At 35.2% G+C, this 72,089-nt stretch overlaps 2 protein-coding genes across 2 annotated transcripts; both read left to right on the top strand.

Moving 5' to 3' along the window:
- Nucleotides 1–39,044: 39,044 nt before the first annotated feature.
- LOC105089410 (serine/arginine-rich splicing factor 2-like) lies at nucleotides 39,045–39,635 on the top strand. The gene has a single exon (XM_064482936.1). It carries the CDS (start codon nucleotides 39,045–39,047, stop codon nucleotides 39,633–39,635), a length of 591 nt encoding a protein of 196 aa, XP_064339006.1.
- A 6,442-nt stretch (nucleotides 39,636–46,077) lies between these two features.
- Nucleotides 46,078–49,434, top strand: LOC105089412 (E3 ubiquitin-protein ligase RLIM). Its single transcript, XM_010980463.3, has 2 exons — nucleotides 46,078–46,321; nucleotides 47,798–49,434. Exons 1-2 carry the CDS (start codon nucleotides 46,078–46,080, stop codon nucleotides 49,432–49,434), a joined length of 1,881 nt encoding a protein of 626 aa, XP_010978765.2.
- Nucleotides 49,435–72,089: the final 22,655 nt, after the last annotated feature.

Genomic DNA, 72,089 nt, shown 5'->3' with positions numbered 1-72,089 from the left:
GGGGATACCACTGTATTTTAGCTGATGAACTAACAAATATAGACTTTCACAAATTTTCATACTGAACAGCTTTTTCTTCTGTATCAATCCTCAAAATATACTAGGTTAAAAAAAACTGTAATAATCTTAAATCACGATTTCTTTCCTAAAATCCCTTTTCAACTCACTTGTAAATCCTCCTTAACATTAATTTTTTCCTATTATATTTCTTAGCCTTGATTATTTCATATATTTGATGTATAAATGAGTTGGACACCTACAATATATACAAGCTTTTTTTTTTAAGCTACATATTAGTCGATTCTTTTGTGCTTGGTAGTGGAAGATACAGTGTTGCAAGATTCAGCCCCTGCACTCAATTTTCTCACAAGCTAACGAATATTCAGACAAGAAAATCCACAATTTGACACCTTGCTATAACAAGTATGGGAAAGGGTTGCCCAGGGAGTTTTGATTGTAAAGAGCAGGAGAAACTATCTTTTTCTGAGGAGGGGAGGGACAATCAAGGAAGGATTCCTGGAGATGTTACCTGAGAAAAAGAAATACACAAATAAGGATGACTTTTTAGCTTTTATTTCTATTCAATTCTCACCAAAGAAACAAAGAAAGAAAGACTTCAAGATCCAAAAAAAAAAAAAAAAATCCATGAAGGTACTTGACTCTTAGAGCTCCTTAGGTTCTTTGGTATCTAAATTTGTAGCCAGAGATACATATGCCACAATTATATTCTAATTTAAAGGAGCCTACATGTATCATACATCAAGCATATAGTACAAGCTCATGTTAATAAAAATGGTCATTCAGGAATAATCAATGTAGAAAAGCAACAACTCATTATACATTCACCAATACCTTTCCTCTAGCTTTCTCTCCTTGTGTTCATTTCACCCACAAATGCTTCACTGTGTAAACCTTTCTCCCAAGACAATGGAGTCCACCACATGGCCATCACAAATTTGAGTGTTGAACAATAGGTGAGTGTGGGAGCCCATGATTGGGTTAACAAATTGTAACAGATCCCAGCCACTTATCTCCTTAAAGAAGATGTGCTTAGTAACTGCCTTGAGGTTTTAGCAATAACCCAGGCCCCTGGCTATAAATGCTGGGCTTGCCTGGTGTTAGTCTTCTATCCCCAAAACAGCCTTGGGCTGGAATGGTAAACAACTTGTAGAAAGCTGCAGACTCAGATGTGAGAAGGCTGGTTAGCCAATGACGGGTAAGACCCCCTTAGGGGGCAACCTACGACAGGCACAGTGGCCTGAGTCCAAGAAAATCTTGTCAAGCAGCTGATTCTCATACATTCCACCCTGATAAGCTGAAAGGCTCAACAGGATTATGATTCACCAAAAAGGGTCTTCTGACCTTGAGCCAAACACCAACAATAAACAAAGCCTTTGTACTCATTGTGATCCCACCCTGTCCTTCCCTAAATTCCTGCTTCAACTGTACTCAATAAATATGAGAGATTTGAGAGGCTCTTGGAGTTGGCTCCGGACTCCCTCTCCCTCTCTTGACTTTTCCCCAGAGTCTTGAGTAATTCATTCCATTTCGGGGGTGCTTCTGCTGGCCAGAACCCACAACTGGTGACGAACCCACAGGTGAGATCCCTAATGAATAATTATACCCAGTTATAGAACATTAAACAATGCTTGGAACCAGATGAGAGAAATGGGGTTTGGATTATCTGCTCTGAAATAATATCTGAAAGATTCGATCCATGTTTTCCATATTGTTGAAAGCAAGCTGAAGGGTGAACCCTGGGTTTTTACAACTGTGTGTGCATGTGTACGCGCGCGCATGTGTGCCCATGGGTATGTTTTGACTTATCAAATGTTGGGGAGAAACATGGTATGACAGAAAGAGCACTGGACCCAGAGCCATGTGTTTAAAGTCCTGTATCTGTCACTCTCTTGCCATGAGACTTTTTAAAAATGCAGTTAATGACTCAGTTATTGCTTTTTCATTTGAAAAAGAATGAGGCTTTTTCCAACTTTAAAGTTCAATGATTATATAGTCACTTTTAGTTTCAGCTTTTTAAGCCTCTCCATCTAAATTCTTAGTTATTTCTAAACTTCCAAGCATGTATAGATAGCTAATCACTCTTGACCTCTCACTGATGGCCTATTCCACTCAAATAAAGCCAACTACGCCACAGAAATGTATATAATCTATCTAGAATACAGATCTAATGTCTATCCACTCACTGTGTAATGATATATATTTAATAAAATACTCTCTAATATTGATGCCTGAGGTCTTTAGTGTCCCATGAAAGTAAACATGTTGGTTAAAGGAGTAAAATGTAGATTCCAGTATTTGTGTGTTTTTACATGAGCTTTAATCTTCTAAGGTCATTGCTAGAAAAATATGTTTCTGCTAATAGTATGTTTACTATATATCAAAAGTGAAAGTTATTATTTTGGCAAGATCAGATTCCTGATAGTCAGTTAGGACTGCCCAGTACATTTTCAATATTAGAATTCTTTATGGATATATTCATGATAATTCAATTATTCACCTTTTTTATTGAAGTATAGTCAGTTTACAATGTTGTGTCAATTTCTGGTGTACAGCATAATGTTTCAGTCACACATGAACATACATATATTCATTTTCATATTCTTTTTCATTATAGGTTACTAAAAGATATTGAATACAGTTCCCTGTGTTATGCAGAAGAAATTTGCATATTATTCACCTTTATGCTTGTATCCACTAAGAAGCATTTCTACAACACATGCACATAAATATTTGTGGATTATTTTAATGGTTATTTTTCATAATCTTAAAGTCTCTTTCAAGTCCCATTTGCTGTTAAGAGGTCTTGCCTCTTTAATAATAGATGATAGGTGATTTATTGTCATATTTGCAAGCAAAAATGTTTCATATTTATGAAGAAAACTGTGGCCAGAATCTGGGAAATCACTCTAAACACATATACATGGAAATAAACCATATGTGTTACACACACTCATATATACTCATATATACATGTTTTATTTATGTATATATTCTGCATATATGTATGTGTGTGTATATCCACTCATCTTTCCACCCACCCATATATATATATATCCATTGATCTATCTAGCTATCTTCCAACATATAGTATCCCTACAATCATAAAATAGGATCAGAGTATCATAGAAATTTAGATCCCAAAAGATCCTTAGAGATAGTTTAAAAACAGACTGTTATTCTCAGAGCTGTAACTCTCTAAGATAGCACCAGTAGAAAGAACTTATCTGGAATCTAATCCCTATGCCCCAATTACAAGTTCAGTTTTCATCCACTACATTACACGGTTCTTGCACAGATATTTGGTATACAGATAGATAGGTGCTGAACCTTAGAAGATAGCATCAGTGCTGAAACAAACTTATGTACTGAACACCCTGCTGTCAACTAGATTCTCATCTCAGTTTTGAAATTTACTGATGGTTATTGTCAATCCCATCCTCTCCTAGGCATTTTTACATGTAATCAATATGAGGAAAACTTTGTCAGGTATCAATCAGTTCTTTAATCCACAATTATCTATTAAACTATTGTCTTTCAGTCAGTAAAAAAAAAAAAAAAGGATGTTAGTGTCAAACAGCTTCTCTCTCTCTCTCTCTCTCTCTCTCTCTCACACACACACACACACACACACACACACACACATACATACACACATTATAAATAGCATTCTACTGCTCTATCTCAAGGCTATTCAACAACTAGATAAATGAAATATTCTTTCTGTCTATATATATATATTTTTTTTTTTTACTATACCAAGGCATATACATTAGTTTTTCTTGCAGTACCTGCCTAATGCAACTAAATTTGCAATAAAGAATTAATCACTAGCACAGCTGAATATTTTAAAGAGATTTGTCCTCCAGTAGGAAATTCATCTTTTTTTCCAAGCAAAGGGCATTTATTTACCCACCTCTTCATCCCCAACTGAATGAGTTCCATGATTTCTTTCCTTTCTCTGTTTTCTATGCTTCTAACCCCCAAAGACAAGGTCATCTCTGACAAGCTATCAGTTATGAGTATTGGGGGTAGGGGATGGAGACAGTCTACAGTCAAAATGAAGTTTGTATACAATACTTTCTATGTTGTCATGAACTTATTTTAAGCTTCTGGGATAATAAACATACAAAGAAACCATGCAAATGGCTCAGATGTGCATATGAATATAACCATTGACTAGGAAACACCCAGATTTCTTAAAAACCCCCAAAAAAGACTGACTCACTCAGGATGTATGGAAATACAAACGAGGTAGGTGGGCTGGAGTGGGTGCCATTATCAATAAAGCCCTAGATATGTTTACATAATTGAATTACGTTTTTAAAAAATAACCCCCAAAATGAATGTTTTAACTGAATATAAAAATCTAATAACTGAATATCAGAAATGAAGACCATGTTAAATTTAATCTTTGGCTTAGTATTACTTTGATTCATAATGGAAGGAAGTTAGAAAACAACATTTATTAACACCCACACTGTGTTTAGCATTCCTATTGGAGATACACCCCACAAAATATCTCCTGTTTATTGCTTCCCTGTTAAAGGAGCTCTTTGTTTTAATACTTATACTACAGAGAATATAATTATTTCTCGATCAAATGTTCTTCAGTCAGTGACTATACAGGAATAAAACATATTTTCATCTCCAAATGCAAAAGAACTTTTATAATTAACACGGTGGTTGAGGAAAATCTTGAGTTACATTCCAAATACATTGGTTAAACTTTAGAATCATGTGTAGGCATTTGGAAAAGCCTGCAAAGTGTCACAGAAGATGTACAACTCTGATGTTACTGGAGTTAGGAGAGACCATGTTACTACAAACAAAGCAATGTTTAACACTATATTGATTATTAAATGATTGGGAAATGTCGGTTTTAAATATCTAAATGATAACATAGTTTTTTGTTTGTCTTGTTTTATTCCATTTCAGGAAATGTGTTGGGGTTGTTGGATTAACATATAAAACATACTAACTGTTTCCATTTAGTAGGAAATAGTCTCCCGGTTATATAGTAACAAAAATTGCCTGATTTTCACAGATTTTTTTTTTTTTTTTTAGATTTTCACAGATTTCTGACCTTAAGCAGGAGACACCTTTATATATAGTATCACATTTACTTTACATAGAATGTCATCTAATCTTTAACACAACCCATTGATTTAGTTATTATTGCCTTTCACAAATAATGAAACTAAAACTAAGAGATTAAATAACTGACCCAAGGTCACATAGCTCATAAGTAGGGGAGATCAGAATCCAATTCAACTGCCCTTGTATTTTTCACTATATAGTAGGACCATAATTCGACAAATCTAGTTATTTACTGAGTTTCTACTGTTCTTAACATTTGGTTTTAGGGATTAGCAGGGCACAAAATGATGCCTGGTTCTTGCATCACTACAGTTTAAAATCTAGTAGAAGGAAAGTGCATACATTGTTCTATTTAAGAATCTAAGAGGAAATAGGGAGATGAACAATGGCAAATATTCATGCAAACAGGAGTTTTACAGGCTATCTTGAATGACACTATTTAATACAGGACTAGAAGGATACTGATATTGCAGAGGGGTTTGATATGAACTAGGGCATAAAATGTAGGGCATTTCAAGCACAGACTATAATGTAAACAAAGGCATGGAAAAAGTGACTGCACATTCAAGGAGATGTAGGTAAAGAAAATCTTGGAAGGTGTTAAAGAAAAAAATGATTCATGACACTTGTTAAAGATAGGATAAACCAGACGTACTACTACAAAGAGGTTTTGAAGTAGGAGAAGGTTAGCCTCATATCCCAATACATTAAGAACAACTAGAGATGTACAGACAAGGAACAGGGCAGGGGTCAGTAGACAGAAAATTACTAAAAGGAAACATCAGCGATAAGGGGAATTCTGGTTAAACCAATTTCACAAAATTTTTTCTGTAGGCAGGCCAGAATGATAAGACATGGAGAGTAAGGGATAAAGAATTTGATCATCTATCAAGGGTGGAGAATTTTTGCTAAATGGACCCAGCAGGATTTATGCTAAGTCTGGTCTAAACAGGCCAAGGACGGAGCCTAAGATCAGGGACTAGTTAGAAAGAGGACTCAAAGAAGCCTGACTGAAGTTTGGTCAAAGGAGAGTGCTATGGTCTGAATGTTTTTTTCCTTCAAAATTCAAATGTTGAAATCCTAACCCCCAAAATTGATGGTATTAGGAGGTGAAGCCTTTGGAAGGTGATTAGGTCATCAAGGTGGAGCCCTCATCAATGAGATTAATGCCTTTTTTTCAGATTTTATTGTGATTACTTTTTTTTCTAATTGAAATACAGTTGCTGTACAATAGTATATAAGTGATAGCTGTACAATAGTGATTCACAATTTTTAAAGGTTATACTGCATTTATAGTTATAAAACATTGGCTATACTTCCTGTGTTGTACAATATATCCCTGTAGTTTATTTTATACATGATAGTCGGTACCTCTTAATCCCCTTTCCCCAATATTATCCCTCCTCACTTCCCTCTCCCCACTGGTAATCACTAGTTTTTGTAAGTCTATTTATATATCTGTAAATCTGTTTCTTTTCCATTATATTCACTAGCTTGTTGTATTTTTTTAATTCTACATATTCCCTCATGAATAGGATTACAGAGAGCTCATTAGCCCCCTTCCACCATGTGAGAACACAGCAAGAAGACTCTGGCTATAAATCAGGAAGAAGGTTCTCACCAGAATGACACCATGCTGGCATCTTGATCTTGGACTTCCTAGCCTCCAGAACTTTGCAAAGTAAGTTTTTGTTTTTTATAAGCTACCAAGTCCGGTATTTTGTTAGAGAAGCCAGAAAGAGTCTTTGTCAAAGGTCCTTCCTTCATCCCTTCATCCCTTCCTCCCTCCCTCCTTCCCTCCATCACTTATTTCACTATCCAACACATGTTCATTTAGTACCTACTTTCAGAAACTGAATAGACATAAAACAGAGGTTGAGCTATAAAGATCACTACCTCAAAGTATATAGTTTATTGTAGGAGGAGGCAAGGGTCTGTGATAGAGCATGACAACACAATTTTATTTTAGATAAACTGGTCAAGAAGACCCTTCCATGGAAGTGACATTTAAACTGAAGTCTGAAAGATGAAAAGGCAGTAATGCTGGGAAATTTAGAGTCATTTTGGTAAGGACTTACCCATTTTACTTTATCCTATATGCAATAAGCTGTCAAAGGTGTTTGAAAAGAGAGGTTACATTCTAAAAGTGTGGGAAAGAACTTGCATTTAGCCTGAGTATTAAAGAGGCCCCAGGAAATCCCACCATAAGGAAGCCCAAACTCTCCTCCCAATACAAATGCTACTTTTTAAAAGACTATCCCCCTTTGGTCAACCTGTTCTCTACTAAGTTTGTTGAGGACTATGGGCATTAAGACATAAGCAAGAGATGTAACTTGATTATAGTACAGTAGTTTGAATTTAAACAAAAGGGTATATTTGAAATGTAGGGATCTTTTTGTAATACAATTTGAAAATTTGGTGAATTTCTTTGAACACACAACCCAGAATCCCACCATTCAGTTTCTCTCCAAAAGAGTGATTCCAACACCCAATTAGCGCCATAAAAGGGAGAGTCCACACAGAAGAGATGTAAGGTGACCATTTACCCACACCACACACTGTCATTGCATTGTGGTTACAACCACTGGTGTAAATACTTGGTTAAAGAGGCAGCACAGCTCACTGTAACTGCAGGCTGCTGAACAAAATCAGTAACTTTCCTTCAATATGAGGATGTAAAATTCCAGGCCAGGAGAAGAACAAAAATATGTAACCATTTACTCTCTCTTGAGCTCATTATCTTCTTGTCCCTACTAGGTCTAAGGAAGGCAGAAGATAGCATTAAAGCTCACTTTCAGGGCCTGCATATTCAGTTGTACAGGCAGTGCACTGCATTATTTCTAGCAGTGTCATTCAATTTGTTATTTACATGAATGGTGTCTCCAGGGGTTTTATAGTGTACAACCTATGAATCTGTATATGATAGGCTTGCTTAATTTGGCTCTGTTCATGTATTGTGAGCCTTTGTGTTGCTTATTCATTTTGAGTTTTCTGTGTCTGTTTGTTTTGAGAAACAAACCTGGTATCAGTTTCATCATTGGAGCCATAAAATTCATCTTTAACTATATCTATATACACAACAAGCATAATATTTATGTATGTGTAATTTTATTTTTTCCTTATAATAATACTAGAAAGTGAGATTTTACAAATGAAGAGGTTAATATGAGGAAATAAGAACTTACTCCTTATGAATAACAGAGCTAGATCATGGCTCAGGGAAAGTGTAAAATGGTTCAAAACAAGAGAAAGCATAGAAGCAAATTACCCACTGACACAGGACTAAAAGAAAAACTATCAAAAGTCTGAATCTGAGCAGAACCAGAAAGAAAGGAAATCGGAAGAGGGATGAGCCCTTGCTAAATAAACACATTTTTATTTCCATAATTAGATGCAAGCATAAGGAAGAGACGAAAATAATTCCTAAGTGTCAAGCCTATGTAAGTGGAGAGGGTGTAATTTCAATTAAAAAGAGTTTCATGTTTAGATTCAAAACAAGTATTTGTATCACAGAACTAATTCCAATGGATTCCATGAGATGTGCATATTTATGTTCATTTTCTGCATCAGTGCTTTCAACCTTTTAACTCATCCTTCTGGTAGGAAAGAAAAAAACAAACAAAAAAATGAAGTCTCTTATTAAGCTTTAATTATGCTTACTTCTTGATTAAAAATTACTCTTTTTTATTAAGTTAAAACAAAGATATCTAAACTAACTCCAAAGCAGAACTGAAATGGCACACAAAATGGCACCTAGAATAAAATATTTTACACAAAAATGATCAAACATGATTTATTAACTCAAATTTCACTACCTTTGTGTAATGTCTAAAACTATGTTTCCATTATACATAGCAGAGTATAGTGGAAACAGTGAGAGTTATCCTACAGACCTTGTTTGAATTTAAATATATTCTCTACTAATATAACTTTGAGAAAATGACTTGATTTGCCTTGGCCTCAATGTCTTCATCTGCAATATGAGAAAAGTAATACCTATCTTGCATGGGCTTGAGATCAAATAAGTAAAGCACAAGCAAAGTGCTTAGCAATTATAGTTGTTCAGGAAATAGCTCTTAACATTATCAATGATCTCTGGTGTGGGAAAATTGCTACATAATAAAAAAGATCAGTAATCCAGGATCAGGCTGAATGTAAAGAACTTCAAATTCTATACCCTTCCCCTTTTTTATTTTAACCCAGAGAGTAATGCACTTCAGAAAATAGAGAGATTAATTTTCACTTCAATTTAAATGTCCCCTTCATAAGACTTTTTCATCATGTGCTATGGTACACTAAATTTAACCATAAAATCTTTGCTACTTCTCTCACTGAAAGGTAGAATCTGATGTCCTTCTTCAATATGAGTTGACCTACTGGCTTATTTGATCAAGAGAATGCAACAGAAAAGGTGTTCTTGCACTTCTGAGACTGTCATAGGAAGCCTTACAGATTCCATCCAAATCTCTTAAAATGTTCACTCTGGGCAAAGCCACTCACTATGTGAGAATTCTAACTACCCTGAGATTTCCATATTATTAAGAATCTGAAACTACATGGAGAAGTTTCATAGAGAGAGACAGAGACAGAGACAGAGACAGAGAGAGGACCAACCCTACTTTTTCCAGCCTATGCAGCCCAGCTAAGGCACCATATATGTGAGTGAAGACACCGTCCTGGTTGCACATTCCAACATCAAAAGATGTGACCCAAAGAAAAACTTAGCCAGAATCAAGACCACCAGACATGATCCCAGTCAAGTCATCTAATCTATCTCCAGTCATTCAAGCCACTGCAGCTGAGGCCCAGTCATGATAGAACAGACATGAGCCTTCCCCAGTATGTTATATCTTTATTCTTAACTCACAAACTCCTGACTATAACAACATGGTCATATATATATATTTTGTTTGTTTGTTTGTTTTGTCTACTACTGAGTTTTGGAGTGGTCTGTTATACTGTAATAGATAACTGGAGCATATGTCTTGAACATTTCTTATAGTTCTAAACCCATATTTGTGGAGAATGCAATCTCTTGCTTATTTTCATTCCCCCTTTGAGTCACAGAATCTGTTCAGAAGCTTCCTTGGACTGAGTTAGTGCAAGAAAATTCTTGATTCCAAAACTCCATTATTACGACCAGTATAACAGAACAGCCAAATCTGCTCACACACACCCTATTTTTTCACCAAGTCATAAACAGTGGATGGACCAAATTTTTAAGTGCTTGTATCTGATTAAAAGTCGGCAACTTTTCATCCTCAACCTTTTCCCCTCCATCTCAACTTATAGTGATGCTTTAGTCAACCTCCAGAATTCCTCATGCTCCTTCCATCTCTGAAATGAGAAGTGAAGAAAAGGCATCTTCAGAAGACCTCAGCTATCAACCAAACAAGTGATAGAACAAAGGCACAAGAAGCAAGATTACTGTCTAGAGGAAAAATTACTTGACCTACACTGCAGTATTAAGAAGGAAAGTCAAGATATGAGAGAACTAAGTACAAAGCACAGCTATTTTGGTGGCTTCTATTTAAACAATCAAGGTCAATAAATAGGTTTCTGAGATGATGAGCCCTATACCATGCTATTTGCATCAGAATTGGGACATAACCAGGGAAAAAAAATTCAAGAAGCTAGAGTCACTGACACTCTGAGTTGACTACAGGGAACACCAAACATCTGGGGCTATTAGTTCATGTGTTTCTGTACATAAATTTGGAAAGATGGTAAGACTGTCTGAATTTTCAGGTAACTTGCACACTATCCTAATCATAAGCAATTATACTCCCATATAGCCTCAGAATTAGGTGTCTATTGTTGTACCAATAGACACCTGTCCACTGTCCACTAAGCAAAGAGAGAAACATGGAAGTAATCCTGTTCCCTGCCTTTCCCTCACATATTTCCCCTACCCACTTCTCCCTCTATCCAATATATTACCAGGGTTGATCAGTTCTGCTTACTAGATATCTCTTAAATTCCTTCATATTAATCAAATTCCTTTGACCTGATTTGGATCCTTTTCATCACTAGTGTAGGCTGCCTTCCATCCATTTCTGCCTCTTCCATCTCAACTGTTGCCCCTCATATTCATCCTCAACACTACTACCAATATTCTTATTTCTAAATTGCAAATTTGACCATCAACTATCTGCCTAACGACTTCAACATCTTTCCATTGCACTAAAGATAGTCTTGGTCTGCCTATTTAGCTAATCCCTTCTTTCAGTAATTAAAACTTACTATCCTTGTTGTTTTACAAGTATTAGAAGTTGCTGTTCTTGCTGTCGAAAACATTTTCCTCTTACATTCACTAAGAAAACTCTTATTCATCCTTTAAAACCAAAATGCACTGAAAACTATTTTCTCTCCCACTCAAATCATTTTCTCCTCAGAACTATAACTGCACACATAAATTACCTCTGTGTAGCTCAACTGTTACATTCCAATGACAGTAGGTTTTTAAAATATATTCATCTTTGTATCTTCAACATCTAATAATATGACTGACATTTAATAATCACTGAATACTTGAGTTGATGCTTGAATTGAATTGACTGAATTGAATTGAACTCAATTACTCTCAAGAACACTAATGATTGTTAGGGTTTCCTGGATACAGAGTACAAATTCACAGTGAATTTTCATAACATTGCTAGTTTTGATTGAGGCATGGCAAACATCAAGTTTACAACAGATTTCCCCTGTGGGAAAAAAATAACTGCAGTAAAAGATAACAAATACTCTCAGAAGTGTATAAAGGAGACAGGGTGGTCGAGGGATTCTGTTCTCATCCAAAGACTTACTGAGATTCGATTCGGAGGGGGAAGATTGATTTCCTAGCATAAGTTAAACAAGGCATCAAACAAATTTCAAAAGCATGACAAAGACTTAGATTCTTCACTGTTACCATCCTTCCATCTCCTTTTGAACAAATGCAAGAAAGGATGCTGTGGACCCTGAACAAAACAGCAACTATAAATTTACATGGCTCCTTAATACTTCTAAACTATGTATTGAGGGTGAATTTATGCCCCATGATTAAACAGACACATGTAGACAGAGATTTTTTTCCCCATTGATTATAGTTTTACTTCTTAAGCAAAGTATTATTTTTCAGCCTAGAATTTATAAAATGCCTCATATCTGAAAGATGTTTAAATATTAACATTTCATTAAGACTGATATTAGATTAGAAAGCCTGAAATTGTAGTATTAAGGTAACTTTTTGAAAAGTTAAAGTGATACATTAATGTCACTCCACACTAAACTTCTAGAAATTCAGAAGGAAAAATGCACAATATGGTACAAAAGTCAAAAAATATTTGGAGTATTTTTTTAAAAAACTGCTTTATTAGAGTATAAGTGACATGTAAAAATATGTACATATTTAATGCAAATAACTTGATCAGTCTGGGGATAGGTATAAACCCATGAAACCATCACCATCATCAAAGCCATAAATATAAACATATCCATCATCTCCCAAAGTTTCCTCCTGTCCCCTTTATTATAATTTTCTGTACGGTAAGAAATCTTTAACATAAAATCTGCCCTCCTCAAAAATTTTAAATATACAATATAGCATTGTTAGCTATAGGCACGTAGAGCTCCAGAACTTATTTATCTTACATAAATGAAACTTTGTACCCTTGACTATCACCTCCCAATTTCTTCCTCCCCTAGACTGGCAGCAACCAGTTACTCTGCTTCTATGACGATGACTCTTTCAGATTCCACATGTGAGTGAGACCATACAGTACTTGTCTTTCTAAGAAATCTTTATTCTAGCTACCAGTGAAGGCAACACTCTATTGTACATAATTTAAGATTTAAATGAGAAAAGCAACGAAAGGACAAAACTTTTTAACTAATACAACACACTTTCCGTTATTCTGATTGAAACCCATTTACTACTGTGCATTTCAACCAAATGAGACAGACTCAACACTGTTCCTGTTGGTTTTGTTATCTATGACCATGAAAATTTTCGCGTGTATAAGAAACATGACTTGCGAGTTGGGAGGCTTCTTAAAGTACATATTCCTGGCCCTGTATCCAGAGATTCTTAATTAGTTGATATAGGTTAGGAACCATGAATCTGCATTTCATGAATTTTCTTGGAGATTGTGGCACAGTAATGCCTCACACAACACTTTGAAACTCTGCCTTAAGTAGAGAAATTTTTAGATCCTTGTTTGCAGAATACATCTGCTTTATTCTTATTGTACTGTGTAGTTACTAATAGTAGCTCTTTTTTTTTTTCCTCAAAAGTTTCCTGGCTTGGAGATAAACTACACAGTCATCTTAGTCTTAGGACACGAGGGCATCTTTACATTATTCGTAAGTTTAAAGATTCTGTAGAGTTTAGGCCAGCTCAGGAACCAGAGAAGCAGCTGACACTTTGGAAGATGTGGGGCTAAAACAACCTGATGTAATTACAGAGGTACCTAATCTTGCAGAATTACCTAAAATACTGCCACTTTCTCCTTGGAATCCATTGTGCCAAGAAGACGTAAGTGAACCACTTAAAATTGCTCAAAGTGGTCGCATTAGGATCTACTCATACTCCTGGAATTTGACTTGATCTGAGCTAGCCTTTCATATAAAAAATTTAGAAGAGCCATCTGAATTTGTGTTCCATTCTCACCTGTTTTCATCACATCTTTAGGCTCTACTGCCTTATGAGAAAAATTCTTACACATGGGAACCAGGATATAATTTCATATGATTTCTCCATCCCAGCAATCTCCCTTATGACTCCAAGAAGTCATAAGTGCTTTGGAATTACTGCAATGTATATGTTAACCTATATATGCTCCTATTGTTATAATAATAAATTCTATGTCTACACAAATAAACAATAATATTGTTCAAATGTCTGCAGATGATTTTTATGACAAATTAACTGTATCTGCTATGTCTCACTTTGCCCACAGTAAGGAAAAAAATAAAAGCACATAATTATTTAAATACTCACTAAATAGCTCACATCCCATCTCATTGCAAGAATGTCTTTCTCTTTCCCCTAAGCACCATAATATAATAAAGCCAAAAATTTTCCAGAGAGCTTTGATTCATATTAAATGGTAAATATTGGTCGCTATTTACAGGAGTAGAACAATGTGACAGCAATACTCTGTGACCACCACTGGCAGTAGGGAGCCCAGAGTGAAGACTTATATTCCAGTGAATATATAGGAGATCCAAAGAGGTTCTTTGCCTTAAGGCTATTTTCCCTATCGCACTGACTGAGCCTTCCAAGTTCTTTAAGTCGTCTCACTGAAACTGTTCTCAGTCATGGGGTATTCCACATGGAAACTGACTAAAATTTAAGTGACGTCACACAACCCGTTTACCAAAGTACAATCCTTTCCCGTAGAAGATCTAGGATGGAACACTTTTATCATTTCACTAAACCATAATGCTCATTCTTCATGTAATACCACCAAAATCACACCAAATAAAACCTTTAACCTCTGATAGACACTAGCTGGCTATTTACCAGCCCAACTCTTTTCTTCTTGCATGCACAGCAAGATTACATTCTCTGTTTCCCATAAGTGTAGATTTGGTCATATAACTTGTTTCTAGCCACTGGAGTATCAGAAGATATGATGCATGCTCTTTGTTCTATGTAGTCCTTCTCTCTTTCCCTTTCACTATCTAGATATTGATACCCAAGATGAACTAGGCATTCACATTTTAAAGATAAAGAAGTATGTGACTGAAGGACACTAAATCCTAAATCTCCAGTTATAGGAGACTATCTGATCAGAACCAGCCACATTCCTTATGTGAATAAAGGATAGATTTTATTGTTTTAAACTGCTGAGATTTTAGTATTTGTCTGTTACACATGTATTATTATTTTAACTAATATGCAAACTATTTTAACTAATATGCAGAGATTTTACTTTTAAGGATCTTGGGTAAGAACAGCCATGCTCACTACAAGTTTTCTTAATTTTAAATTCTGTAGAAAAGAGGGGTTTGGAATCTCAAATCTTTCCCTTCAAAAAGTTTATTAACCATCTTAAGAGAATTTGTCATACCCTCTCCAGAATCCTTCAAGTTCTTCCAATCAATAGATTCTCTTGGGGAAAAAACTAATAAATTCTTATCAGTTACCTTAATACATGCAAATTTATTGAAAGTTTTTACTGAAATCATTGTATTGTTCCAATGAATTATGCTAAAAATTTAATCCTTGTAGAGCAAGCCATTTTAAAATTTAAGGCATTGGAAAAAAGAGTCCTTGTAATCAAAATACGAGAATCATAGATTTTTAGAATATACTTTATGCCAATATAATCACACTATTTTTTCCCAAGTTAAAAGCTACACATCTCTTTACTGAAATTCATAGGCAAGCATAAAGGGAATATGGAACCATACATCATAACAGAAAATGTGGAATTACGGAGAAGAAGGTGTGGTTGTGTTCAAACCTGCCTGCATGGTTAGATATGTTACTTTCAAAAATGAAGTATTACCTAGATGTCATTAGTTTCACAAAGCCATCATGCTTAGTAAACTTATTCTTAGTAAATTTATGCTTCATAAATTCTAAAATATACCACACCATTAAAAAAATTTTTTTTCCTCCCATTTCTCCCAATCTACCCAACACAAGCTTGGAAGCTACAATTATTTTTTAATTGAAGTATAGTCAATTTACAATGTTGTGTTAATTTCTGGTGTACAGCACAGTGATTCATTTATACCTATATATTTATATTTCTTTTCATATTCTTTATCATTATATGCCATTACAAGATATTGATTATAGTTCCCTGCGCTATATACAATTTTAATTAAAACTTATATTGCATGTATATCTAAGAGAATTATAGGATATTAAAGACCAAGTATAGCTTTCATAGGTGGTGATACACTTAGAAATTTAGAGGTATTCCCAAGTGCTTTGATCACCTGAATATAGACACTGTTGAAAAGATATATTTCCAGTGCAACATATTGATAAATTGGGAATATAATGGTCACTTATTAATTTTTTCTCATTGATTCCTATATCCAAATTTCCTTCTTGATTTTTAGAAATGCTCCATTTCATTAAAAATGAATACTATCAATCTTTTAATATATACCTTTGAAAATTGAAGAAAAGGAGACAAGGTAGGGTATTAATACATGGAAACATTACTTAGACTTGAGCAAGTGGGTCCCCAACTGAGATTCTGTTAAGCAAGTGATATAAAGTGATTTTAAAAAATGGTGGTGATGGTGACATTAGATTCTCATTGATGGTATTATCATCAGATAATAATGGTGAGATCCTGTCCAAACTTTTTTTGCTGCTTGTCCTCCTTTGGTTCCTACTCAGTAGTGGGGCCCAGTCCAGTTAACCAATCACTCCTTTTGCTAACAACTAAGAAATCCAAACAATATAGTACATATTTTAAAAATTCCTAAGAAAAACTAATGCTAGAGCTGTGAAAAATAAAAAGTAATTCAGAAAGACAAGACATAAAAATAATAGATCTGAATATTCACACAAGCACAATCCTTTAACCTCACTAATGGCTCCACAAAAATCTGATAACGAGTGTGTAAAAGTATACAGTTTACTCTGTCACAGCTATAATTATACACTAAGTCACATTCACTTGTTTAAACAACCAGAGACCTACTATGTTCCCACACAAAAACTGAAAAATCTTTAATTTTTTTCAGGATGCCAGTACATAAGGGAGATGGGCTCCAGCTTGATTTTTTAATTTTTAGTTATTATATCAAGTAGTAAAGTTTAAATTACACATAAATTACATGTTAAGATAATGCTAGTTGTTGTAACAAACAAACTCAAAAATCTAATATGGCTCAAAAATGTTAGGAGTTAAGTTTTTACTGAAATAAATTCTAAAATGTGTGTTCCTGAAACACTCCAAAGAGTGAATCAGGGACCCAGACTATCCCCTTCCTGGGGCCAGTTCAGGAATAAGACAAGGATGCCCCACTCTCACCGTTTCTACTTAACATAGTATTGGAATTTCTACTCACAGTGATTAGATAAGAAAAAGAAATTTAAAAAAAAAATCCAAATTGGAAAGGAAGAAGTAAAACCATCACTATTTGCAGATGAAATGATACCATATATATAGAAAACCCCATAGATTCAACCAAAAAACTTTAGAACTGTGATCTGTCCTGGAGAAAGTTCCATATGCACTTGAAAAGAATGTGTATTCCACTGTTTCTGGATTGAACGTCCTGTAGATACCTATTAAGTCTATTTGGTCCATTGTGTCATTTAAGGTCACTGCTTCCTTACTGATTTTCTTTCTGGATGATATATTGATTGATTTAAGTGAGGTGTTAAATTCCCCTGCTATTATTGTATTACTGAAAATTTCCCCCTTTATGCCTATTATTATTTGTTTATATATTTAGGTGCTCCTATATTAGAGTCATATATAAGTATTATAGCATCTTGGATTGAACCCTTTATCATTATATAATGCTCCTCTTTGTCCTTTATTATGAACCCTGTTTTATAATTCTACTTTGTCTGATGAGTATTCTACCCTATTTCATTTCCATTTGCATGGAATATTTTTTTCCATCAACTCACTTTGTCTGAGTGTTTCACTAGCTTTGAAGTGAGTCTCTTATAGGCAGCAAATAGATTGGTCTTGTTTTTTATCCTATTAGCTACCCTTTAGCTTTAGATTGGACCATTCAGTCAACTGACATTGACATTTTCTTTTTACTGCACATATATTTTTAAATTTACATATATGCACCGTTCATTGTTTCTAAGAACGTTTAGAGCTTTAGCTTTTTAAATTTACGTAGTTATCAAAGGAATAAAGCCAACCACAAAATAAGAATTAATTCAAAAAGATACATACACCCTGCTATTAACAGAAACATTATTTATAATTGCCAAGGTATGGAAGCATCCTAAGTGCACATCAAAGGTTGAATAGATAATGAAGATGCAGCAAATATATATGTAATGGAATATAACTCATCCATAAGAAAGAAAGATATTTTGCCATTTGTGGCCCTTCATTCACTTTTTTTTCACTTCAAAAACCAGAATTTTATAACCAGCATAAACATTTCCATTACATTAAAAACATCAAAATATCTAGAAATAAACTTAACCAAGGAGGTTACCTATACTCTGAAAACCAAAATGACACAAAGAAATGGAGAGATTTCTTGTGCTCTTGGATTGGAAGAATCAACACTATCAAAATGGCCACACTGCCCAAAGCAATCCATAGATCCAGTGCAACCCCCATCAAAACACTTGTGACGTTCCTCACAGAACTAGAACAAACAATTCCAAAATTTATAAGGAACCACAAAAGACCCTGAACAGCCTAAGCAATCTTTTGTAGGTCTCTTTTCTTGCTTCTCTTTCTTCTTTTTGTTCTCTTCTCTTACCGTTTGATGACTAGAGAAGGTCTTTTAACATTTGTTGTAAAGCTAGCTTGGTGGTGCTGAATTCTTTTAGCTTTTGTTTATCTGTGAAGCTTTTGATTTCCCCATCAAGTCTGAACAAGAGCCTTGCTGGATAGAGTATTCTTGGTTGTAAGTTTTCCCCTTTCATCACTTTAAATATATTGTTCCACTTCCTTCTGGCCTGTAGAGTTTCTGCTGAAAAATCAGCTGATAACCTTATGGGAGTTCCCTTGTATGTTATCTATTGCTTTTCTCTTGCTAATTTTAATATTTTCTCCTTATCCTTAATTTTTGTCAATTCGATGACTATGTGCCTTGGTGTGTTAGTCTTTGGGTTGATCCTGTGTGGAACTCTCTGCACTTCCTGGACTTGGGAGACTATTTCCTTTCCCATATTGGGGAAGTTTTTGGTGATTATCTCTCCAAAAGGTTTCTCAGGTCCTTTCTTTCTCTCTTCTCTTTCTGGGACCCCTATAATGTGAATATTAGTGTGCTTCATGTTGTCCCAGAGTTCTCTTAAACTATCCTCATTTCTTTTCATTCTTTTTTTCTGTTCTGCAGTAGTGATTTCCACTAATCTGTCTTCTAGCTCACTGATCTGTTCTTCCACCTCATATAGTTTATTCTTGGTTCCTTCTAGTGCTAATTCATTTCAGTGATTTTATTCTTCAACTCTGTTGGGTATTCTTTATATTTTCCAACTCTGCCATGAACTTCACTCTGTGCATCTATACTCCTCTTGAGCTCTCTGAACATCTTGGCCATCATTACTTTAAACTCTTTCAGATAAATTGCCTAACTCCTCATCACTTACTTCTTCTTCTGGGATTTTATCTTGTGCCTTGGCCTGGGAGATATTCCTTTGCCATCTCATATTGTCTGTCTTTCTATGTGTTTGTGGATTCCTTCTACAGGCTTTGGGATTGTTGTTTTCTTATTTTGAATATCTGCCCCTGGTGGATGAGGCTGGACTAGAGGCTTATGCAGTTTTCCTGGCAGGAGAAGCCAGTGCCTGCCCACTGCTGGGTGAAGCTTGGTCCTGGACCTCTGGTGGGTAGGGTCATGTCTAGAGGCTTTTGTGGCTTAGGAGGTCTGATGATGAGTGGGGCTGTGTTCCCACCCTGTATGTTGTTTGGCCTGAGGCTTCCCTACAGGCTGTTGGGTGGGGCTAACTCTTGATGCTAATGATCCAATCAAGATGTCAGCCTCCAGGAAAGCTCATGTAGATTAACACTCCCAGCTTTTATGTCTCCTGCCTCTCCCAGGAGACCTTCCATAACCAGCAGGCAGGTCAGGCCCAGGTTCCTATGAAATCACTGCCTCTGCCCTTCGAGCTGGCACATGCGAATTTCCGTGTATGCTTCCCAAGCGAATGGAGTCTCCATTTTCCCCAGTCCTGTGGGGCTCCCAGACCAAGCCCTGCTGGCCTTCAAAATCAGAAGTCCTGAGGTCTCCTTCTCTTCCCAGTGCTGGAACCTGGCTGGGGAGCCTGACGTGGGGCTTAGAGCTCTCACTCCTGTGGGAGGGACTCTGCAACTTAACTATTCTTCAGCTTGTGTGTTGCCCGCCCAGGGGGTATGGGTCCCAGTTATATCACAAGCACGACCCTCCTACCATCCTCCTGTGGTTCCCTCTTTACGTTTCCAGTTGTAGAAGATCCTTTTTGCTAGGTTCCAGCCTTTTTTTCGATGGTTGTTTAGTATTCAGTTGTGGTTACATTATAGTCGTGAGGAGAGGCAAGCTCGTGGTCCTACCACTCTACCATAGTGACCAGAAATCTAATCTCCACACTATTTTATTTTAAAACTTTAATTTTGGATGGTCATCTTCTTACAGTATCTTTTTTCTCCCTTGCTCAGTGGAGCCCCTGAGGGAGCTCTAAGGAGCCATTTGGCTCACCTGTGTATAGTTTGAAATGATAACAATGGTGGTAGCTAATGTAGCCATTATCAGGCACTAGATACAACCCAAAGCATCTAACATATCTTAACCTATTTAATCTCTTCCAGAACTTTATGAGCAAAGTACTATTACTATCTCCATTTTATGGATGTGGAAACAGAAGGTCACACAACTAGTAAATGTCAGGGAAGAGATTCAAATCTAGGCCCTCTGACTCCAGGGTCTGTGTTACTGCCCTTTTAGAGGATGATACTTCTTCAAAGTCACTTATCTAATGTAAACATATTATATCTAAAAGGAAAAGGACAAGAGAGGTTTAATGACTTTTCCAAAGTAACATTGTAAAATGGTAGCAGAATTAGACCTAAAACCCAATTTGGGAACTCATAATACAATATTGGGTCATATGAACCACCGTACAATTGAAATGTGGGCATTGGCAGTTTTACTTTCTTTAGCTTTGTTATTTCTTACTTTAATAAATGAAAGGCATTTATTTTCTCATCTTCAACTTATTTTTGAGATTTCTTTTTCTTTTACATGCTTTGAGTTATTTCCCCATCCTTCTCATTTACTATTCCAAATCAATATCACTTTCCAAATTACCCTTTAAAATATACATGCATCTTAATTCATCTAATAATGTACATTTATGTCAAATCTTTATTGAAGGAGGAAGGGTATAAATAAATCAAAGAGTAACATTAAAAACTAACAATAAATATGAAATGAATGAAGGAATGAAATAACTTCTTAATACAATGTAATTGGTTAGGTGTCAGCAAATGATTCCAACTCTAAGAGAAAATTTACTTTTCTACTTAGGGAAACAATGGAGTATATTTTGGTGCCTAGAATGTGCTAAAAAATGTTAGCAATTGGACACTTTAAAGACAATTATCATAAAAGTATGGCCCCTCCTGTGTACACAAATAGTCATTAATAGCTCTTTTTTTGACTTTCCTATGTGTGCATACATGTGCATGTTTTTCCACAATAGTTATGATAGCACCAAGACACAGACACACTACTTTGTATAGTATTCGATTTGTATATAATAGAAGTAAAAGAAATACATATACATGTAATACATATAAATTGAATGGTTGACTACATACTTGAAATAAAAGCATAAACATTGTTTTTGAAAGGGAGCAAAATTTGCCACCCCAAATGTATCTCTTTGGCATGAGGATTATTTTAGGCTGATTATTTTTAAGAAACAAAAGACTCAGAAAGTCTTTTTTTTTTTTTAAACCTCCCTCTTAACTGACTAAAAGAATTTAGACAGAGGACCTGGTCCAAGAAGAGCACTGCAAAGAATATGAGATAGGTGTGGTAAGGAGAACTTGGAAAGTTCTGGAGACAAAAGTCCTCTCTGTGTTCTACTGTCTCTGCATGGCCCAGCAAACATTTGTTCACAAAACATTTGTTTTTCCCATCTTCCTTTAAGTTGTCTTCCTTCCCTTTGAAGTCTCAAATCCCCCTCTCCTCAGTTCAGGATGGTATATAAGCCTCAAATGCCTGAATGTCAATGGGGCTCATTCTTCTTATGAGGTCCCTATAAATACATAATTAAATTTTATTTCCTCCCGTAATCTGTCTCACATCAATTTAATTCCTAGACCAGCAAGAAGAACCTAGAAAGGGTGGAGGGAAATTTTTTCCTTTCCCAAAATTTTTGAAATAGTGATTATTAGAAAATGATATTTGGAGGGATTCAGTTTTTATTTTATAAAGGGATTTATTTTTACTTATTGCTTGACCATGGCATTACCAAAATTCTAAATATAACTTTATAACCTCTTAATTGTTGCTTTGATAAGATAATTTATAGGAATATATATGCTCATATAATATTTTACAGCTATCCAGAAACTCTTTGACTCCAGATCTTGACATTTGGAAATAGATCTTTTCCTATGCAATCATTTTGTTGTATGCAATACTCTCAGTGGGATTTAACAGAGTATGGCAAAGTGTACACGGCAATCCTAATTGAAAGTACAACACTTGAAGTCTTGCATGTATACAAAACAAACCGCTGAGGCCTAGGACATGAATCAACTTAAGAGACAAAAAAATAAATGTAAGTAGATACAGATGTGTGCTCAGCAAACAGCTTGACCAAATTTGAGCCTCAAAAACTACACATGTGTTTGACATTAAATCGCCCATCAGAGGACAACACTCTGAAAGTAGGCTACAATTTCTAAATAATCCCATTCCATATTTTTATCTCAAATAATAAATCTTCTGAGGACAAAAAGTAAATTAGATACAGAATAGCTGTGTAGGGGGAATGGTTGAAGAAACTTTTTTAATTTTTAATTTTAACAGAAAAGGGCAATTGTACTCTCTGATTGAGAGAATGCCAAGGGCATGCTAAAGGCCTGGACACTTGAAGAAGGGGAAACTGCTATCACAGTGGAAGATGTCCTAAGAGAAGCACAGGTGGTGTATTCTGCCCCTTGTGATGACAGAGATAAGGTCACTTAACCAGAAAATCAAGGACAAGTGTAACTTCCAGACAGGAGAAAAGGAGAGAGAATTGACAACCATGTTAATTCTTTTTTGTTGTTGTTGGAGGTCCTGGGGATTGAACCCAGGACCTCATGCATGCAAAGCACACACTCTACCACTGAGTTATACCCGCTCTCCCAACCATGTTAATTCTTATTCGTTTGCAAAAGTACAAACTTTCTGACATGAATAATCTGGAATAGAACCTCTCCCTTCATAAAGTTATTAAATGACTTACATTTGAAATACTAAATTAAAAGGTCTAATGTTGATAAAGTTCTTAGGAAACTGTTTACTATATAACTGACAAGAGGTCAAAGAACTGAGTAGAGTCATCCTCAAACTTTGGTACACATTAGAATCACCGATGGAGCTTTCAGAATCTAGATCATCTGGCCATACAGCCCAGACCAATTAAATCAAAATTTTTAACAGTGAGACTCAGGCATTGGTATGTTTTAGGACTTCCCAGGGGATCCACGGTGTGGCTGAGTTTGAAAATCAGTGCTTTAGTGCAGCAAATAGGGTATTTTTTTTAGTGATTTTTCTGGTACAGGTTAAAGAACGAGATTGAGTTTTAGAAACAGATCAAAATGAGTTAGGCATCTTAAGTATTTTCCCCAATTCCTACAAATTTCTTCATCTTTTAAGTAAGGATGATGATACATACTCCATTAGTATCTGTAACGCTTAAGTTAAGCCTAAGGAATTTAAAATAGAAAAGTTATTAAGAAATGTAGTTATTTTTCTCCTCTCTATACATTTATACTGCCACTCACGACAATGGATCCATTAAATGTGTACCTAATTTGTTTTCTTTTCTTTTTCTCTTGTTTTGCCTTTACCTCACCTACAGTCCTCCCACTTAAATTTTCCTTATTTTTTTTTTTATCTTCTTCCTCATTTTACCTTTCTTTTCGCCTATTTCTCTTTGGTAAAGTTCTGCCTCACTAATGGAACTTAAGAATATAGACTTTGAGAATTTGCTTTCAGGCACTTGGTGACAATTTTGCCCCAAATTAAAACTTGTTAGATTTCATCAGCTCACTTTCTAGTTTGTCCAGGCTTCACAAAGGCCAATCCCAAAAGAACACAAACATTTCTGATGTATATTCGCCACTAGATGGTGCTCAGAGTACATATTATATATTCCATGTTTAAGAAACGTCATCCTACTTAAGATCAAAATTTATATAGAAATCATAGACTTTTTACAACTTTTCAGAAGGGACTGGGGTGTGTGATGCGGAGAGTGTGGGTTGTTAATATGAGAAAAATGATACTTGAGTGTAATATTAGCTATGATGTTTGAGGTTTGGTACCACTTATTATGTTGAAGAGTTAAGGGTCCCAGTCCCACATACACAAAAAAAAAAAAAAAAAAAAACTGGATAGGTGGTAACAGAAATACAACTAAGGGTTGTGAGATATATATATATACACAAAGATTTTCTTTATATATATATATATATATAAAGAAAACACTTTGGAGTGTTAGTTTTACTGGGATAGCCTACATGGATTTGGGAGTAAAATGGTTAAATTACAAACTCCCTAAACTAAACTACTACTACCAGTTAGCCTATTTAATAGGGCTACAGAAAAAAATTTATTTCAGCTCTAAAGGAAGTGGAATGCATTCTCAGTTCAGATTCAAAAATGGAATTTGTGTGGTCACAATAAGAGGTTTACAAGATCCTTACCAGGATTTCAGGAAAGAAAAATTGATGATGAAGAAAGAGACACAACAGAGTAATATTAATCAGAGCAGGCCAAGAAAGCTAAAGTGAACTGAAGAGGTCGGTGGAGAAATACAACTTTGGCAGTATTTCTACATTCAATGTCTAAATTTTAACCAATTAAAAAAGCAATAAAAAAGATTGATGATTTTCTGTTATTAACTTCCTTAAGCAAGGGAGATGCAATGCCAGCATTGACAATGTGGGAGCAAGATCGCTATGTAATACATGAAAGAAAATCAAAAGCAGTAGGACATATGCTGGATTATAAAAGCAATATCATAACTATACCTGGCTAAGACTTCGCTGAAGTATTTCACAAACTTCTAGTGGGAGGACATGAAATTTAATATCTTAATTCAGTATAAAATTCCTCCTTTCCTTAATTCATTTATATCTATTGATCCATTAAAATAAAACAAGCATAAATTAGACATTGAAGATATAGCTACAAATAAGACAGTTACATGAATGTAGAGTAGAGATTTCCACTCCAAAATATGCTTCTGTGGCATAGTTATTATCTTGAATTGGATATTTAAAAAAAAAAAACAGCAGATACAGGAAAAGATCTGAAAATGTGGAGAAGTTTCCCTTTTGTAAAGGACATTTACACTTATATGGGAAATCTCCAATTATAAGGGTGTCTCTTCTTTGGTATCAGGAAGAGAAGGATGACTCTAAATATCTAGAAACTCATATCAATGAAGAAGACAAGGACTTAAATCTACAGAACAACCACACTCTTGTTTACTGTGCTTTTCCTGGCAATCACCCATAACTGTCCCTTCCCCACCCCCAACACACACACACACACACACACACACACACACACACACACCTTTTGTCTTAAGCTGAAGATGGAGCATAAGGTGGTGGACTGGGCCATTTCAGGGAGTTACTCAGTTTTCCTGTGACGACCCAAAGCAAATAGATACCAGATATTTCTCCAACAAAAATGTGTTTGTTTGGGATTGTTACCAAACTCAAGTTTGTGTGCTCAACACACAATGAAGCCAAACAAACTGAAAGGTCAGGGTTTGGAGCACAGAAAAGGGTTATTGCAGGGCCAAGCAAGGAGGATGGGTGGCCTGCATTCAAACACCCTGAACTTCCCAATGGTTTTCAGGGAGTTTTTATAAGCAAAATTTGGTGTGAGAGCTGCAGGGTGTGTGACTTTCTTCTGATTGGTTGGTGGGGAGGTAACAGGGCAGTGCTCCAGGAATCTTGTGCTCAGTCTGATATTACTATCCTCCACCTGTGTGGGGCCTTAGTTCCTATAGAAGAACTCAAAGATATTGTCATCTATATCCCTTGAGGAGGAACCAAAACGCTGTTTTAATAGCTGCACTATTGTTTCTTGACTGCTCCTCCTTTGTTTCTGCATTCCCTCACTTTCCTGATAAGCAACTGTTTGACTCTGCCCCCTTAGAACTCTGGGAAGGTCTTGGGAGGCTGAAAGAAGTCTATACTTCCCACAAACAAGATACCCAGGACATGGTAAGGATTTGTACCTGGGAGGATCCCACAGAGTCCTGCTTGGTTTCAGGATCAGCAGAGAATTGCAATGCAGGGTCTGCAACCATGGTGAGCCACTACTAGTCCCCACAGGGCAAAGGAAGGAAAACACTTTTACTGGGAGGAAAAAAAAGTTGGGAGGGCTCTAGTAAACAGAGTCCATGGCTTTTCATTGCTTGAGTCCTTGCCAGAAAGAAGAGGAGTCTTCTTTTTCCTGTTAAGCTCTGCTATAACTGCAGAGCATAAGATCTCCCCCTTCTGTCTAGCAACTCTATTCAATTGAGGTTTCTGTTTATTAATTTTTTTATACCTGGGTATCTCCCATGTATACAGAAAGTATACATGCTATTAAAATTCTTTTTTATATCTGATTTTATCAGGGGTCTTAGTCAAGAACCTAGAAGGGTAGAGGGAAAATTTTTTCTCCCCTACAAATATTACACTTCTCTTTCTCAATACACTTATACTAGCTACAGATGCAGAGGTCCTCTAATAAACTATACCAAAGGAGACCTTAAATTCATTATTTTCAAATATACTGAGGTCTTACTCTGTGCCACTAGACATTTAAAAATGCTTAGTAGAAGAAATTTCTATTCTGAATCCATACTGGATCTCTGTACAGTTCTTTATTGTATAAGGGAGGAAAAAATTTTCCTTTACTCTTCTAGGTACTTCTGGGTGACCTAAGAATTAAACTGACATAAGACAGGTTAACTGGAAGAAATCAAACAACATTTTAATAACATGTATACATGGGAGAAACGCAGGAAAAGTGAATCACTTGCCAATGGCAAAAATCCTCACCTTACATATCATCTTTAGCTAAAGACAAAAAAGGATGTTGGGGGTAATGGTATGAGACTTCAAAGGGGAGGAATGTAATTCTCATGGAGATAGAATAGCAAATGTTTGGTAAACACTTGTTTGCTGGCCCATGCGGAGACAATGGGATCCAGAATGGACCCTGATCTCTAGGGCCTACCAAGGTTCCCCCCACTACAACTTACCCATGTTCTTTTTTTTCTTTAATTGAAGTATAGTTGACTTAAAATATTAGATTAGTTTCAGGTATACAGCCTAGTGATTTGGTATTTTTATAGATTATATACCATACAAAGTTATTACAATATTACTAACTATATTTTCTATGCTGTACATTGCATCCCTGTGACTCATTTATTTTATAACTGGCAATATGTACCTCTTAATCCTTTTACCTCTTTTGCCCTTTCCCCCATACCCCTCCCCTTTGGCAACCATTAGTTTGTTCTCTGTATCTGTGAGTCTGTTTCTGTTTTCTTATATTTGTTCATTTGTTTTTGTTTTGTTTTTGTTTTTTGTTTTTTTTTTAGATTCTACATAATCTTTGCAGATATCTCTGGTGATAGCTCTATTTCAGGAATAGGCCCTCTAACTTCTTTTAGGCAGTTAGAGGGAAGGTCAAAGGTTCCTGAGTCTTTGGGGCCTTGATTGTTTTCAATTAAAAATAATCCTCATGCCAAAAATACACACTTTGGAACAGCAAGTTTTTCTCCCTTACAATTGTAAATTTTTATTCCAAAATGTAGATTCGGTCATTTTTGTGATAAACAACCTTCTTAGACATCATTACTATCCATTTATTTCTAAATGTATCTTTATGTTGTCTTTAAGTTTCATATTGGTACCACAGAAACAGCTATGGTAAGTGAGGATAAGGCCCAGCATTTGGGGTTTCCAAGACTAATTTCAACTCTACATTTGCAAGTTTTGTATAGTGAGATTCTATACAAGTTTTCATCAAGGAAAAAAGAAGTTTTGATAATAACACTTACAGATAGATACTGCAGTGGGTTGAATAGTATTCCCCCCAAAATTCATGTCCACCCAGAAACTCAAAATGTAACCTTATTTGGAAATAGGGTGTTTGTAGATGTAATTAAATTAGTTAAAGATCTGGAGATGAAATCATCCTGGATTTAGGGTGGGTACTAAGTTCAATGACTGATGTCTTTATTAGATAAAAATAAAGGTAGATTTGGACACAGACATAGAGAAGACAGAGACAGAAAAGAAGGCCACATGAATACAGAGGGTGAGATTCACAAAACTTTGCTGCCATACACCAAGGGATACCAAAGCTTTCAGACAACACCAGAAGCTAAGAGAGTGTCAAGAGATGGTTTCTCAGAGCTTCCGTAAGAAACCAACTCTGCCAACAACTTGATTTTGAACTTGGGGCCTTCTGATTTGTGAGACAAAGTTACTATCGTTTCAAGCCTCCAAATTGTGATATTTTGTTACAGCAGTCCTTGGAAATTAATACAGATACCAGGAACAATTTGACTTCAAATTCATCTCATAAACTCAGTAGCAAAACTAGTAAGTGGATCCCACATATTTTACAAAATCCTCAAACACCTGTAAACAAGCACAGCAATAAATATCACCCTTAATAAAGAGTATTCCAGAATGAATATACCATTCATTCTTTTAGCATTCCTTTATTACTGATGCTTTGAGATTGCCACAATCAAGGTGACTTGTGCCTGGTACTACTTAACAACAGCTCATAAATGATCCTCCTATTCATACCTGCCAGAAACCTTTTAGGACTATAATGAGAGCCAAGAATTATAAGAAGGGCTGGCAGTGACTGTAGTCTCTACACCCAAGCACTTTCTAAAAGATGTAATAGGCCAAGCTCTGCAGAAAAAAGCAGACACAAGAGGGAGAATTCCTAGTCAGAGGAAGATTGCAGAGGAGGGATAAAAGTACCTATGAAAGACTTTTACTGCTTAAGATATAGATATTGACTAAGTCAAGAAGGTAGGACAAAATGGTACATTTGGGGCTTATTTAGCAGTCTTTTCTTGAAAGGAGGTCTTCTCCTAAACAATCCCTGCCCATGCAAAACTGATAAAAGGATGTTGATAGGATTGTACAATATCATCAACACTGTGATACTGAAAGAAATGTAAGAGGGTGTTAGAAATATGATGGCACTATTCTTACAAATATTTATTAATATTTGAAAGGGATAGATACTTTAAAAGTGTGTAAGATAGAATTGCTACCTCCTGAAATTTTAAGATGGAAAGGACATATTCTACCTAGGTCACAGTTTTCTCTACTCCTCCCCAACCCCAAACTTGGCTCCTCTCCATTGACTATAATCATGGTCTCTAATTTCAATGTACATGTTAGTGAATCATTTCTCACCTTAACCCTCAAAAAATTTCTTAGTGATATTCCTGTTCTATCTTCATTTCTCCTATTTCTAATATGTTCTTCATTCAAAATAAAATAGTACCTTAAATATTTGCTAGTCAAAACTTTTAATGGATTACAGTTATAGATAAGATAAAATAAAATAAGATAGCTTGGGAGATATATGTATATATTCCAAATTTCATTCATAGATTCAGGCCTCTTGATACAAATTAATCTACCTTTTCAGCTTTATCTTGTACTATTCCATTAAATAATCCATATGGTCTAAAGAAGTAGAGGAGGTATTGCCAAACTTACTTTGTATTTACTTTTATTATTCCATATCTTTCTCATTCTGTACCCATTACCTGCTATACTCCTCTTTTTCTATATATTCAAATCACATTTATGTTTTAAAGTTCATATACTTCCCTGATCATTCAAGACAGACTTAGTCTTTTCTTTAATAAATTCCAATAGCATGTGCTTATAATTCATTTGATACTCATTGAATTGTAGTTATTTCCAAAATAATAAAATCACAGATTATTCTACATAGAATAAACTTAGAAAGTGTATGTCTCTATATATCCATAGCTTGCATGATAAAAAAAAAATCACCAAGGAGGATGCTCATTGAAAATAAAGGTTCCTGGATGCTGCCTCAAATCTACTTAATCAGAATTTTCAGTGCCTGGACATCTGTACTTTTAACAATGATCCAGATGAGCTCATAACAACTCAAAATTGTATAAGTGGGATGACTGGAATCCTCTGCCTGAAGATAAGCACCGTGCTCAGAGAGCATAATGGTAGTTAGAAGCAAAGTCAAAGCCATAACTAAGGTAATGTGCTCTTTCCATGGCATACCTCTTTCCATGGCATCCAGGATTCAGAGCCTTACAGAGAGAAACTGGGACTCTGAATTCCCACCCTCTCGTGGTATTTTGCTTAATAAACTGCATGTAGCCATGTAAGAAATGCATGGTGAATTAATTTTAGGGATGTACACCACAGACTATGTCAATAGCTTCCAAATAGGTTAATAAAAATCATACTATTTAAAACTAGTAATTTTATAACTGAAAAATCTATATTTGAAAAGATATAGAAGGAAATGAGTTGGGGGAGGGTATAGCTCAGTGGTAGAGCTTAGCATGAATGAGGTCCTGGGTTCAATCCCCAGCACCTCCATTAATAAATAAATAAGTAAACAAACAAACCTAATTACCCCCTAAAAATGAGTGAATGCACATTTTGTTTTAAATAAATAACAGAGTTTTACCTCGGAAAATTCCTTTCCCACTTTTCTCCTGCCACTTGTCAGTGACTATAAATATTTTAATTTCAACTTGATTACTGGTAATTCCTACAATAAAGTTCCCTCTGGTGTAGTCTGTGGACCTGATGAGGAGTTACAACACAGGCTGATGAGAAAACGCTAGTACCTCTATAAACACAGGAGGGAGCTATAAGATTTGAAAAGATTTGAAACACAACTAGAAAGAAAAAAGAAAAAAAAAAGCATTGTGGCTGTCAAGGCATATTGTTTTAGGAAATAATGAGCATTATGACATAGTTTCATTTCATTCACGATTAAATCTGTAGATCTGTGTACTGCTGTTCTTTAAAGAAAAAAAAGAAAAGAAAAAAACAGCCCAATTGTACCTTCTTGGCATCAGCATTTTTTTCATCTTTGCTATGTCGCTGCACTTGTTTTGATCTGACAAGCTTAATGTCATTTGATAGGATGAAAGTAGACCATTTTCTGAGAGCTGAGTGCTTCAAGGGCATTCATCTATTTTGAGAGGAATTTCTATCCTTTCTAACACGTCTATCTTCTTTGCTTTAGATAACAGAATAAAAATGAATATATTATAAATACTGAAATCCTATCAGAGGAAAAAAAACTAACTCTTCATACTACCTAGCAGCCTAAGATGTATACAGAAATCTATATTAAATATAAGAAGACATTTTACCTAAAAATAAAAGTAACTACCATTTAAAGAGAGCTTACCACATACTCATCACAATAAGAATATACACATATATTATAAGTATTTCATTTAGTGCTAATAATATTTAATAGTATTTTATTTAGTAGCCACAAAATTGCCATTAGAGAAGTATTTTTATTTCAGTTTTACAGATTAGGAAACTAAAACTTAAAAACTTACATTTGTCAAAATGAAATGTCTATAAATAAATAAGCCTTGACTCAAATCCTGACCTGCTTGACTCCAAACCCAAAGAAATAACCTTTTATTACTCAAAGTATGTTTGTAGGTATAGCCTTATCAATCTCACTTTGGGGCATGTTAGAAATATAAGGTATCTAGCCGCACTCAAAGCCTACTGAATCAGAATCTGTATTTTTAAAAGTCCTCTGACACAACTCAATGGCAAAAAACCAAACAGTTCAATTTAAAAATGGGAAGAGGAACTGAACAGACATTTTTCCAAAGAACACATACGGATAGCCAACAGGCACATGAATAGATACTCAACATCACTAATCATCAGGGAAATGCAAGTCAAAACCACAAAGAGAAATCATCTCACACCTGTTACAATGGCCATCATCAAAAAGACAAGAGATAACAAGTGTAGGTGAGAATGTGGAGAAAAGGGAAAATCTGTGCAGGAAATGTTGGTGGAACATAAACTGGTACAGCCACTATGAAAAACAATATGGAAATTCCTCAAAAAATTAATAGAACTATCATATGATCCAGCAATTTCACTTCTGGGTATTTATCTGAAGAACACAAACACTACGTTTCAAAGATAAATGTACCCCTACATACACTGAAACATTATTTACAATAGCCAAGATATGGAAACAACTTAAGTGTCCTTCAATGGATGAATGGATAAAGAAATAGTGGCATATATTGTTGAGGAGGAAGAAATTTTCCTCTTCCCCTCTTGGTTCTTTCTGGGTGGCCTAAAAATTAAATTGACATGAGACAGATTAACAAGAGAAATTCAAACAAAAGTTTACTAATGTATATACTTGGGAGAGACCCAAGAAAACTGAGTAAACCAGCTAAAATGGCCAATGCCCTCACCTTAAATATCATCTTCAGCTAAAAACAGAAGAAGATGTTGAAGGTAATGGTTTGGGACTTCAAATGAGAGGAAGGCAATTCACAGGGAGATGGAACATTTGCTGGGCCAGGCAGAGACAATAGGACACAGAATAGACTCTGATCTCTAGGCTCTGCTGACTCTTCTCCCAGCACACCTAGCATTATGTTCTTCACAAATATCTCTAGTAACAGTTATATTCTGGGGAAAAGCTCTGTATCTAAATTCGTTAGGCAGCAAGGGGGAAGTTAAAAAGACTTCCTAGATCTTCTCTTTCTTAAAAATAATCAGCCTAAATTAATCCTCATACCAAAGAGACACATTTTGGGGTGGCAAATTTTGCTTCCCTATAACATATACAATGGAATATTATTCAGCCATAAAAAGAATGAAATCCTACCATTTGTGACAACATGGATGGGCCTTGAGGGCATTATCCTAGGTGAAATAAGTCAAAGACAAATATTATATAATCTCACTAACACATGGGATCTTAACAAAAAAAAAAAAAGGCACAGGGGTGGGGGTGGCTGAAATGTGTGAAGGGGTCAAAAGGTACAAACTTCCAGTTAAAAAATAAATAAGTCATGGGTATATAATATACAGAATAGTGACTATTCTTATTATACTTATTGTATATTTGAAAGTTGCTAAGAGAGTAAATCTTTAAGTTCTCATCACAAACAAAAAAAAAAGATTTCCTAATAAGTAGAAGAAGAAGTCTGCTGGGTGATTTTTAAGCACATTAAAGTTTGAGAAATACTGTTATAAAGGTCTAGAGTGCCTGTCCTCTTCTAGAGCTCAATGACATGTATGTTATTAAATTTCATAATCCAAGAGATATAAAGTAACTGGTAGCTCAAACATCATATTAGGCCCAAAATATAATTTTTTAAAATTAGAAAAATATCTTTATATCACTCATATTTGTTTTAAAATTTAGTTAGAATATAAAACTTCCGGGAAAATGTGAATAGCATGCCTCCATCATTTATTATTATAAAAATATTCAGGGAGTTCTTATTCACATTACCTTCTTTGAATTATTATTTATAGAGACTGTGATTAAGAGGTGCCCTTGCCTTCCAGGGACTTAGACTTGCAGTTGATTATCTTTTTTATAATATAAAATAAATTATTCAATTAAAAAAAGAATGGATTAATTAAGATTCCCTCAATTCTTCTTTTCTCCTCTTCCCCATTCCTTAACAATCTCTCTCCCTCCTTTGTCTTACTTTCTCTGAATACTGAAATTGTTCTATTGCTTCCCTGGGAAAGTAGATTCCCAGATCCTCCAATATTGCTTAATCCCTTATTCATCCCTCTAGGGAGTGACTGGGAAAAGGAAAGTCCATGTAGTTTGCGAATTATCAACCACACATACTAAGGGCTACTGTTCTTAGTCCTTTCATTATAGATAATGCTGTTCTCCATCCCGATAGGAGAGCTTGTTTCTAATAATAAACTCTCTAAGAATATAAAAAAAAAATTGAAATTTTTGGAAAGAATAAATAGATTCTAGGGAAACATGCCCCATAGCCCTTAGGAAGTTTCTTAATGGAAATGAGGAGCTGAAGAAAACGAATTGAATTTACAGTCATCTTCCAGACTAAATTCTCTAACAGTGTATTAGGGTCAGTTTCAAATGACCATGTCTGGCTGTGATTTATGTTTGTTTTTGAAATGCATAAAACACTTAATGAACAAATAAGATAATTTCAATGAGAGATGTTTGAAAAGGACATTTTTAAAAATTTTTTAATGCAAACTTAAATCATTGTAAGTAATCAGGAAAATGGAAAAAGATAGTCAAATATAATGGGCTTGGGTTTTTTCCATTCACATCAAATTATTTTAAAAAAGGAAGAATCCAAATGCTTTTATAGGGTGCCTCAACTCTCATTCTACATTCTCTTCCCTTTCTTGTTGCCATTTTTTCCTGACTGCACCACTTTATCTGCCTTCAAGATCTTTTGAGGCCAAGTGGCACAAAGTGTTTCTTTTCATCATTTCTGAACTCCTGGTGGATATTTACACTACCATTTACAATGAGGGCATCAGTCAAACTTAAGATGTTGTGATCATCACAGTCACTAACAATGAAGTGTTAGTACTTAGCTGAAAGAGGTAATAAATTGATTTGGTTCTGCTGACCTAAGAGCACAAAGAACTTCTAAGAAACTACTTTTCAGTCCAGGAAAAGGAAATATCACAAGTTCCATATTTTCTATTGCTCAGTAGGTTTTATTTATTTATTTTTTCAAATCAGGTATGAGAACAGTGTTTGAATAGAATGAGTCAATAACTTTTTATCTGGAAATAAAAATCAATTTTGTAATGCAAAGCCACCTTCTTTCTTTTTTCATTGTTCACATTATAGGGTATTGACTGGAAGAAAAAGCCTTGGGTAACCTTCAATTAACTTCTGGATTAAAAATGTTAGGAGCTAAACGCAATATTAAATATAAAGCACTTCAGTTCTCATATTTTATTGATATGACACAAGAGATATAGAGGAGTAAAATATCACTCCCATAATTACAGATAGTTGAAGCAGGCCTATGAATGCAGGTGTCAGCTCCATGCAATTTTGATCACACTATGAACTAAATTATGACTTAAGTCTTTGTTTTTTATCTAGTTTCTCATGAAAAGAGAATTGGGACAACATTAGGAACAACAAATAATTTAACCAATTCATTTCAATCCTTTCATGTGTAGATAACCAAACTGAGAAACTTATAGCATCTAGAACAGGTCTGTACACAGAGTAATAAGTCTACAAATATTTGTGGATGATAAGGAAATAGGAATATTGAGCAAGGAAGTTAAACTCCATGGGGAGGAGTTTCCATTAGACTTCAAAGTATTTCAGTTGCAAGGACGAAGTTGATGCTAAACTTAGAAATTCTCAAATCACCTCACGAAATACGTGATCCTGTTTATTACAACAGGTATTAAAACGTGTTAAGAATTATTGCTCCAAATCAGTGTGAAAGGAGACAGTAAAACAGGCATATGTGTTTCCTGACTCTCAAATCAGGTATAAGTCCCTTAGATAACAAATCTCTAAAGTTTCTGAAATTATTCTTTACTTGATCCAAATCATATAGTGATGATCATTTTAAATGAGTAAATTGTTGCCAGAGAATTGAATCCAACACAGCCTGTGAATTATCATTTTGAAAAGGACTTTCAGTATTTTAAACGTAGTATGTTTCAACAAATTTGTTTAAATTTTTGTCAAAATTTAAAAAATGAACATTTGAACAACTTTAGGTAATTCATATTTTACAGTTGAGATAAAACGCAAAAATCAACTGGTTTAACTCCCTCATTTAAGTGCGATTAAAATCTGAGACCAGGAGTTGGCTGTGTCAAGTACTGCAGCTTATTTATAGTGGAGCCAGGCCAGGAATCTAAGTCCCCAAAACAGATTCAGTACTCTCTCTCTCTGACATAAATAAAATCCAATTTTCATGAAAAATATGTCTTGTTCTGATGGAACTAATTCATGTAAAAACAAAGTCTTTTAAAAGGATGAAAGTACATACAACTTTTAACACTTCCAACATGTATATTGTTATTTTTGTTAATTAGGACAAAATATTCATCAATTCACCTTTACCTGGGAATGGTTTCTCTTAACAGAACTCATGTAATTAAGAGATAAAATCCTTTTTATTGAGAAAGTGATAAAGGAAATTGAACAATTAAAAAAATGGATATTATGTGTCCTTTAATAAGCCATGACATAAATTCTTTTAAATTTGAAAGAATGCAAAGAAAATCAAGGAGTACGTAGAGAACTGGACACCTAAGTTATCTATTTCAAAATAATTAGCAAAACTATCTCCTGGAGTGTTTTGGAAAACAGCAAGTATACCTAGTAAACCCATAAATTTGGCTAAAGAGATGTCTAGAAAGACTGAAAAAATTAATCAACTTCTTTAAATGCCTCTGATAATATATGAGAAAAGAGATAAACTAAAAAAGAAATTATTCAGTTGTAGAAAAGAATGTAGACAAAGCATAGAGTGCCCAGGATAGACTTCCCAGCTAAGAAAAAATTCAAAGGTAAACAATGGCCTCAGAGCAAAGAACAAAACATGGACAGTAAAATGCATTCTCAGGGTAAAGAAGTAAAAACTGTAGCTATAGATCCTTTTTTAAGATCTCAGAAAGATGTCAGAGCACTCCTCATCAACTGTCTTTTGCTAGGCAACCCACATCAGCCTCATAGGTGGCCCAAGGTAGATAAGGACTTGTCTTGGAATGAAATGTGGGTGTGGATTTTGCTTAATGGAGTGAACACCCAATAAAATCATAAGCAACTTAACAGAGAGAGAGAGAGAATGAATCTGTGCTATTAGAAGCACAATAAGCTTAGACTAAAAGGGACAGACACAATTCAGAATGAGAATTCTTGATACCCTCAACCTGTGCACACCAGAAACACGTTAAGAAAGCTACTCACCGACAAACACGGACCATTTACTTTAAGGAAGATAGGGTGACTCAGAAGGCTGAAATAATATACCAGAGGTCCAATTGGTGACCCAGACAATGGGAATGGGCTCTAACCAAGGAACTGGAAGCATGTGCCCAACTGAATTTTAGAATTACTGAAGACTGTTCCTTTTCTTGAATAGAATTGTCAATTAAGGCCATCCTATACCTATCTCAATATTGTATGTAAGATGCAAGAAAGGCAGATAGCCAGTCTTTTTATTTCACAGGTCTTCTGATTAAGAGGAATAAAACTCAAGGAAATGCACCTGAAGAGTCTCTTCTATACCTAGACCTAATTAAGATGACAAAGTCCTAGATGTTCATACATTACTATAAAGAAATAAGAGTTTAATGGTCTTGGAAGGAGATAAATGTACTTGTTGATGTGAGACAAATGTAAATATCATCTGTCCAGAGGACTATGGTAGATTAAAGACAGCTACAAATCCTTCACACTTCTTTCATTGAGAGATTCTTTTTTCCTTCTCTGTGAACCTGGTCTGGCCTATGGTTGCTCTGACCAATGGAATATCACAGAAGTGATGCAGAACTGATACTATACCCTGGCATGGGCCTAGACTTTAAGAGGACTGGTGCTTCTACTACTGTCTCTTATAAACGTGAGCCACAATGTAAGAAATTAACTACTAGACTAGAAATCTGCCAGGCTAGCTATGTGGAACAGTTCTGAAAAAGGTGAAGGGGGATGGCGAGAATAGGGAATGGGAACCAGCCAACAGCCAGTAGTTCCAAACAAGCCACCTCAGTTGCCCTGGCCAATTCAGCTGATATAATGAAGAAATAAGCCCTATTGTCCCCTGTCTAGATCCTAGTGCCTTAGAATTGTGAGATAAAATGATGATAAATGATTAAATGTTTTCAGCCACTAAATTTTCATGTAGGCTGTTATGCAACAGTGGATAACCAGAGCACATATATATGAATTAATAATGTGCAGATGTTGTCATTTTTGCTGGAACCCATGACAGGCCACCCCAAAATGTGCCTCCATGGCATATTATTTTGAATTTAAGTTACTTAAGAAATGGCTGATATACGAGAGACACTTTGACACTCCACCCCCCAACCCCGTCTCCCTGAAAGGAAGAGAAAAATCTCTCATATGAAAGGTGCCCTCCCTGCATCTGGAGGTAGAAGGATACTTTCATCACCACAGATTGGGAATTCTGACCAAGAAGTCTTATAAACAAACCTTATTACTTTAATTGACTACCCAAAGTCCAAACTCTAAGGGTCTTCACCAATTGAACACCCAAAGCCTAAGTTTCTTCGTCTAGTCAATTTCTCATGAATTTATTATATAAAAAGTATAAAAGCTGCCTGCTTTGGCTACTTCTTAGGTGCCATTTCTATGAGATCTCTGTGCACAAGAATTAAAATGTGTTTCTTTTTCTCGTTAAATCTGGTTTGTGTCAATTTTATTAGTCTAGCCATAAGAACTCAAAGAGGGGTAGGGGGGAAAGTTTCCCTCTCCCAGACCCTTGCAAAGAGCACACAATTATCACTGAAGGTGAGAAATACTTAATAAAGGACTATTTTCTACTCCCTATCACTGTCAAGCTTATTTATTAGAGTCCAATAAAAACGATTCATGAGAAAAGATGCCTTGTTAACCACGTACTTCATCACATAATTATATCTGTGTATAAACTTTTGTCCATAATTAAAACTGGGTGTTTAGATATACAGTGGAAAAGTCACAAAATGATGTTATAGTCACGAACTTTCACTTTGAAAACAAAAGAAAGAAAAACTGATACATAGTTGTTCCTCAGGCAGTTTCAGCTCTGAAAATAGTCCGGGCGAATTGAACTTTCTGGTGTCTCTAAGCAGTCACACGCGGAGGACAACTGACAAAGCGGAGGAGCTTCGGCCAGAACAAACCCGAAGCAACCGTTATAGCGCGTGGATCACTCTCACAGCCTTCCCAGACTGCAGCTTTCCCAGAATTCAGTTTGCAGGGCACAGGCTGAGCTCTCAAACGCCATGAGTTACAGTCGCCCTCCTCCCAACGTGGATGCCATGATCTCCCTCAAGGTGGACAACCTGACCGATCGCATCTCGCCCAACATCCTGAGGCGCATCTTCGAGAAGTATGGGCCCATCGGTGATGTGTACATCCCGCGGGATCGCTTCACTAAAGAGTCCCGTGGCTTTGCCTTCGTCCGCTTCCTCAACAAGCGCCACGCCGAAGAGGCCATGGATGCCCTAGATGGGATGGTGCTGGATGGCCGTAAGCTGCGAGTGCAGATGGCACACTACCGTCGCCCCCCAGATCTCCACCACGGCCTTAGCCGGGTAACTCCTCCCTACAGGCTCGAACACCAGAGCTGCAGCCCAAGGCTTCGTCACCGCTCTCGTTCCAATACCAGGAGCCAATCTCGATCTCATGGCCAATCTCGCCTCAGCCACTCAAAGTCTCCATTTCGCTCTCATGACCGATCTCCATCAACCTCTACATCCAGATCTACTCGAAGTTCCAAGTCCAAGTCCTCATCGGGGTCCGGATCTTCCTCAGTGACCACCCCCAGGTCTAAGTCCAGAAGCCCACCACTAGAAAGACAGTCCAACTCCTGATCGCAAGAGAAGAATCCATACAAGTTTCCTGAAGAGGAAGGAGCCATGCCCTATTAGGATAAGTCATTAGCAAGCAACTTGAGGACTGGGGGGGCGGGGGGAGAGCAACATTCTTGGTTGACCAGAGTCCTTGAAATAAGCCACTACCTGTTGAAAAGGTTATTCTTTAACATGTTGTGTAACTTTTTGCTTGTTTTAAGTTTTGCCTTCAGGGGTAAACATTTTAAATGGTATTTTGTTGCTGTTACTCAATTATCTTTTAAGTTAGTGAGGTGAACAACTTCAAGTTATTGGTTTGAATATTTGAGGTAAAATTTCACTTCTCTTTGTATACTGCTTTTTATTTGAAAGTAAACAGACTGTTAATCTAATTTGTGGCCTCCTGACTTTAAAAAAAAAAAAATGTGCAGCCTTTTCCTGTTGAGTAGTCAGAAACTGCCGTGATTGACGCAACATTGCCATCATTCTTTTAAAAATAAAGAGCCACTTAAAGTTACTGTTAATTTACTTTTGGATTTAAATGGTAATCTGGACCTGCATTGGTATAAAAACATTTACAATGAAAAAAAATTATTGTTTTGAAGGATTATTTATCAAACATAGTTATAATCTCTTATGTATTTTTGTGCACTAGACACAGGTGTTTAGCAGTTGAGTAATGCTGGTTAGCGGTTAAGGTGGTGTTTTGTAGTGCAGAATGCTTGGCTATTTCATATTTTCTCCTGATTGCTCCTATATAAAGACACTGTGCTGTGCAGAAATAAATGGTTACCCAGTTTATTAAAAAGCCTGACAATTTCACGTTCAGTCACCCAGGCCTTGTGTGTGTGTGTATGTATATATATATATAAAAAACAGAGCATACAGCGAAAACATCTAGCAGGTATATTTAAAAGTAAATACACCTTTATTTTTTCCTTTCTCTCCTAAAGTGGTAAATCTGATTGTCTTCATTTATGAATTTAAATGTGAAAAATGTTAAGAAGGAAATGATTTGTAACTTTCTAAGTGTTAATAACATTTTGTATCTTTTTGTTTATTCATATACTGTACTATAACTACCTCCTGAAATTTAAATATTTTTCCTGTTTTAAAAATTAAAATTTGTTGTGATTATATTCTCATTTATAAAATTGTGAAACAAAAAGATATTGGAAGTCATCCATCTTAAATGTCTTATACACAAAAATTTTAAAACAACTGAGTACCAACCTTCAGAGATCCAAGGTATAAATATTTTAATGTAGTAAGCTAAAATCAAAGTCACACACATCTGCAATTATATTATGGCTTTGATCCCCAAGCTGGGTATGACTTTACCTGGGCTCTGCTCTGAATCTTCCTGAATTGTCTTCTATGGCCCAATACTCCATTTTAACTTACTGGCTTTGAATTAATCTTGTGGAAGACAGTTATTCCTAGCTTGGCTTTGGAATTTGGATCTGCTCTGATTCCCTTGCTTCTCTTTTAGCTCAGCATTGCTGGTACTAACTCTAGCCCCACTCAACATTTCCCCTTTACTTCATGGTTGCCAATACAACACTCTGGTTCAGACATTATTTTCTTCTTTTTTTCCAGTTTTTTATTCAAAACACTTGACACATCGCTGTGTAAGCTTAAGGCATGCAGAATGATGGTTTGATGTACATATATTGTGAAATGATCACTACAGTAGTTTCAGCTAACATTCATCTTATATAGATACAACAAAAAGAAGAAAAGAAAGGAAAAAATTTCTCCTTGTGATGAGAATACTTAGGATTTACTCTTAACAACTTCCCTATATATAATACAGCAGCGGTAGTTATAGTCATGTTGTACGTTATAGCCCTAGTACTTATTATCTTATAACTGGAAGTTTGTACCTTTGACCACTTTTCTCTAATTCCCCCTCCCCCACTCCCCACTCCCCTGCTTCTGCCTTTGGTAACCACAAGTCTATTCTCTTTTTCAATGAGCTTGCTTTTTCAGTTTTTTAGGTTTGTTTTTTTTTTAATATTCCACATATAAGAGAGATAATACAGTATTTGCCTTTCTCTTTCTGACTTACTTTTATTTCCTATTGCCCAATTCTCTTTACCTGAGAAACTGACAAAATCAAACTTTGAAAAATAGATTAAACTTTCACATATGAGAGTTTAAGAAAGTGGAGTCTAGAGAGATTAAATGATTAGGCAAATAATGTATTAATGATTGGACTTCAACCTAGGTCTCTAAATTCTCATCCCAATCCTCTTTCCTGGATATTGAATTGCCTTTAAGTACACTGAATTGAAATGATGTTTGGCAACATCAACTGTGATATTTAGGAACAAATATTAAAAACAAGACTTTAAAGTATACAATAACTATAATCTTGTAGGAATTCAAAGTTTGAGAAGTACATTCAAACTGCAGAGGAACTTTCAAACCTTAAGTGAAACAGACCTATTACTAGTATCCAGAAACTACACTTAAGCAAATGGTTATTAACCTAACCAAACATCTGTTTAAACTTCTAAAACACATCACACATATATATGTGTACACACATATAAGCACACAACTACTCACACTGATTAAAACTTTGCTAAACATAGGTATCCTAAAAATCCCACCAGGGAACTAATTGGTCACATAATATTATGTTATTCTTTATTAAGGTATCAGTGAAAGACATTTTAGTTCCCACCAGTACCATTCTGTTTCTTAATATAAACCAAATGTTCAGTGGTACTTGATTTCAGGACACTTTCCATTCACTTGAGAATATTCATTTAAGAATATTATTGGGCGAAGGTATCAGAATACATTGTATAATATATGAAACACACACAAAAATAGGGACATTTTGAAAGGACCTCATGGTACAAAAGAGTAGGAAATTTATCCACAATATTAATTATATGCCATAACCTCATTTTATTCATATCAAATGAAAATGACTGCTCATTTCTTTCAACTAAACTACACATAATTTCAACATCAAATAAATACTTATTAAACAAATACATGACAGAAGAAGTATGCTTTCTTATTTTTTCATAAAAACTAAACTCAATCAAACACAAACTGTATAAACATGTTACCTTCAAAGAATGGACAAAAGCAGGTAAGTTTTACATTGGAACTTTGTTATAAATTATTTGTTTTTTCTTCCAGTTTTATGGAGATACAATTGACATGTAGCACTGTCAAAGTTTAAGGTATACAGAATAATGATTTAACTTATGTTGGGCAGCAGAAATTTTCCTCTACCCTTCTAGGTCTTTCTGGCTGGTCTAAGAATTAAATTCACATGAGACATATTAATAGGAGAAAATCAAACAAAATTTAATAACATGTACATATGGGAGCAATCCAGGAAAACTGAGTAACTGAAATGGCTGAAAAGCTCACCTCAAATACCATCTTTAGCTAATGACCAAAGAGGATGTTGGGGGTAGTGGTTTGAGACTTCAAAGGGGAACAAGGCAATTTATATGAAGATGGAAAAACAAATGTTTGGTAAATGGGCAATGTACAGACAATGAGACACAGAGTGGTCTCTGATCTCTAGGCCCTGCTGAGTTTCCCCTGCCACAACTAGTCCACATTCTTTGCAGGTATCTCTGGTGATAGCTCTATTGGGGAATAGGCCCTCTATCTAAAATGTTTTTAGGCACTTAGGAGCAAGGTCAAAGTTTCTTCCTGAGACATTTGGGCCTAGATTTTCTTCAGCTCAAAATAATCTGCATGTCAAAGAAACATTTTGGGTTGGCAGGTTTTGCTTGCCTACACTTACATGCATAATGAAATGATTACCACAGTAAGTTTGGCGAACATCTATCATCTCAAATAGATATAAAATAAAAGGAAAAAACTATCTTTTCCTTGTGATGAGAACTCTTAGAATTTACTCTCTTAATAACTTTCATATACAACATACAGCAGTCTTAATTATATTAATCATGTTGTACTTTACTAAATCCCTATACTTATTTATCTTGTAACTAGAAGTTTGTACCTTTTGACTACCTTCATCCAATTCCCTCTACCCACTTCTGATAACCACAAATCTGATTTCTTTTTCTATGAGTTTGTTTGTTTGTTGAAGTATACTTGACCTATAAGACTATGTTAGTTTCTGGTGCACAACACAGTGATTAGATATTTCTATACCCTACAAGATGATCACCAAAAAAAAAAAAATGATCATAATACATCTGTCATCATACAAAGATAATACATTATTACTGACTATATTCCCCATATTGTACATTTCATCCCCTTGACTCATTTATTTTGTAACTAGAAGTTTGTACCACTTTATCTCCCTCACCTATGTCACTCATCCCCTGACCTTTTCCCCTGTGTCAAATTAGTTTTTGGCATCTGATTAGATCACCAATCATATCACTCTCCTGTTAACAGCTATTAGAATCTTTCCAAACATAAGTGGCAGAAATCTTTCACAAACTTATATATAAAAATGAAATACATAGGTTTACAGATCTAAAAATCCTAAGGCACATCTAGTTTCAGGTATTTCTCAAAATTTTTCTTGTTATCTTGCTCTTTCTCTCTCTGTCTTTGTTTTCTTCTCTTTATGTCAGTTTTCCTCATTCTCAGGTACATAACATAGCCACACGCATCTTTAGGTTTATATCCTACCAGCTTAGCAACCAAAGTGGAAAGTGATTTCTCATTTTCAGTAGTTCTAGCTAACATCTCAGATGTAACTTTTAAATGTACTTTTGGTTACATGCCCATGCTTAAACCAATTACCATAACCAATATGAGATATGCCAATTGGACGTGGCTGCATCATGTGTCCATTCCTTTAGGCATGGCAGTGAATTCAGCTAAACTTAAACCAACTGGACTAAGATTGGAGAATGGGTTTTCCCCCATGAAAATCAGGATGCCATTAGCATAAGTTGTTAAGTGGACACTAAGCAGGCAAAAACAAAATCTACTGCTTGTTCTCAAAAAATAGCAAAACATCTTAATCAGTGCCCTATTTCTCACATTAAAAAAAAAAACACCTCAATTTATAGTTTGTGCCAATTATTCTTACTGGGATTAATTTCACAACATTTCCAAGCCAACCCCCAAACTGTGGCCACAGTTGCCCAAACAAGCCAAGGTCTTTCAAGTCTATTTATTCCGTCTGACAGCCTCTCTTTAACAACACATATCTGCCACTTCCTATCTATTGAAACTCGTAATTATATTTAAAGATTCAGATTTAAATACAGTATCTCTGTGAAACATTTCCCAACACCCATCAAATAATCGTCACACAGTTCTGTGTACTTATGTAATACTACATATATAAACCTATTATAACATATAATATACTGTATTTTGAAAGTTTCTATGTGGTGTTTCCCTCACCCAGAGTGTGAATTACTTGGGAGTACAAACTATTTCAATAACTGACATATCTGTAGTTGCTAGGATAATAACTGACAGTTTATGTTGGGTGGATTAATTACTAAATAAGTCAAATTGAATAAAGTCTCAAATTCAGTAGCCAAATGTTGTCTTTACATGAATAATTTGAATGTAGACATCCCAAACAAGTGTTAAGTAGGGCTGGTAATATGAGTCCAGAAACTAGAGGTCTCCTTCAGATAGAATTGCAAATGAGTGTTATTTTATTTTCAGCAAACATCCTGGCTGTACTCATTACAGTAGGCAAAATAACTATTATGAATCTGTTTAAAAAGTGCCTATGATGTCCTGGCTAGTTTTGTTTAAGTAATATTTATAACATTTATGAGAAAAGAGGACAAGAATGAAACCAGGTGCTATCGTGGAGAAGGAATTCCCTGGATAAGCAGAAAAACTTGCCAAAGTTTTGGTGTTTTCTATTTGTTTGCTTGTTTGTTTGTTTATTTGTTTTAAACAGAAGATTGAGGGATCATATAATGTAGATGAAGCCATTAAAAGTTAAAAGGGAGAAGACACACTAAAGAGATTCAACTAGGGCCCTGGTAAATTATCAAAAATTGTGGATTTTCTTAGTGAGAGTTTATGATTTGAGGAATTCATGAGGAGAAAAGACAGAGGTCCCTAGCCTGAATAAGCCTCCTGAAAGCCTGAGAATGGGCTCATGTCGCGGAAGCGAGTTTAAGGATGGTGTTCTGTACATTATAAACCCTCACAAATATCGGCTGGCTTTGAATGACGTGACACCTAACCTGAATCCAGCCTCTACTTAGTAACAAAGGGAAAGATAATGGATGCCTAGGAAATGCCTAGAAAGCACAGGATTGAGGCAGGTTCCAACCACTGTCTCACCAGAAGCTGTGGTACTGAGGTAAGGGAAAGAGAAGCGGGAGGAACATATGCGGCTGGGGATACGACTCAGTCGGATGCATATGCGGACACTCCAACGGAAGTAAAAAGTGAAGAAACGGAAATACGGTTCAACAGTGTGTCGTGAAATTCAGATAATTTTCCACTTTTCATCAAGATGCAGAACTATGATTCCAACGATGAAGGAGACGGAGCTTCAGCCCAGTTCAGAAGTCAGATGGACCAATTAGTTCGGGAAGAAGATTTCTACCGATTCGTAAATAATCTGAGTGAAGAAGATTACAAACTTATGAGGGATAACAATTTGCTAGGCATCCCAGGTGAAAGTACAGAAGAAGAGTTGCTGAGAAGACTTCAACTAATTAAAGAAAATCCACCACAAAAGTCAGATGAAAACACAGGTATATTTTGTTTCAGGGGGAATACAATGGGTTGAATAAGGAATTTTGTAATAGAAAGGACGGGCCAAAGATTATACACAAGCGGCATAAATTAATTTTGTAAGTAACGTCTGATTGAAAAAAAAAAAAAAAGAACTGGCATTTACTTGATTTTTGGTGAGAATGTCAAGGTTTGTTTTTTCCCTGATTCACACTTGGGTCTTTAATTGGGAAACAGTGCAAAATAGTCTATTGGTATTTTTCTTGGTTTTTCCACTTCAATTAAAAGTCCCTCCTTCTTCCTGAATTATCTTCCAAATAGATGTGTAAAAAAGCAAAAAGAAATATTTCATATTCTAATCAAGTGGTTCTCAACTGGGGGAAATTTTGCCCTCCCCCACCCCAGGGGACATTTAACAGTATCTAGAAATAAGTTTGGTCACAGGTGAGGCATGGCTGTTACTAGCATCTAGTGGGCAGAGGCCAAGGATGTTGCCAAATATCCTACAATGCAAGGATAGCTCCCCAAAACAAAGAATTGTCCAGCACCAAAATGTCACCAGTGCTAAGTCTGAGAAACCCTGCTCTAACCTCAGGTCTGATACCTTCTCTCCCAGTGTGAAGTAGAGAATTTTACTATCTAATGAAGAGAATACTATAATACTTTGGTTCTTGAATATGGTCTTCTGTGTACCATGCTAGGTTCATTCTATTCATTTAATCTGACCTTCAATTCAATGTCAATTCAGAATCTTGGTAACATTAAGTAGTATTCAAAGTTCAAATACTTTTAAACCTATAAAACTTGTTTAAGAATGTGAAAACAAATATATGTATGTATATGCATGACTGGGACATTGTGCTGTATGCCAGAAACTGACACATTGTAACTGATTGTACCAAAATAAAAAAAAATTTTTTAACTTGTTTATATTTGGGCAATAATCTTACATTAAAAAAGTATGCATATTTATATTTATTTTTTGATTACATAATAATCAAAAGCACTTAAGTCAAAGGCCTAGAAGTAGTAATGTTGGAAACTAATGAGAATTAGACAATAACGTAAATTGAACTAAAATACTAGCACTGTACCTTAACTAGTGTTTACTTTGTTTAATTGTATTAGTGTTTTGATGGTGGACTGAAAAAGTATTGTCCCTTGACATTCCTGCCATGTGGTACACAGGGCTGTGTATATGATGAAATATTAAATTCCTCCAGATTCTCTTTTAAAATTTGTTCTAAGTTTATCTAGGATTAGCTCATTCTTTTCAGATGGAATTGAAACTTTCCTGCCTTTATTTATAAATCTAAACAGTGTAGTTTATAAAATACTAACACTATAAATGTCAAATTGATTTAAAACATCTGAGTATTTAAGTTCTCATTTTTTGTTTGCTTCTGAAACAAAGTTTCAGAGTGCTATTTTATGATGGTTCTAATTTTGATAGTTTCTTTATGCCCCCCTTGTTTTGTTGTTATTGTTGTTAACAGGTATAGAAGACTCTTCAGACGATATGTCTAGTGATGACTCCCTAATATACTTGCTTAACTGTTATGACGAAACTGAAGATGTGACAAGCGAACAAAGAGAAAATCAATCTTGGAGAGAAATGGGCCAGATTAATCCAAATAGTGATGATTTCAGATTCAATCTAGAAGTAAATTTTAACCTTAACAATGGGAGCCAAAATCCAGACAATGAATATGTAGCATCTAGAGGAGAAAATATGGAAAACAGCCAAAGGCAAGGAGAAAACCCACAATCTGAATCATTATTTACAAGACCATCTAGATCAGAACAAAGTACAAGTGAAGCATTAATGGAAGTCCCACCTACCAGAAGTCAGAGAAGAGCAAGAAGTAGGACCCCAGACCATCGGAGAACTAGAGCAAGAATTGAAAGTAGGACACCTCCAAATTCACCGAGGGAAATTTTACAAAGATTTCATCATGATATTTCATCTCTGACTTCTGAGCAGCCTCTGGTAAATGAGACTGAGAGATTTTCTAGAACTGAGTACCATGAAACATTGCGACAGCAAATAACTGGACTTGAATTGCAAAATAGGGATCTTATTGATACTTCTAAAACAAGGAATGCCATTCATGGAGAATGTTCTCCAGACACAAGCAGCAATAGTGAGTCTTGGGGATTTAGAGAAATAAATCCAACCATACCCTTCAACCTTGAAGTAGGGCAAGTTTATCCTGGAGTATATTCTCAGAGAGGCAGCATAGCTAGTAGAACATCTGAGACACCAAACAACACTGTCACTTTAGAAAGTGAACAAGGAGGACTGAGGCGTATGTTTTCACATTCCGAGCAGGCACATGTGAGAGCTTATGTTAATACCATCAGTAATCCCATTCATAGAATTTTAAATACTACTTTAAATGATACAACATTTGTTCCAATTCAGAGCACGTCAAGACAGCCAATGACAGGATTTAGTGACTCAAGTAACCTCATGGAGAGTGACAGTAATTTAGAGCCTAACATCTCACCTCCAAGTGAAAACGCGGAAAGGGCAGAGTCACCAAATGGAAGAGATGGTTCTAATGGTAGTAATAGTAGATCTGATTCCAATTCAAATCCTAGCTATGATTCCCATTCAAGTTCAACACTGATTTCTAGTTCAAGCTCCAATTATATGTCTAGTTCTGGTTCTAGTCCTATTTCTGATCCCAGCTCAAATGATGCAAATCCAGAAATTAACTCACTGATATTTGAAGGCAACGAAGAAAGAAGCTTATCATCTGGCTTATCAACAGTGGCCAGGCGAGAGAGTAGACAAATGACCCCAGTAATATTTGATGAAAGTGACTCTTGGCCCTCCCTTAATCTGGACCAGATATTCTTCTTAAATGATGATGATCTATACCAACCTACAGGACTCAGCAACGCACAGATCGACAACTTGGCTGTAACATCTTTCAGTGAAAATGATGCATTAAAAGCCTGTAGCATTTGCATTATGGAGTACACAGAAGGCAACAAGCTTCGCATCCTACCTTGCTCCCATGAATATCATGTTCACTGCATTGATCGCTGGCTGTCTCAGAACTCTACCTGTCCTATTTGTCGTGGGCAAGTAGTGGATTCCAGTGAGAGAGAAAATTCTAACTAAGATCTGGATTCTCAGCTACGTACAGTGTTATAGTGATGGACAAACAATAGTCCTCATTCCATTTTTGGAGTTATGCTTAAATACAACAACCTGAGTCTAATCTAAATCTGAATCTGTATGTAACAATCTGAACTGAATAATTGATTCCTGAAGGAATTATTGGACTTTACCCAATTTCTGTTCTAGAATAAAAGGAAATATTAAAAAGCTAAACAATATTATCCCATTTGACAATAATAGTGAATTTCACACCATAGCAGTTCACTGTATTTCAGTAGAAACTTAGCATGTACACTGGGATGGAATGTTCCTGTTTCTATGAGAGAAATGTCTTAATGTTGGTCTCTTAATAAACAGACTAGCTAAAGTGTGTAAAGGATGAAGGGAAACCAAGAAATGATGAAGTATCTCGAGGCTAGCAACTATGAGAAGCCAGTGTTATAGCCACTAGGCTTGTAGGGGCATAGAGAGATAGTAGTTTCTGCAAGCCAGAATGTCTTATAGTGGTAGTAGAAGGCCATCCAACAAGAGCTGTAACCTTAGACAATGGCAGCCACTGCCAACTTAAAAGTTTGTAAGGGGTGAGGGGTGGTCATGGAAATAAATACCGTTAACTTTTTTTCCTCCTGAGTTGTCATTTCTTGTGAATAGTTCACATTAGCCAAACCCAACTTGAAGACACAGAGGGACTGGTTGATAAAGCTGATAAAGGTCAGCCTCCTGGAATCAGGGTAGAGAAGGATGGGGAATAGATCAGAAAAGCAAACAGAGACCATCTACCACAACCAGCATTTCTAACTCTCTTCAAGCCCAGTCTGTGTATGCTTTCTTGCCTCTTCCCCTTGCTCTACATTCCACTCTATGACTCAGCTCTTTACAACTCTATTTTCCTTTCTACTCAGATCTTGTATCATAGAACAAGTACACTTCATCTTCACAAGTGATAAGATGACAAACCCTTAGAACTTAATTACTTTTCTCTTAAACATGTCACATTTTGGTTTGCTGTGGTTGTAAACAATTAAGGAAAAAGGGCAATTATAAGTATTTCTTTAATTCTTGCTTCTTAAGTATACTCAAGTTCCAATTTCTTTTTACATATTAGTTTATTCATATAATTTTTTTAAGATTATTTCTTAATATGTATGACTTTGAATCTTTGTGTGAATGATCCAAAGTAACAAAATGCTGCTTAAAGCCTCCCAAGTTGCAATATGAGAGCCTTAAAGGTAAAACCTGAGTTCAAAAACATGCCTACATAGTTCAGTTCTGTCTTCAGTAAAACTACTACCCAAAACCATGATTATTTAAAATCAAAATTTAGGTCATTCTTCCTTCGAGTCTAAACATATTAAAGAATTTTTCTCCTAATTCAATCTGAAAACTATTTTTTTTTTGGGTATATTGGCCAGTCTAGCAAATTTGGCTTAAAAATTTCAATCCTGGTTTAGGTGAGAGTACACCTAAAGCAATAATCATAAATTTTGTACAGTGTGAAACCTATACAAATGTAGACCATGTTAAGTATAAATCTGCTCTAAAAATTTAAAGTCAGAAACATCACTGACCTTTTTTTTCAATGTGAACTGCTGGCAGCCACAGTATTTGCACATAACTATAAAATATAAACGGGAGTGGGAGTGAAGTTTTTTAATACATCTTTAAGCTAGCATATTTTTCACACAGAAGTTATTTGCATGGCCAGAAATGAAGCCTTAGATCAAAACTCAGAAATTTACATTAAATTCTGAAATTTTTTGAATATTCTGATTTTTATGAAATATTTCTGAAACCAGATATACTTCATTTAGAGTAAAATAATTATAATAGTACTTGGCTTTCATACTATCCTAAGAGGTTCCAGCCTTCCAAAGAAAGATTATTGCTTAATTAATGCTTCAGTACATTCACATACAAGTTCTGTGGTAGACAGAATTCTAAGATGATGCCCAATGATCCTTGTATTAGACCCTCCCCTTGAGTATGAGACCTCTGACTGTGATAGAATATCATTTCCATTATTAGATTATGATATATGGCACAGTTGACTGGGAGATTATCCAGAATAGGCCTGACCTAATCAGGTGAGCAATTAAAAGGCACAGAGAGGACTCCTAATACAGATAAGATGGTTCGTCCTCCTCTCTTCCTGCTCTCCCTTTATAAGTACAACATTATATACCAGAAATAAGAAGAGAAAACCAAAGGAAATCTCTGAAAGATCTAAAGAAGAAGGTAAATTGGCTAGGGACCCTTAAAATGGATGAACAACTTCATGGCAGGGCACTTTATGATCCTCTACCAAAAGAAAGGTGACCCAGACCCAGCATTTCCTAACTCCCAACTTAGTAACAGGAAGTGACACAAATAGGCTCTTCCCCTATCACATGGGAATCCCACAAACACCAGATAAAGCCCTACAGAAGCTGAAAGGAGAGACAAATGGAAGCCCTGTTGACAATAAATGAGCAGGGAAAGTGCTTTTCTTTCCTGCTGGGCCTGAGATCCCTTTTCACCACCCAAACATATTGGTGGCCAAGGGTACCAGCAAAAGTAACCCCACTACAAGAAGCTCCCACCTGGAAAATGCTCTCCTCCTCAAATGGGCCTGAGACTCCTCTCTCCTGCCCAGAGACATCAGGCAATTTGCTGGTTCTAGCAACAGGGATCCCTCCACAGAAAGCTCTCAACCTGGTAAGCACCCTCCATCCTTTACAGTCAAGGTAGACCCTTTCACAAGTGTCTAGCCCAGGAAGCACTCCTCACCAACTGGTCCAGAGATCCCCTTCCACCACCAGAAGCACCAAGAACCCTATTCTGGGGAAGTTGCTTACAATCCCTTAAATAGCATTAGCAGGGACCAGAGGTAACCTCACCTGCACAAGATAAATTGAACTGACCAAAAGAATACCATAAAGGTTCTGAAGTTAGATTGTTATGGAACCACAGTCCACAAAAGTAGAGGAGGCATGCTAAAGCTAGACAGAGCAAATGCCTGCTAAAATAAAAATAAAAAATAAAAAATAAATTAAAAAAAAACACTAAATAGAAACAAAGTATCCTAACATAATAGCCAAAATGTCTAACAGATAATAAAATATCACTCACCACACCAAGAACCAGATACAGGATAACTTGAATAAGAAATGATAAATGAATGACAACCCCAAAATGAATTAGATGTTAGAATTATTTGACAAGGGTTTTAATACTAATTTCAGTCCTTTAAGACCTTGAAAACAGAACCTAGTCATCCCATGCCGGTATTCCAACCTACAAAAATGTGAGCTAATAAAGGGACTTTTTTTTTCTTAGATAAACTTTTATTTAAAAGTAAAATTTCAGTAACCATTTTTGCTTATAGTGTGAGGGGCATGAGTTTGCTTTCAGGTAGAACTCAACTTCTCTTTGTAAACCTCTTCAGGTGCTTGAGATACTTAATGTTCTTAAGTCCAGACAAATTTACCTTAATGTTGAAAGAGGAAGAATTAAAAGAAAGAATAAAGGAACCTGTTTATTTATGGCATAAAGTTTAATGTTTAAATATGAATTGAAAAGATGAATAGGAGAAAATTGATAGCAGAATAGCAGTAGCAAAGAGAGACAGTATGCATATCAGTAAAGAACTAATACCAATAGACTTGGTCTTGAATTCAATCTTTAACACTTAGTAGGTATGTCTGTAGATAAGATAACTCCTTTAAGTTACAGTGCATAAAATGAGGTTCATTAATTTAATAATGTACTTCTTGATATGGTGGTTTAAGTTGTCATGGTTAGTATATTCTTTTTTTTTTAATTAATAGACTTTGTTTTTTTAGAGCAGTTTCAGGTTCACAGCAGAATTGAGCAGAAAATACAGAGAGTTCACATATAGCCCTCCCCACCCACACAAATACTCTCCCCTACCCTCAATACCCCTCATCAGTGTAGTATATTTGGTACAATTGATGAACCAATATGGATACATTATTATCAACCAAAGTCCATAGTTTACATTAGGGTTCACTCTTGATGTTGTACATTCTATGGGTTTTGACAAATGCATAATGACATGTAGCCACCACTATAGTATCATACAGAATAATTTCATTGCCCTAAAAATCCCTTGTGCTCCATCTATTCATTCCTCCCTCCGTCCCTCTCCCCAAACCCCTGAAAACCACAATCTTTTTATTGTTTCTGTAGTTGTGCCTTTTCCAGAATGTCATTTCGTTCGAATTGTACAGTTTGCAGCCTTTTCAGACTGGCTTCTTTCATTTAGTAATATGTCTTTCAAGTTTCTTCCATGTCTTTCATGGCTTGATAGCTCATTTCTTTTTTTTTTTTTTACTGCACATATATTTTTAATTTACATATATGCATTGTTTCTAAGAACATTTAGAGCTTTAGCTTTTTAAACTTACATAGTTATCAAAGAAATAAAGCCAACCACAAAATAAAAATTAATGCAAAAATATACATACACCCTGCTATTAACAGCAACATTATTTATAACTGCCAAGATATGGAAGCATCCTAAGTGTACATCAATAGTTGAATAATGAAGATGCAGCATATAGATACATGTAAAGGAATAGAACTCACCCTTGAAAAAGGATATTTTGCCATTTGCAGCCCTTCATTCATTTTTTTCACTTGATTAACATATGTATAGCATTTCTTGCCTATTAAACTATAGTATCTGCCAACCCTTTACTAAATCATTATTTCATGCATTCAACACATATATACTCACCCAGAATGTTCCACATCCAATGCTGGGTGCTAACGTTATAGTTAAGAAGTGTAGTACTTATCATTATGAAATGTATTGAATTTTAAAGAAGGCAGATGAATAAACAAACACATGGTGATACTCTTTGTGGTGGATGCCCTGAGAGCAATTCAGAAACAGGGTATAATGGAATGATCTAGGAGGAGCAATCTACACTAATAAGTCAAAACTCCTTAAAGTTAGATGATATGTGAGTTTTTATCTTACAGGACTAGTAGCATTTAGCCAATGAAATGAAGTCATTAATTTTATTCTAAGGAAAATAAACACTACATGCAACAGTAAAGATGCATTGAAAATTTAAGGATGAGTAAGCAGTAAAGTATGAATTATCATACTCTGGGGTGGAAGAGGAATAGATCTGAGTATATTAGTAAAACATGAAGAGATGAGGACAAGGAAGTAACAAGTGTATTGTGTATTAAGCTGAAGAGTTGAACTAAGGTTTCTAAGTAATGCACAGTTACCATGATTTTTGTAATAGGAATAAAATTATTCAATTATTACAGTGGTCATACTAGCAGGGATATATAGAACAGATTGTAGAAAAGTTAGATTGTCCCATTTATGGAGTTAAGCATAAACTGGAGAAAAAAGTATAAAGTCCTGAAATAATAGTGTGACAGTTGAGATGTAGCTGCACACAGATTCAAGTAGTATTAAAGAAGCACAACCACATGTGGTGGTCACTTGAATAATTTAAAGATGACCTAAAATTTCTGGTTCAGGTAACTGAGTAGACAGTGGGAGGTTCCACTGATATAAGAAATGCATTATAACCTGTTTGTCATAGTAGAAGAATAGATGACAATTCAGCTGGGATCTGAGTTTTGAGATGCCAGAGTCATATTTTAGTGGCAATGTTCATCTAGTTATCAAGGAATATCAAGTAAGTTTCTAAAATTAGAATAAAGATGCTAAATTGAAGTCAAAGAAGTACAAGATATTGCCTATAAAAGTATGTTCAATGGTAGTAAAGGAGGTAGATAGGCAAAATTCCTTGGAACAGGAGCAATTATAAAGTAGACAGACATAAAGAAGATAGCAAAGATAATGAAGTTAGAAAAATTAGAGATAAAAAATAATCATAAATGTGTGATGTGACACGAGCTAAAACAACAAAATGTTTCCAGAAGAAGAAAATACCAAGAGTTTACTTGAAGAAATTTCTCTAGCTCAAAAATGAAACACATTTTTTAAATGAAAATATGTAAGTCTACTGCCCCTGCCTCTGGTGCCAGGCCTCAAGTCAGCAGGGCTGGAAGTCAGGAATGGGAGATTATTTGAAGTGAGCAGATCAAGAACAAGCTGAAGCCTGCAAAGATGGGCTATGATCCAAACAGCGGAATGAACTGAATATAATATTAAAAGGATTATACACAATGACCAAGTAGGATTTATTTGTAAAATGCAGGGATGGTTCAACATATGAAAATCAATCAGTATAATACACCATATTAACAGAATGAAGGACAGAAAAACCACATGATTATCTCAGCTGATGCAGAAAAAGGCATAAGAATGTACTCACTGGAGTTCAAAACTCCACAGAAAGTTTAGATAACATATGTGATAAAACTGAATTTGAATTTTATGAACTGGAAATAACCCAGAGAAAACTATAAGGTTAAATGAAAATGTGAATGATAAAAGAATAAAGGACAAAATGGAAGATCTACATTCATTGAATAGTATTTTTAGAAGGTGAGATTAGAGTGAATGAAGTAAGTATTTGAAGAAAGTGTGTATTTTTCAGAGTTTAAGTTAGAAATAAAAACTCATATAAGAGAAGTACATGGAGTTACCAGTAAAATAAATGAAAACATACATGACTATACATCTGTATCAGATACCTCAGCTCAGCCTTACTTCCTTCATTCCCATTAAAAGGATGTGCAACACTGGCAGACTACTTTTATATACAACCTGATAGTATCTCACTGTTCATGATTCCAACAAATCCATCCTCCACCTGTCCTTACTCCAGCAGGTGAGAATACTCCTAAAGCAACACTTTCTGTTCCCCCACATGCTAAACCCATAGATAAATTATTTCTCCTTTCTTCACACTCCTTTCCTATCATTTTGAGATTCACTTTATAGGACTTCCAGGGGTCACATCCCAGCTTGATCACGCATTCTCATATTAGATCACCCTCCTTCCCTGCTTCAGTGCTTTTGCCCTGAAATCCTGTCCACTTGGATTGTACTCTCTGATTAATAGCACATAAACTTTTAGCCTAAGGCTCTCCTTTCTGAGGAATCAAGGCTAAAAAAAACAGCTGGTAAACTTCAGTACATTAATGACAAGAAGGAAAATCTAAAAAAACAATATGGAAAAAAGACAGAATACCAAATAAGAAGAGCAATTAGACTGGTAGCAATCTTCTCATCAGTATCAATAGATGTCTGAAGATAACTGAAAGATACTATCCTTAAAGTGCTAATGGAAAAATCACTCTTAACCTAGAACATAATACTTAACCAATCATATTAAAAAATGGAAAACATGACATTTTCAGACAAAGATAGAAACTCCTTCCTATAGACCCTCACTAGTAAAACTTCTAAGGAGTAGGTTTCTTACTGAAGGGAATTTAACCCACTGTGAAGAAGTACGATTAAAGAACAACACTGAGCAAAGAAACTGATACACATGTAGATAAATCCAAGGATTAACTGTTAAACATTGTGTAATTGTGTGACTAATCTGGGGCCAAGTCAAAATAAAATGAAGTTAAAATCTAGACAGTAATTACATGGAGATAATATAAAATACAGTCAGAACCAATGATTTGAAATTTTTCAGTTTTATTTTCTGTAAGGGATGGGGCTATTAAAAATAAGACTGTGATCATTCAAGAAGAATGTTAGTACTTTAATTACTAAAAATCTAGAATTAGAATAGATAACTTCCAAATCTGCTGAGGGGAAAGACATAACACTGAATGAAAAATGCAAGTTACAAAAAAAAATATTTATGCAAATTCAAAATATACAAAATTAGACAATCAAATATGGAAAAGTCATATCTTGAATCTGAGTTTTGGATATACTGTGATTCTATGTAGTTTTGTGAGTTTAAAATAGTTATAACGAGTAAAAGTTAAAAAAAATTGTAATGGATTCTATGTTCTTTATTAACTCCTTGAGTCTTAGATAATGCTTTCTCATCCTCCTTGGACCAGGCCTTCTCCTCTCTTTCTCCTTTTCCTTCTATCTCTAGTACATAACCTTGTATAGTGAATGTAGTAAGTATACATTAAACATTTGTTAACATGAATAATTCACATGAATGTACTTTGCAAATGAAAATCCATTATTATAAATATAAACTCCTCACAAAAATAGCATATTTTCCTTCCAAGAAGTGATGTTAATGTCCTACAGACTACCTCAAAATTAAAAGATGTGGAAATAATATATACATATTCAGAAATGTATCTTAAAGAATATTAAAAACAGAGAAAATAATTAACTAGCATCACTATATTAGATAAAATTTATCTTGTTAGATGTCCTTCTAGCAAATTTCTAGACTACAGAAAATAAGAGACTGGGGAGTTTTCTTTTCTTATGATTCTGACATGAACCTTGTAGACCTATTTCTGCAAATAAAAGTTTCTGTAGAGAAACTGTCATCCTATAACACTGATGGAACCAAAGCATTTATGAACAAAGTAACTATTGGTACACAATTATATATAACTTATGTGGGAGACTATTAAATATCTAGCATGCAAAGGTAATCTATTAATCTAAGAGTATAATTTATAAGAGAGGTGAGAGTAGATGCACAATTATTATGATAGCATAAATGCTATCAGAATTGTACTTGAGATACAATAGTAATTATAATTAATACTAATTATAAAGTAGGACACTCACTGAGACAGAAAAATTGATTTCTTAAGACTAGAAGGTGAAAGAAAGAATAATGGAAATTTCAGCTTTTTTTTCTAACATAAAAGTTGGAAATACACGCTTTAGTAATGAAAATGAAATCACAAAATAATGGTTTCTGTTGAAAATATTTTCTGTCTGGTTACTAGGCCTTGCTAGAATACTTTTAACCTGATCATTTAATTCTCATATCAATCCATTCTATATATCTGACTTGATAAGATTTCTAAAAATAATGCATTTCCCCCCAAAACCACAATATTTCACATAATATAAAAATAGAATATTAAGCCTAGTGTTACTGTGACATTGAGTAAAACCTATCATTATCCAATGTCCTCATAATGAGATTTAACAGTATAAAAAGAACAAAACAGAATTGAAATAATGTATGAACATCCATATGTTATAGTTAGTTCATTTTTCGGTGACACATTATACAATAATTCTTTAACATTAGAGATAAATGGTCTCAAGACTTCAAAAAAAATCCAAATTCATAGACATTAATCTACTATAGCATTAATTTTACTACAGTCCTTTAAAAATACTGTGAATCTTTCTTGAAAGTCTATTCTAAGTCAAATTCTCTTTTATAGTTAACCATGATTTCTGTACATATATTTTATGGTCTCAAGGGGAGGACTGAGTGCTGATATCAGAATATCCCTTGAATTGAGAGAGAGACTCACTGAGAATAGTCTCTATACATAACAAAAACACATGAGCTGATGGTCACTACACACAACACTTTTGGTATTCACACATACAGTGTTTACTTCAAATTGATATTCCATGGATCTTTGGCATATGATTATTTATGGAAAAAAGATGAAATATTTAAAATCTAAAATGCTTCATAAATACACATAGTTGACAATGTCCATAAAGAGTTAAACCAAAATTTCAATTTGTACTTTAATTTTTGCATTTTAAGGGGGAAAAGTTTCAAACCCAAAGAAAAGTTGAAAGCCCATTATAATGAATAAATATATCAATTATTAACGTACCACCATGACAGTTCTGTCTCTCTCCCTCTCTCTCCACATACACACACACACACACCATCTCTCTTTTATCAAACAATCAGATATTAGCCTGAGGATATCATATTTTACCTCTAAACACTTCATTATGCCTCTCCCTGTAATGAGGATACAAACTTACATTGCCATTACCACACTTGAGAAAATAACATTAATTCAATTTTATTATGTTATATTAAAGGGGAGCAGAATTTGCTGCTCCAAAATATGCCTCTTTGGCATAAGGATTATTTTAGACTGGTTATTTTTAAGAAATAGCAGACACAGGAGGAACTAGGAAAACCAAGTAGAAGTTACACTTTCCTAAGGGACATTTACATTTATAAGGGGAAATCTCCATTGGTAAGGATGTTGCCCCCTCTGTATCAGAAAAAGAAGGATGACTAAATCTCTAGAAACTCTTATCTATAGAGATGACTTAAATCTGTAAAACAAATATACCCTTGTTTACTGTGCTTTGCATGGTAACCTCCCATAACTGCTCCCGCCACACCCAACCTCTTTATCTTTAGCTGGAGATGGAATTCAAAGTAGTGGCTTGGGCCTTTTAGAGGAGATACTCAGTTTTCCTGGGTATTTCTGATGTATACAGGAGGTAGACCTGTTATTAAAATTCTGTTGTTATTCCTGTTACTCTGTATTTTATCACAAGGGGATTAAAGGGAAGCACATTTTTCAACCCCAAAATATGTCTCTTTGGCATAATGATTTTTTTGAGCTAAAGACAATCAAAACCCACCAGCTTCAGGAAAAGCCCTTTACCAAGTCCTCTTCCTCAACACCCTAAATTTACAATTTGAAAGGGTGCCTGTAACAAGAAGAGAGCTATTACCAGAGATAATTTGTTACCTAAGAAACTTATTTGCTTAACAGGGCAAGCATTGTTTTCTAAACATCTCTCCCTTCCTGTGACTGGCCTTCCTTCCCTTTGTATCCCAAGACCCCTACCCGGTTCCTTAGCTCAGGATGTTATATAAGCTTAAATTACTTGGCTGCCTTTTGGGTCTCATATTTTTATAGGACTCCTGTACATACAAAATTAAATTTGTTTTTCTCCTATTAATATCTTATGTCAATTTGATTATTAGACCAGCCAAAGAACGTTGAAGGATAGAAGGAAAGTTTTTTACCCTTACAGAGTCTAAGCCAAGAGCCTAGAAGGTAAAGGGAAAATTATTTTTCCTCCCATACAATACTAAAACTTTCCTTATTTTCCCCCAAATGTACTTTTTACTGCTGGTTTTCCCCATGATTCAATCCAATTCAACCGTCAACCACTGTATTTTGTTATGATGGCTCTTTAAGTCTTCCATGATCTGGAAGAGTTGATCTACTGTTCTATACTTTAAATGACATTGAATCCATTGCAGAGTCAAAGCCAGTTGTGTTCCCATGTTTAAATTCAGATAAAATATTTTTAGCAAGGACACCACATAGGTAATATTGTGTAACTTCCTTTGCATCTCATCAATAGGCGCATAATGTCAGGTCATAACATTAGTGATCTATGAGGGGGCCACTGATTTCTCTGTTGTAAAGACCTATTTTCTGTTTGTAATTAATAAGTAATTTGAGGAATTGTAAATATCCTGTTCTCCACACTTTTTTACCATATGGTTTCAGCCACTGATCCTTAACTGAAAATATTATTACATCAGGAGTTACAAAAAAGTGATTCTGAAATTCTTTTTACAGCAATTTGCTGAGATTGTCTGGTATGATTAATTCCTATACTTAAGAAATCATTTCCTATTTTTTCTATTCCTCTCCTCTCTTTTCAAAATAATTATGAATATTTCTTTACTCTATTCACAGATATTTGTTGGGCCAACTAACATCCTTCAAAGTCCAACGACCCCCATTCCTGGGGTTTCAGATGTTTGACATTCTTTACTGGGCACGTTTCCCCTAACAAACTAATAGCCCCAGGTAATGCCTACCTTTTCAGAGTCAAACCCCACAACCCTTCATGGACCCTAAACCTCTTACCTCACGTACAACCAATCTGACACTTGTGCACAAACCAAACAGGCACCCTGTGACCCTACCTTACAAAACACCCCAACAACGGGCCCTCGGTGTTCACACAGGCACCTCTCAACTGTGTGGCCCACTGTTGCCTATAGCAGCGTAAATACTAAGTCTTCCCTTGTTCTTTGCCACAGGGCTCACACAGGCACCTCTTGTCTGTGTAGTCTGCTGTTGTCTATGACATCATACCCCTAATAAACTCCTTTCTATTCCCATACTTTATCTCTGGTAAATTCTTTTACCAACCCATGTGTCACTGGCTCACCGACTGGCCGCCCTGTTGTGTCCCATGACAATATTTATTATTGTTAAATGTATTATAACTCACTACTGTCACTATTCTCTTTAATGCTCACACTGTACCAAATGTATCCTTTGGGCCCATATTCAAGTCAACTACTGAATACTTTTGATATGACCTCTCTTGTGTCTGAGCACTTCCTTGCTTTCTGGTTTACCTTATACTTTCTCTTACCTTTTGGGCAATCAGCCATATCTCCAAGGAGCCCTGGTTTCTTTTAACAAGAAATGGTTTTTAGAAACCAAGATCTCAGTATTATTTATGCTCATTGCTACTGTCAGGTCACCATGTCAAAACCCTACAACCATGTCTAACTTTCTGTATTTTCTTCCTAAGTATTTTCTAGAGTTAGAATATACTTGCTATAGTGGAATGCAGTTTCTTCAATGATTGACACAATTAAAAGAGGATTATATATTCTGATTATGCATTGTTTCTATAGGACCTCTAATCTCTTCCATACACTTTATTCTTTCTCTTCACTTTCAAAAGTCAAGGAGATTCTCATCCCTTCAAAGCTACTCCTTTTCTCCCAGAAGCAGTGCCTTTCTGTAACTGTTACCTCTAGCCCCAAACTTTTAGGTCCCTTCTTTTGGATTCTCAGTACCCAGTGTTTTCTGACTCTTCTCATCTCATACCTTTTCTTGGTATTTTTCCAGAGTAACACCTCATTTTTCTAAGAGAAATTTATCTGCATTCTAGTACCCGTATTATCCTGCTGCATGCTCAAGATTTTCAAGCAAGCTTGAAACCATGCAGGACCCTATGGGGCCCTCCCAGGCACAGAATCCTTTCTGTTTCCACCATTTCTTACTTGCAGGAAATAGACTTCATTCAGCCTCCAAGACTTTCCCTGAGTTCCAAAGGGCAGATTCAAACAGTTACTAATCAGGGAAGTGAGGGGATGCAGAAACAAAGGAGAAGCAGTCAAGAAACGGTAGTGCAGCTATTAAAGCTGGGTCCTAGTTCTTCCTCAAGGAATCTACCTTTGAGTTCTTCTGCAGGAACGAAGACTCCCACCCAGGTGGAGGATGGTAACTTCAGGCTGAGCACAGGATTCCTGGAACACCATCCTGTTACCTCCCCACCAACCAATCAGAAGAAAGTGACACACCCTGCTGTCCTCATCCCAAATTTTGCCTATAAAAACTTCTCCCTGAAAACCACTGGAGAGTTCACGTTTTCTGAGCATGAGCCATGTATTCTTCTTGCTTGGCCCTGCGATGAAGCTTTCTCTACTCCAAACTCCAATGTTTTGGTTTGGTTGGCCTCTGTGCATCAGGAACAAGAACTTGCATTCAGTTACAGTCTCATTTGAATGTCCCCTTCAGCCTGGGCTCCAAAGCCAATTCTGTTGGTTTCAAATGTTTTCCTATTAGACATAAACCCAAGTTTTGGTATTTTCTGATTTCTATTATTCTCTGGCATACGTTTTTCATGGTTTTATTATCTTTCCTTGTTGATCTCTAAGGGTTTTAGAGCATGTGTGGAAAGATTAGGATTTAAGAAGCTACTGTTAGCCTGTAGAAACTCAGAGGTCAGAAACAATCATTGTATGCTTGAAATTATTTTTATGTTTTATTTAAATAAACCTGGCTTTGCCTTCTGAGTTATTCCTTATTCATAGAGGGGAAGCGTTTTAAAAACACATATAATACAATTTTATTATAAGATTCACAGTAACTTTAGGCTTAATTACAGCAGGGCTTATGCCTCTGAACCAAATTACCTGTCACTTTTGAGGTTCACTCTCACTTCTCTGAAAGATTTAAAAATAGAAACAAATAAAAAATTAAAGAGCTTTTTCTTAATTTTTTTGGTCTAGCACTCCTGAATTAACTAAGAAACTAATCATTTTCTTATATGCCTACTGACTAATGATGTGTTAGACATCAAAAATTAATTTCAATTTGTTTCTCGTTTCTTTTCCTGTTTGGTCTGGTGTTCAGCTGGTTAGGCTACCTGTTATCAGATGTTTGCATTCTTTCTAACTAAGAAACAGAGTACATCATCTTTCATGGGCAGGGGTTGGGGGACAGGCGCTCTAAATAGATAATACAAAAGGAACAATGGGAACTTAAAGTTATAATAAGACTCAATCAACTTGAATCTCTGGTCTTATTTCCCAATATAGTGAGCTCTGGTAAACTAAAACAGACTGCATTAAAAATGCTTCATTTTTTTCTAAAGTAGTTAGGCTTAAATAGCTTCATGTCAAAGTAAACCATAATCTGTTTTAATCTTTCTCTAATTTACTCAGCACAATTTTTATTCAAAGTTTAAAATGTGACTGATTCTATTCTATAATTTAAGTATACATTCTTAAATAAAATATACTCTGTATCTAACTTTCCAAAGCTTGGTCTTATGGGACAGCAACATTGAAACAACAATAACAAAAACATGCAATCATAAATATTGACAGTTGTTTGACATAAAAAACGGGCTATTTTGAGACACATAAGCATAACACTGGTCATGATTCAGATATGGGGATGGAGATCTCTTTAATGAGGGACAATTTCAGCAGTTCATATCAATAGGAATTAGGCAGAGGAAGCTACCAGGGGAGAGTAGCTAAGCAGGAATGTAGCTGACGTGGCATGCATCCCAACTCAAGCCTCCTTATTTTCCGTCTTCTAGTAAAGTGAAAAGAAGAGGCAGACAGAAGAAAAAAAGAGGCCTGTCTAACAGAGGAGGTCACTGGTTTGCTTAACATTCTAGCCATTTTGGTAAAAGAGAAAAAACTACTCTGATAAACTAAAATTTTAACACAACGTCCACTTCCAAAAGTAAAACTAATCAATGCAAAAACTATCCTCCTCCCTTTGAAGATGTTATATGACAGATTAGGAAAGGGTCAGAAAGTGGCCTTGAATTACTTCTCATGGAAGCAACTAACCTGATTTCAAGCAGATGATTTTTCAGCAAGAAACACTGCCTTTTCAGCAAGGCATTGCTCACCTCTCTGATCTCCCTGTAAGGTATATACATCACACCCACTTTTCCTACCTGTCCTACTGAAGGAAATATTCTTCCTCATGACTGTGACAATCCTTCTATCTGTGTTCTGGATTCCATGTGTTTGCATTTCTTCAAGCACTGTGAATCATCTGATTTATATATCATTAGCTTCTCCCCTTCTACCAGTTCTTTCCCCTTCAGAATTTAAGAAAATATTCATTTAAGCTATTCAAATCTTCAAAAGCACCTTTGCATCTATTCTGCATCTCTCTCACACTGCTACCATTGCCACCAGAACTCTTACTATTCCTCTCATGACTCTTATACTTTAGCTTCTTTTGAAATGTCATCTAAATTCTCTACCTCTACTTCATAATCCCCATGCACTTCTTAACCCACTGGAATTTTTAGCTTCTTCCCTAGTCACTCCACTAGAATCAATTACTAAAATCACCATAAACTTCCAATTTGTCAAATCCAATTGAAAATGTCTGGAGATCATCTGACATTACCTCTGAAACCTATTTTACTGATGGCCTCCCTCCATTTCTCTGAAATTCCTTTCTCCCTTGATTTCTATGATTCCTCTACAGATGTCCCTTGCTTGTTCTTCCTGACGCAATGTCTACTTTTGGTGTTTTCCAGAGATTCCTTCGCAAAGCTTTTTAAATATACATATAAAAGAAATACTGCTCTGTGAGCACTCCTAATATTTTCCTATAAAAGGCATTCTGATTCTTCTTTATTAGTGTTTTTGCTGATCCATTCTCTGAAAGGGTTTGAACATTAACAGCCTAGTTCTTTGAGTTTTATGGGACATAAAATTAGGGAAGAGTAAGAGTAAACAACTAAGAGAAATATATTGTTGCTTAAGGAATAGATATTTTGTCAGAGTTTTTAGAAAGGACTATAGAGAAAGTTAGGGTTCTATTGAAGAGTCTGGAATAGACTGCTGAGAAATTTTATGAGTGAAAAGGAAGAAAATAGCATTTTAATAAGGGCTTCCCCAAAACTCCATATATCTTTGCTAATGTTTTACAAACACAAGTAAAGAACTCCAATTATTTTGAAATCCATTTAGTTTATGGTCTGTTTCTTACACTAAAACACCATGCCCAGACTAGAATATATGTTTCATGTGTTCAACTGAGTTATCTTTAGATTAGAATATAATGATAAGATGGATGTTTCATTTTGTAAAAGTTCTTTGAGCTATACACTTATGATTCATACATTTTTTGTAACTATACTTCAAGAAAAGCTTACCAAATTTTTTTCCTCATGATGACTTTTTTCCAAAATCTAAATGTCCTAATTAGATTTAGCTCCTGAGCTCCAGACATACATTTTTAACCACTTACCAGGTTTCTCCATTAATATGTACCACAGGCAACTAAAGACAAGGAGTTCAAATGAAAAATCTGTTACTACTTTTTTTTTTCCTATTTCTGTAAGCAGAATCACAAACAGGCTGTTTTTGAGAACAGATTTTCCTTCTCCATATAATAAAATTCCTGAGTCAGGCCAAAACTACACCTAAGTCCTCTTCCCCATATGCACAGCTACCATCTTAGTTGGTTCGTGCAATGTTTCTAACCCACATATTGATCTCACTGAGGACAGTTATTCATCCCACTATCCATTCTTATCAGTTATTCCACAGGGATCCTGTTAAAATAAAAATCTAAACATATCCCTCTCCCTTTAGTCTTTTCAGCAGAACATAATAGCAGCCAATACTCATATAGCATTTGTTACATGACAGAGGCTACTGTAAAATCTTTGCACCTGTTAACTGATTTAACCCTTAAATAACTTCATAAGGAAAGTAGTATTATTATCTCAGTTATACAGATATAAATATGAGGCACAAAAAGTTTAAATAACAGGTAATGATGGGCAGAACTTGGATTTGAACCAAGGCTGCACAACTTCAGAAACACATTTTACCTAACTTTACTGTGATAACCACTTCATAATATATATGTATATCAAATTATCACATTATACACCTTAAATTGACACAATGTTTTTTATCAAATTATACCTCAATAAAACTGGAGGGATAAAAAAAGAAACTTTGCTTTAGCCAGCTCTCAAGATCTGGTACTTTCTGTTCTTTCCAGCGTTCCTTTCATTGACTTTCTTTGAATTTCCTGAAAATATCCTATATTTTATGTCTCTGAGACCTTCCACATTCTTTTCCATTCACCTGGGATACTTTCTCCATGGCCATATTCATACCAACCTTGGTTATCTGATTAACCCCTCTTTCAGGAAGGAAGGTATATTAACTTTTCCAAAACATTCCCCTGACATCCCTATCTTTATCATATTAGATGTCAAAGATATCTCTACCACTGTACTTACTTGCTATTGTAGTTGTTTTCTTTGCTTATTCGTTGTCCTTATTAAGAAAAAGATTATGAGGCTAATCATGATTTAACAACAGTAACCTATATGTTGCATGGTACAAAATGAACACAAAAACTATTTACTTATTAAGTTGATTAATAAATATAGATCCAGAGAAATAGTATTTATATGACTGATTGATTATAGAATAAGAACTCTGTTTTGATACTTTTTTCTTATAGATATTACATGAAATAATATATTTAGAATATTTTTAAAGTGTCTTGCAGATAGCATGAGCTCAAAAAACTATAGTAAAAATAATAGTAATATAAGAATTATAATAACTTTGAGATAAACTAGGAATCCCAAATCTACTTTGCTTTCTGAGAAAAACCTTTGCAGAATGGATTTACAGAAAGAAAATGAGAGAGAAGAAAATTAAGAGAAGGTTGGTTAGAGGTTGGAAGGAAAACTCAAGGAAATTTACAATAGGGATAAATCAAAGTATAAGCAATACAATAAGCATAAAGTTTTGAAAAATGAATGCAAGTTATAAGAAAAAGAAAGCTTAAATATGGAAATTTAATATTCAACCCAGAAGCTGTACGTAAAACCCCTTGCATTTAGTGAGCAAAATAGGTATTTGACTGACTGGTTGATTAAATGCTACTGAATACTAATCTCTTTAGCAGATAATCTGAAGCCTGATTCTTTGGACAGAGTAGGGTTGAGAAAAATATGGCCTTCTTATAGTCTAAATAAGGCTAAAGAGGCAAGAAAACAGATGCTTCTCTCCCTCCCTCCCTCCCCTCTCCTCCCTTGCCCTTCCCTCTTTCTCTGTGTGTGTGTGTGTGTGTACCCATCCAGAGATTTTTGTCAAAGTCAAACGTTGCTAAGCAAAAGATCAAGAAAGGGATTGTTGAAAGTCATCTTTAAATGCTTAATACCCATATTCTCACCCCTGAATGTGCACATTTACCTCTTTTCTTAATAAGCAGGCAACTGAGTGCAGGTCAATGTGCTCTAGACCACAATACCATTTTCAGCACTGAGGAAGGAGGGAAGCTTGCTGTGGAAGATAAGGAAAGATGCTAGTTACTTGGAAACTTCTCTTCCGGCACCCCTTTAGCTAGATGGATACTCCATGACCACTGTGACATAGTCTAGCCAATTTTGGACTTCATCATACTCTCTCCTTCCAGCATCCAAAGCATCCACAGTAGTCTCCCAGGCTGTGTGGGACATCAGCCACTTTGAAAAGCAGCTCCAGGGACACAAAAAGTATTTAAAAAAGAAAAGTTACCTAGTGATAGAGGCTACTTAGGTCCAGGTTTTTCTTTCTTTTTTTAATACTTAAAAAAATTCTATTGAGGTATAATTGATACATTGTATTAATTTCAGGTATATAACATAATGTTTCAATATTTGTATACACTGTAAAATTATCACCCCGATAAGTCTTGTTAACATCCATCACTATACATAGCTACAAATGTTTTTTTTTTTTCTTGTGATTGAGGACTTTTAAGATGATCAATTTATTTTAATTGAATTAAAGACTATTTGGTGGGCAGGGTATGGCTCAGTGGTAAAGTGCATGCTTAGAATGTACAAGGTCCTGGGTTCAATCCCCAGTACCTCCATTAAAAAATAAATTAATTAATAATAAACCTAATTACCTACCCACCATAAAACCAAAAATAAAATTTTTTTTTAAGACTATTTGAACTAGTACAAAATTTATCCTGTTAAAGATCATAGCTTCAAGAACAGAACTGGAGAACTGAAAAGGAAAAAGAACCACAGCATCTAGCCAGGAAGTTCGATCAAATAAATCTAGGAAATGAGGAGATGACAGAGGCAATAACTAAATTTCCCTCAGTATTAGAGGCTAAGGGTTCAAAGAGGAACCACTCCACCAATGTTGTATCATTTCCAGTTCTCTCTAAAAAATAAGTAAATACATACATACATACAAATACAAATATAAACAACAGAACTTATTAGTAGTGTGTCAATTATGCTAAAGTGATTTAGAAATTCTTTTAGAAAATAAACTATCAATTATTTAAATTGAAATCTGAGCCTTGCCCGAGCCCACACATCTTGTTATTGCCTTGTACCTATGGATTACATATGTAGCATGTGTTGTGAGAAATTTCACCTAATTGATTTATAAAGTCATTGTTTTAATCATTTTAAAAACTCAGTTATATGTCACTAATAAAAATTACCAATTTTAGAAAGGCAGTCGGGGAACAAAGTGCAAAATTTTTGTCATAAGATATTAAATGAGGGAAAAATATAAGATCTCATCTTAAAGAAATATTCTATCTTATTTGATGAATTTGTTCAAGCACAGATTTAGGTTGAAATAAGAAAAATGACATTAGAATGATATTAGAAAGACCCTAAGGATTTTCCCCACTTTATTTTCTCTTATTTGTATTTGTGTGTATGTATGTATTTAAATTTCCTGTCATAATTCTTTGTCAGCATATCCTAGTAGATGGAAAAAAAAAAAACTAACCAAAGCAACCAATATGAAACATGAATGTTTAAATCCTGTCACAAAATATAACATAAATTTGAAATAAATCATGCCTTACTACAGAAGCAAAATGTACAGATCAGAAAACAAGTCTGTAAGACTACACAAATGATACTCAAACTGTCCATTATCTTTTGTATTAAAGAAGAAAATGGATTTTATGCTGTCTCATGGCAAACCTAAGGGCTGTTTACCATCAGGTCCAAATCTCATCTGTTTTCAATTTTACATTTCCAAATAGCTCTGGCAAAAATCTCTAAATGACTATGAGTGTTCATAACATTTCTCAAGCCACTTCTCATACTCCTAAATTATCAAATCAATATTTATGAGTGCTTATTAACACTATCCACTTCTTGGAAGTTTTACTTTTTCATAAGTATTAATTTTAAACAAAATAAAGTAAACATGACCTGCTAAAGCTCTTAGGAGGAAAAGATTTTTTTTCCCATAAGTCAGTGAATCCACTGCAAAGAGAAGTAATACTGTAAAATAATATGACCAGTGAGCAGAGAATACACAGTGTTGACTAGTCCACAAGTCTCCATTTACTTAGCAGTAAATCAGTGTAATCTATACTGTAACCCATGGTGCTGCTGAAGTCATAGCAAAGACTAAAAGGCCAGCTTTGCTCATTTTGCTATATCCTTAATTAGAAGATGAAATATAGTGCTTTAATGGTCCAGTAGAAGAATTAAAAGGGACCAAATTTAAATTGCCCCATGAATCAACTTTGAATGTTTTATATTTAGAATTCCTTAAGGGACAGAGAAGCTGCACAGTACTTTGAGACAGAACACGTATTCACCTGAATTCAGCAAAAATCTGAGATCCTATTATATGAAAGGAATCATGCTAAGTATTGTAGAAATGAACTAGTAGAAAGGTAAGAAATCTTGCCTACAAAGAGCACATGGAGTAGTATATTAGAAAAGTATACATAAGATGACTCTAAAGCAAAGTTGAATGGGATAAGGGTTATGGAAGATTTAAATTGCTAATGTAGGCAGACAATGGAAATACTTCTTTTGCCTCCCAAGATTGCAAAAAGATTCATGAAGAAGAAGATGGTATCTGAGGGATCCTTCAAAGACTGAAAACTCTTTGGCAGAGGTAGAGGAAAGAGCTATGTAAAAAAGGTATATTTACTAAAATGTGCAGTTATTTTCAGGACATAGTGAGTCATCCTCTATGCCTAGATTATAATAGGAAAAAATGGAAAACAATGCTTGGAAGGCAGATGGCACATCACCATATTTAGAAAATGACAATTAACTGTTTATATAGTAATGAGAAAACAATATAATTCAAGGAAGAAATGGATACCATCAGAATCAACCTCAAGATTATTCTCACACTAGCACTTACAGAATGATGTCATATGAAAAGTGGATCCATTCTCCAGCAAAACAATCATAACTGGTGAAAATTATTTTTTATAAAAACCATTTAAAGCCCTTACTCATAGGGCAAAGACCTGTAACAAAAGAAGTATAAAATTTATACTGTGAAAGCAGCATTACACTGCTAAAAGAAATTAAAAACCTAAATAAATGGAGAGACAACATGGAGCAGAAGACTTCATATTGCGAAGGTAGCAACACATCCCAAATTTATCTACACCGTAAACACAATCCCTATTGAAATTCCAGTTATTTTTTTCTGTAGAATTTGACACATTGACACTAAAATTCATATGGACATTCAAGGGACTCAGAATAGCCAAAACTATCTTGAAAAGGATCAAAGTGGGAGGACTCACACTTCCATACTTCAAAACTTAAAAGAAAGCTACAATAATCAGGAGAGTTTGATACTGGCATAAGGCTGGACATACAGATCACTGGAATATAATGGAGAGTCCAGAAATAAATCTTCACATTTATAGTTAATTGATTTTCAACAGTGCTGCTAAGACCATTCAATGAGGAAAGAATAGTCTTTTCAACAAATGGAACTGAGATGACTGAATATTTACATTCAAAAGAATGAAGTTTGACCCATTTCTCACATCATATATAAAGATTAACTCAAAATGGAAGTGTAAGAGCTAAAGCTATTAACTTTTAAAAGAAAACATAGGGGTAAATCTTTGTGACCTTAGATTAAGCAATAGCTTCTTAAATACAACACCAAAATCAGCACAGACAACAAAAGAAAAAAATAGGTAAATTAGACTTCATCAAAAAAATTTTTAAAAGACTTTTGCACTTCAAAGGACACTATCAAGAAAATAAAATCCACAGAATGAGAGAAAATATTTGCAAATCATATATATAACAAAGGGCCCGCAATATAGAATATATAAAGAACTCTTACAGATCAATAATAGACAACCCAATTTTAAAAGGGCAAATCTAAGTGAACATTTCTCCAAAAAAGATATACAGTGGCCTATAAGCTCATGAAAAAATGGTTCCTGTCATTAACTATCAGGGAAATGAAAATTGAAACCACAATGAGATAACACTTCACACACAGTAATGTGTGTGTGATGGCTATCATCAAAAAGACAAACTGATGTGCTGGTGAGGAAGTGAAGAAATTAGAACCCTCATACACAGCTATTGGAAATGTAAAATGGTGCAGCTGCTTTGAAATAGCCTCACAGTTCCTCTAAAAGTTAAACACAGAGTTACCACATGACCCAGAAATTCCATGCCTAGGTATAGACCCAAAATAAATGAAAATGTATGACACAAAAGAAAGTATATGCAAATGTTT

This window comes from Camelus dromedarius, chromosome X, assembly GCF_036321535.1.
Source record: "Camelus dromedarius isolate mCamDro1 chromosome X, mCamDro1.pat, whole genome shotgun sequence".
Lineage (NCBI taxonomy): Eukaryota > Metazoa > Chordata > Mammalia > Artiodactyla > Camelidae > Camelus > Camelus dromedarius.
This window is presented reverse-complemented; position numbering and strand designations above follow the sequence as displayed.

Coding starts and splice junctions, on each gene's coding strand:
- LOC105089410 (XM_064482936.1), top strand. CDS start 39,045: ATGAGTTACAGTCGCCCTCCTCCCAACGTGGATGCCATGATCTCCCTC.
- LOC105089412 (XM_010980463.3), top strand. CDS start 46,078: ATGCAGAACTATGATTCCAACGATGAAGGAGACGGAGCTTCAGCCCAG. Junction 46,322..47,797: donor AAAGTCAGATGAAAACACAG/GTATATTTTGTT, acceptor TGTTGTTAACAG/GTATAGAAGACTCTTCAGAC.